The following is a 58,421-nucleotide window of genomic DNA, read 5'->3' on the forward strand; positions in this document are numbered from 1 at the left end:
ATAGAAAACCTGAACAGACCCATAACCAGTAAGGTGATTGAAACAGTCATCAAAAATCTCCAAACAAACAAGAGCCCAGGGCCAGATGGCTTCCCAGGAGAACTCTACCAAACATTTAAAGAAGAATTAATTCCTATTCTCCTGAAACTGTTCCAAAAAATAGAAATGGAAGGAAAACTTCCAAACTCATTGTATGAGGCCAGCATTACCTTGATCCCAAAACCAGACAAGGATCCTATCAAAAAAGAGAATTACAGACCAATATCCTTGATGAACACAGATATGAAAATTCTCACCAAAATACTAGCCAATAAGATCCAACAGTACATTAAAAGGATTATTCACCACAACCAAGTGGGATTTATTCCAGGTCTGCAAGGTTGGTTCAACACCCGCAAATCAATCAATGCCATACAATACATTAATAAAGGAAAGAACAAGAACCATATGATACTCTCAATAGATGGTGAAAAAGCATTTGACAAAGTACAGCATCCCTTCCTGATCAAAACTCTTCAAAGTGTAGGGATAGAGGGCACATATCTCACATCATCAAAGCCATCTATGAAAAACGCACCACAGATAACATTCTCAATGGAGAAAAACTGAGAGATTTTCCGCTAAGATCAGGAACATGGCAGGTATGTCCTTTATCACCATTGAGAATTTGTTCTTTGGGAAAATTGGACAGCCACATGCAGAAAAAATGAAATTGGACCATTTCCTTACAACACACATGAAAATAGACTCAAAATAGATGAAGTACCTCAATGTGAGAAAGGAATCCATCAAAATCCTTGAGGAGAAGGTAGGCAGCAAACTCTTCAACCTCAGCCACAGGAACTTCTTCCTAGGAACATCACCAAAGGCAAGGGAAGCAAGAGCAAAAGTGAACCATTGGGACTTCATCAAGATCAAAACCTTTTGCACTGCAAAGGAAACAGTTAACAAAACCAAAAGACAACTGACAGAATGGGAGAAGATATTTGCAAATGACATATCAGATAAAGGGCTAGTATCCAAAATCTATAAAGAGCTTAGCCAACTCAACACCCAAAGAACAAATAATCCAATCAAGAAATGGGCAGAGAACATAAACAGACATTTCTGCAAAGAAGACATCCAGATGGCCAACAGACACATGAAAAAGTGCTCCACATCACTCGGCATCAGGGAAATACAAATCAAAACCACAATGAGATACCACCTCACACCATTCAGAATGGCTAAAGTTAACAAGTCGGGAAATGACAGACGCTGGCGAGGATGCGGAGAAAGGGGAAACCTCCTACACTGTTGGTGGGAGTGCAAGCTGGTGCAACAACTGTGGAAAACAGCATGGAGGTTCCTCAAAAAGTTGAAAATAGAGCTACCCTATGACCCAGCAATTGCACTACTGGGTATTTACCCTAAAGATATAAACATACTGATCCAAAGGGGCACGTGCACCCAAATGTTTATAGCAGCAATGTCCACAATAGCGAAACTATGGAAAGAACCTAGATGTCCATTAACAGATGAATGGATAAAGAAGATGTGATATATATACATAATGCAATACTATGCAGCCATCAAAAGAAATGAAATCCTGCCATTTGCGACGACGACGACGTGGATGGAACTAGAGGGTATTAGGCTCAGCAAAATAAGCCAATCAGAGAAAGACAACTATCATATGATCTCCCTGATATGAGGAAATGGAGATGCAATGTGGAGGGTTTGGGGAGTAGGAAAAGAATAAATGAAACAAGATGGAATCAGGAGGGAGACAAACCTAAGAGACTCTTAATCTCACAAAACAAACTGAGGATTGCTGGGGGGAGGAGAGGAGGGGAAGGGTGGTGGGGTTATAGACATTGGGGAGGGTATGTGCTATGATGAGTGCTGTGAAGTGTGTAAACCTGGCAATTCACAGACCTGTACCCCTGGGGCTAGTAATACATTATATGTTTATAAAAAATGTTTTTTTAAATTATTAAAAAAAAAATACTGTGCCCCTTTGAACTACTGTCAGGATTTCAAGGGCTATGTGGTTTTGTAGGGCCATCCTTTGAATTTTTGTAGTAATTTCAGGCCCATATGTGAATGGGGAATTATGGCTTGATAATAATTTCCTTTTCTTTAAATTACTCCATGGGCATGTAAGATGAGAAAGACATATTTGGATTTGGTACAAATATTTAAGGCTTTTGCATATTGCAAAACGCTGTTGGGCATTGTTGAATCTGCTTTTGGGGCAGATGTATTTGTTGACAGTGCTTTAGCCTTAACAGTCTGAGTTAAGACTGACTATAGCATACCCAGCTTTTCTTACCCCTCTTTTCCATGAAGCTACTGCCATCAGTAAACTAGCTGTCATTTGCAATTTTAGTAAGGGCATCTTTTAAATCTGTACTGCTAGAATAAACAAGATTAGTTGATTCTGAACAGTTTTGTTCCATAGAAGTACAATGGTCAGGTCCAGGCATAAGGGTAGCTGTGTTTAAAGTTTGACATGTTTTTAAGTATTATTTCAGGCATATCTGTAAGCATAACCTGGTATTTAATAAGCCAGCCTCCTATCATCTATTGGTGGCCTTTGATTTCTAAGACACTCTGGACCTGATGTGAAGTCATTACAGTCAAGAACTGTCCAGGAGTGAGCTTTAATGCTACTGCCAAGAGGACTATTGTGTGCTTGGCTAATGTCTTTGTTTGAAATTGTACCTCAGTAGAGGTGGCTTTTAGGATAAATATGACTAAAGGATAGTATCTTCAAGAAGACCTCTTTGTTTGAAATCCAGCCTTAACAACATTCTAATTGCAGAGAATCACTGGCAAGTGGGAGAAGACTTGTCTCAGGAGATAAAGGCATCCCCGAGTGCATCATCCAATCCAATCAAAAAGAAAGTGGGGTCATCAATTATCTCCATAAGTCCATAATGAATCCCATGGTGTAGAGTATGTTGTGACTTTTAAGGAAATATTTTGTCATCCCTGCCACATAGAATTGGTCAAGATGCTACTTGAGTTATATAGTCATTGGGGAATTGGGGAATTAATCCTAAATAGTCATATGCCTGTGGGAGTCCTGTTATTATTCCCATGGAATAAAAAGCAAGAAGATTTTCCATACATGAGCTACTGTGGTAATTTTTCTAAAGTTTACCTCAAGTTGTCAAGCTTAGGTAAACAACAAACACTTAAAGACAATCAGAACTAGAATTTAACATCCACAAAGTTGTTATTGAAATATAATTTTTCTCTCTAAAATAACCCTCATTTCTAGAGATAGCCAAATCAGGACAAATTTGTTTGTAAAACAAGTACAATTTTAACAAACTTGGCATAAGTATTTACATAAGCTCACAAAAATAATGATTGGTCATATAGATCTTTTAGAATCTGCTTTGCTGGAACTTTTACAAGGAGTCTCTAGGTTGAACTTTTAGTAATCTTTCCAGGCCAGAAGCCAAGCCAAGTTCTTGCCATCAGACATGCCTTGATTTGGGTGTATTCCTCTTAATGGGATCATCAAAGTATCCTGAGGTTCCTAAACCTGCCAGGAAGTGACATTCTTTTCTCACCTGGTGAGGCTGCTGGGAACTCTGTAAGCAAGGTACCAGGTCAATATTTCCAAGAGGCTTTATGGCTCCAGTTTTCATAAAGTCAATCTAAATTCCTTAAGACTCTTTGGTCATGTCTGAATGTACGCTTTTCTCTTTCAAATACGACATTCTAGTTAAAGCTTGGTTAAAATAACCAATGTTTCCAATGGTGTCCTGTTACAAGCAGAACAGATTCTTACTGAACTTAAGCAAATAACTATGATGGCCAGAGAAGAAAGAATACTTACTGAGACCTTTTGAATTTTGGAAGGTTCAGGTATATAAAAAGTTAAATGCTTTAATTTTCTTATAAATGAATATTTCATCACATTTCTGTAAGTCACAGATATTTTTTAAAAGTTTCCCTAGTCTGGAAGAGTAAATATTAGAGAACTAGCAATGTTTTAACCAAGAGTTACAAAAAACTCTATAATTATTTTTCCCTATTCACCTAGTCCCATGTTATCATTTCTTGTTTAGTTTGAATGCAGCTTTAACTAGTTAGTTCTAGAAATTCTTACCCATTTCAGTTTTGGGAATTTAAAGTTATCAAATACCTGTATTTGCCCTAAAAGTCCTTTAATTGAATTTCCTTGAAGATGAGCCATTTTACAAGAGGATAAGAACAACACTATAAAAGACAAAAGACTAAAAAATGGACATGGTTAAAGATCTGATGAGGTTACACTATAGCTGGCAAGGAAACAAGGTTATTTCTGTGACACATAACACTTTAATAATCAAAATATCAAGTCATGACCTACATTAAAACTTTAGGCATTACATCTCTAGAATAGTTAATAGCTTTACCAACAACATAACCTAAGGCTTATCATTTGTTTAACAGTGCTTCCAGAGTATCTTAACATGCCAAATAAAAAGGCCCAAGGAGTTAAAGAGACTTCATCTATTGACTTCCTTTATTATTAATGTAAATCTTGGTAAAGTTTGTTAAAACCTTAGGAAGTTTTTTTTTTTAAGATTTTATTTATTCACTTGATAGAGATCATAAGTAGGCAGAGAGGCAGGCAGAGAGAGAGAGAGAGAGAGAGGAGGAAGCAGGCTCCCTACTGAGCAGAGAGCCTGATTGGGGGCTTGATCCAAGGACACTGAGATCATGACCTGAGCCAAAGACCAAGGCTTAACCCACTGAGCCACCCAGTCACCCCAAAACCTTAGATAGTTTTAAAGCACACGCCTTAATAGGATTAGGGATATTAAAGACCTGATACAGGCAAAACACAGAAACTGGTTTTTCTGGACAGGCAAAGAGAAACAAGTCAATTAATTCAAGAAAACTTTGTCTTTGGAACAGAGAGAAAGCAGACTTTCAATTCCCATTTCTTATCATTTTTCTTACATATCTTCCACTTTTCCTCACACAGAGTTGTTTCCCTTAATTTCATCAGTCTTAATTACATTTAGAATTTTGCATTCTTTAAAAACCTTAGTCTCCAGTAAAGGCTAAGGAGTAAACAATTGTGAACTGTTACACCAGAATTTTTTAGATGGCAAATTTGTGAATCAGTTAAGCACAAAGCGTGTTTACCAACAGACTCAAATAGCCTTAGTTTTTTGCAATAAGTAGTCAAAAGCACAAACCTACGTCCAAATCTCAATGCTTTAGCACATTACCTTATTCAGAAAAGAACTAGATATCTAATAAATTCAATCCCACTTATCATACAAGCAAAACTTTAAAGTTTCAGGTTACTAAAGACTTTGAAGGCTATCTTAACTTCTATGAAAACTTGAATGAAACAAGATTAACCACCATTTAAAGTCATCCTTTTGCTAACAAACTGCAACAAAGATAACATGAGCTTATTTGATCTCTAGCAAATCTTGGTAGAATAAGTTTTACCTTTAGTGCTGATAAAGTTGAAGACATGTCTATATTAATTAAACTGACAAACAACTTAGTTTAAATACTGAATTATGTTCCCCTGGATCCTCCTCATTATCAATTTGTTTATTATTTATTTATTTTTATTTTGTTATTTATTTTTTACCTGAGACACTGGTGGGGAAATCTGGAGTGGGCAGTGTTGTGTCCAGGGGATGTTCTTCTTGCTCCTTGGCAGTGAAGGGAGGAGGAGACACTGAGGATGGTACAGAAGCCAGTTATGCAGGCTGCACCCAAGGTGGTGCAGAAACAGGAGAAGGGGAAGGGGAGACAGAAGAGATGAAGTGCTGCCAGAAGGCAAAGAAAGAGTTCTCAGTTCTAGAGTTCATCAGCTCCAACAGAGGAACAGATGCCATGTTTTCCTGCCAACAAGGGGGAATAAGTAGTCCTTGTTGGGCCAGAAAAAAAAGGGAATTTCCCTGAAACAAAGAGTGTTTTGGCAGATGCTTGGGAATATTCCTTAAAGTCCTCATCCCAAGGCACATAGAATAACCACAGATGGTTCCAGTTATAGCCATTAACCTGGGAAATGAGTGAGGGAGAAGCCCTCACATCTATTAGGAGGAACAATGAGAGAGACAGTCAAGAATCCCCTTTGTCTGGGATGGCCTGTGTTTCCTCCAGCAACCTGGATTTATTTGGAGGCCTATTTAAATAATTATCATTCAGCATATCGGGAGTGGGGCTTACTACCTGACGGGTTCAGGCAAACACATTCAGCAAGAGGCCCTTAAGTCAGGGTCATAGTGTAGAGCAATGAAGGCCTAGGTATGAACAGTGAACATACTGTAGGTCCACTTGCTCTATTTCCTGCAGACAAAATCTAAAGGGTAGATCCCATGTGGCCATGCAGTGTTATAGGAACTCAGCCCTTTCCTGAGTTTTGCATTCTGAATTGTTTCCAGTGGGTTAAAAGGCACCCCAAGGAAGAGTTCTTGAGAACCAAAGAAGTCTACTGAGGCCATTCTCCCAGAAAATTAAAGAATATCCATTGCCAAATCCTCCAACTCCTGGGTGGCATTCCCACGCAGGATATGTCAGAGGATCCATGTATGAAAAGCAACCAGAGGTGTCCCTCAAACAAAATTGTTGTTGATCACCATCCTGCCTTCCCTCATTCATTCCTTAAAAGGTCCTGGAGGGATGCTGGCAACCCCTTCCTTTTCCCTCCCTTCCCCAACCCTCCCCTTCCACATCGTATCCTAGGATGCCAATGGGTGTCTGGTGAATGGACTGAAATACCAAGACATGCCATCTTATGCCTGAAGATTGTGTACTGCCCTGCCACTTTTTTTATTCAAAAAAAAAAAAAAAATACTAGACAAGTTTTACAGTGGGGAATTAACCAATTTGGTAATTTAAATAATTAGTAGAGGACATTGATGGAAAACAGTAAAGATGGAAATCCACCATGGTCTATGCAACATTTCAGCACATATGCTCTTTACAGCCAACTTTGCTGGGAAATGGTCCCCAGTTAGGTTGTAATTCAGTTGGGTCCTGATTTTGGACAGCTCCCAGTGGAGGTCCCAGAGCCAGAAGTGGCTAGACCACGGATGTAGAAGAGATATACTAGATCAACCAGGAGGAAACCTCACATGAGAGTTTAAGATTGACAGCCATGCTAATCACTTAGATGGCTGTCCCATGCCCAAGACAGACAACTGTGTATAAAGACAGTAATTAAAAAAAAAAAAAAAAAGCCATCAAGTTTCTGGGTCTTATTTCCATCCCAGCCAGGGTACTAAATTCCAGCCAAAAGACAAACTTTCTCCACCCCATAGAGTAGCCACAGTCTGAAGAATTTCAGCCTCAGCAATTGACATGAAAGTGTTCCAATAAGACCATACTCCTTGAAGAGCCCCTGAAATGAGAATAAAGGGAGAGGAGAACAAGAAATCACCAATTTTTCACTTAAGCTCGGAGTCCAGATGTAAAGACTCAAAGGTTTTGGAATATAGGTGAGGTTCATGGGGTGAGGTCTGGAATGGATGACCAAGAAAGAATTCTTGAGACATCTTTGGTGCAAAATGGTGGTTTATTAAAGCACAGGGACAAGACCCATGGGCAGGAACAGCTACTGCCCCAGGGTTGTGAAGGGTGGCAGGTTATGTACCATGGGAGTGGGGGAAGTAAGGAAAAGGGAGGCTTCAATAGAAATTTCATTTGCTAAAGAGGACTTACAAGATACCTGATACCAGAGGCCTTGCCATTGCCAAGGTCATTTTGCTCTCTAGCAAGGTATTAACATTAAGGTGGGTGGGAGATTCCTAAAGAATGTCACATATGACCCACCCAGGAGTGGGGGAAGGGGGGAGGTTGCAAGGTGTCAGCCTTTTACTTTGTCCTCAGCCAGCCTTCTGTTCCCTCATCATTCCCCCCTGAACAATTGTGACACTTAAATCTTTAAGGTTGTTGAAGGTGGAAGGTCTCATCTTCTGTAACTTCTTCCTACTGAACAGGGGCATAGAGTTGTCCCTACCTACTCAGGTCAACACTGGTCAGTTGGGGAATGTGTAGGGGAGTTACGAAACACAGAGGCACCTGAGTCCAGGGGAGACTGCTCAGGTAATCTGTGGAAGTTATGGCAGCAAAGGAACCGACAGCAGGTGAGGAGACATGGGAGAAAACAGCAAAACATGATTAGTGTTAACAAAAAGAAAATGAAGTTCAAATAAGTTTTTTTGCTAGTTGACAAAAATCCTTTTCCAGTCCAGGAGTTTAATCAATCATTAAAGGAGAAAGGGACTGTTTAAAGTGTTAACTTGAGTATGTCAGAACCCAAGAAATATTTTGTGATAATCTGGAACATAAACATAGTATTTTGTTTTTGTGATAGCACAACATCTACCTTGTGTAACAGTCAAAACATCCAATGCCAATGCCATTCTATTTTGTAAAGCTGCTTTACACATTTGTATTACCATAACATTTTAACAGAGAAATGCTATTTTGAGGGTCATTTAGGGCTGACCATGTACTTAGTAAGAGCTTCCATGTGCCACCAATGAGACAGAACAAGTCCACCACTGTTTTAAGTTTTGGAAGTTTGGCCAGATTGGTAATGGTTTTAATAATGCATCCATGATTCCAGGCAAAACCCAGAGTACAGTGGCCTATCCTCTCTGGGGGAAGCCATGAGCACAAGTTACAGTCATATAACCATTGGGTCCCATTAGAAGACAGTCCTCCAATTTTGGGTTTCTGTCAAGGGCTATCCAGTTTTGGAGGGTCATTTTTTTAATGTGTAATAAAAGGCATTCCATTGTTACTTTGTAGGGACCAAGGGAGTCCAAACCTAAGGACAATTTTCTTTCACTATGTTTTTGTCACCTCCATGGCCTTTTTGCCCAAATCAGTGGCCTGGTGTAAACCCTGTATTACTTTCATTGGTTCCTAAGGTTGTATCTTTGACATCCTTGAAGTGAATTACAGCTATCTCCTTAGGTAGGTGTACAGCCTTAAGAAGAGTAGTAATTTTAGGCCTGTATTTCATTGTGAAGATATAGCTTATAATAAACCCCTTTTTTTCCAAATTGCTCCATGGACATGTAGGACGAGGAAAGCATATTTGGAGTCAGTATTAATATCAATTTATAAGGCTTTAGCAATTGCAAAGTGCTAGTGAACACTATGGCATACCCAGCTTTTCTTATTCTTTTTATGGAAACTACTGTCATCAGTAAACCAACTGTCATTTGTATTTTTAATAGGGGCATATTAAATCTGGCCAACTAGAGTAAGCAACATCAACAACCTCTGAACAGTTTCTGCTCTATAAAGAAGCACAATGGCCAGGTTGAGGCATATGGGTAACTACGTTTAAAGTTTTAAGTATTATTTTGGCATATCTGTAAGTGTAGCCCAGTATTTAATAAGTTGGCCTCCATCATCCATTGGTGGCCTTTGGTTTCTAAGACATTTTGGACCTGATGTGAAGTCCCAGTCAGGGACTGTCCCATAGTGAGCTTTGAGGCTCCTTTTACGAGGAGGGCTGTTCTATGCTTAGCTAAAGCATTTGTTTTCAACTGTACCTCAATAGAGTTGGCTTCTAGGATAAATAGGACTAAGGTCCAGCCTTAACAATATCCTAATTACAAAGGATCACGGGCAAGTGGGAGAAAATTTGTCAAGGGATAAGGGGAGTCCTACATGCTTATCCAATCCAATCATAAAGAAAGTGGGGGCATCCATTATCTCCACAAATCCATAACTAATCCTATGGGGTGGGGTATACTGGCTTTTAGGCAATTATCCTAGCCCCACAGAATTGGTCAAGGTGTAAGTTACATAATTGTTGGGGAATCAATCCCATTTTCCAGTTGTTTAAATAGTTATGTGCCCATGGGGTTCTGTTATTATCCCCACAGAATAAATAAGATTGTTTAAATGAGTTATTGTGCAACTTCTCTGAAGTTTACCTCAAGTTGTCTAATTAGCCAAACAAAAATTTAAAGACAATCTAATCTAGAATCCACAAAGGTATGTTATTAAAACATATTTTCTCTCTCTTAAAATAACCCTCATTTCCAGAGATAACCAAATTAGGACTAATTTATTTAAATTAGTTTAAACAGATTTGGACTAATTATTTACATAAGATCAGCAAGAACAGTGAGAGATCATATAGATCTTTTAGAATCTGCTTTGCTGGAACTTCTTATAAGGAATCTCTAGGTTGAACTTTTAGTAGCCTCTCCAGGCCAGAAGCCAAGCCACATACTTGCCATCAGACATGCCTTCGATACCTGTCGATTTGAGTGAACTTCTCTTCCTGAGGTCCCTAATGTATCCTGCGGTTCCTGCACCTGCCAGGAAATGAAATTCTTTACTCACCTGGTGAGGCTGCTGGGAACTCTTTAAGCAAGGTACCAGGCCAACAGTTCCAAGGGGCTTTAACGCTCCAGGTTTCATAAAGTCAACCTTAGTTCCTTAAAGCTGTCTTTATGTCTTTATGTCATATTTGAGAAAGACACGCATAGACTCAGATATTGGTCATAAGTCTATGCATGTCTTTCTCAAATATGACATTCCAGTCAAAGCCTTGGTAAAATAACCCATGTTTCCAATAGTGTCCTGCTACAAGGAGAACAGATTCTTATTGAACTTGTGCAAATGACTGATTGCCATGGAAGAAGGAATACTTACTGAGACCTTTTGAGTTTTAGAGGGTTCAGATAAAGAGAAAAGTTGAATGCTTTGATTTGTTTACAAGTAAGTATTTTTACATTTCTGTAAGTCACAGATATCTTAAGAAAAATGTTTCCCTAGTCTGGAAGAGCAAACATTAGAGAACCAGCAACGTTTAAAATAACAGACTCAACACTATAATCTTTTAGTTCATTTAGTCCCATGTTACTAATTCTGGTTTAGTTTGAATGCAGCTTTAGTTAGTTCTGGAAATTCTTACCCATTTCAGTTTTAGGATTTTCAAATATATCAAATATCTGTATTTGTCCGGAAAGTCCTTTATATGAATCTCCTTTAAGGTGGAACTCATTTTACAAGAGAATTAAAACAATTATAAATGACAAAAACTCAGAATGGATATGGTTAAAGAGCTGATGAGATGAGAGTTTACAATTTAGCTGGCAAGGAAACCAGGTTACTTCTGCTTCATTAATGTGGTGCTTAGATGTGGTCTCTCTTGATCAGATGGGGGCCGCAAATGTGAGGCGTGGATCAGGTGGAAGCCAGTAGCACTGGAAGGGAAAGAATTCACCTGAAGTAGATCAATGGACATAGACAAGGGAGGGTAAGACCACAGGGGAGAGGCTATCTGCAAGGAGGCAGTGGGGGGGCTGTGTTTAAAAGGGGAAGATAATGCGGTATGGCAACCTATGGAACTCTCCCTTTTTTGCTAACTGTGCCAGGTTATAACTAGCTCATTGGTCAGTGAGGGCCTGTGGATATTTTGTGGTGGGTCACCTGATGGACCTGTCTGCATTCCATCCCTCAAACCTGTTTGCCTAAAAGCAGTCTCTATGATCGCCTTTGTCATTTGAGAGACCGGGTGACTGGATTATCAGTATAAAGGCCTTTGCATAAAAATGTGCTTGATAAGAAGATCACTTACAATTCTCCCACTTTCTGTACTCTCATTGGGAAACCCGAAATGTTTTTTGACAGAACAAAGCAAAATATCTTGTGCATGTTGGAATTCAACTGTTCTTAGTTCACATCTCCTTTGAGAAAGTTATGGGGAGAAAGTAAAACTTAGTAGGTGAGTGGGTGGAATCCATGCCATATAAGGAAGTACTCCAACTCTCACATGCAAAACTCATTGCTCTATTATATCCAGAAGCCAGAGAACATTGTGGTACATTGCAAAAATAGTCATAAGTTCTTTGCAGCTCATAGTATTAAGAACTGCAATGTTAACTCACCTCTTAAATTGACTTAGTACTGCGACTTGCCTGAGCTGCCCCAGAACAGAGTGCCCACATGGGCATGGCACCATTTGCTATCTTTCAGAATCATGAGAAAATACTAAAACATTATTCAAATCATTACATTTTATTGTAATTTGTGTATAGAAAAAGCTGATGAGACAACATCCTTCACAAAAAAGTTCAACTTCCTGGTGATCTCTTAGTGCTCCTCTGGTTCACAGGCTCTCCAAACCCACCCTGCCATAGGGAGAAGGTTGGATGAATGAGGGAAAAGCTATGGGCCATCCCTGGCCTAGCGCCATTAATATTAGTCAGTATAGAGTTGCTATCATTTATGAGTATTGCCATGTGCCAGGCACCGGACCATATTTAAACCTTATAATTTGTACTTATTTATAATTTCATTTCATCATATACTATCACATAATGGTTTTCAACCCCTTTTATAGAAAAGTTAACTCAGGCTGAAATATTTTGAGTGACTTGCCCAAGGTGATACAGTGTTGAACACTTACTTATTTAATTACAAAGTCTGTCCTCTTCCTTCTTCTGCTTCTCTGGACTCAGTTATTACTGTGAAGCATCTCTCATGTCTACAAGATGGAAGAGGATTTGGCCTTTTTAGTAAAACTTCACCAACACATAATAACTAAGGTTAGGACAGGACAAAGGAGTTGAAAGTCAGAACTAAAGAATTTGAAAATACACTAGTCCCTAGAAAATGTTATAAATGTTAATTAGAACTAACCTACATTCTGCCTAAATAATTTCTTAGAGGGCTTCCAATGATGTCACTTATAAGGACATATTTCATTTATATTAATAATTTAAGTTAAATCAAAGGAGGAAATTAGTGCCTTTTGAAAAAATTATTGGACAAAGTAATATTTTAAACTCCAAAATTTTTTCTACCATTAATTTATAAAAAAGAGTCTTTCATTTACTTTTCAGTTAGTAACAAATTAATTTTTGTCAAAAATGATACACCATTCTCTTGGATCCAATTCTCTACTAATTTTACCTTATGTTAAAATTATGACCTGAAGACTGAAGTGACTACAACAGGTTCCTTGGGTGACAGCAGGAGGAGGTGAGACAGAGTCGGGTTATAAACAAAGCTCATCTTCTTTTAGTTAATGACATGGGCTTCATTGGACTTCAACGTCTCCCAGGATTTGAGATCTGACACTGGACCTTCAACTTCCCATCCAAGATGAAATTCTGATCCACAGGGCTGACATCCTAATTTCCTAATTTGAGTTGAATTTTCTTTAAAAACTATATTAATAGTAATAGGTAAAATTCTGAGTATTATCAAGAAAGGTTTTGTCCATTTGTCAAAATCTTGAGTAATTTTTGCAAGGAAATATCAAAGTTTCAAAACAGCCAAAGTAAAACCAATGAATCACTGAAGTGGTAATTAGTAAAAATTTATTGTGCATATGCCAGTAAGACAGTTTGCAAACCAGAAGCATTTAAACCAGAAGGTGGAAGGAGGTTCAAGTATATCTTGTTATAAAGTTGCTTATATTATGAGAAAGCAGTTATAGCTAATTCTTCAAAGGGATTGGCTATAATATTACAGTTTTCAGTGGTTACCTCATATCAACCATGAGAAACAGTTCACCTTCCTTTGACATTTCCAAAGGCACAAGCAAGAAATGAACCGGTTCAATTAGTCTTGCAAAATAAGCTAAATTAAGATTTGTTTGTATGACTACACTGGTTTTGTCTGTTTAGCGTATTTTTTAGGCTGACTCCATTTGTTTCTGATTTTAACAGTAGAAAGCATTCAAGTCTGGATCCAGGAAAAGCAGAGAAACATGTTATTTCCTGCACTGAAAGAAGGATGCCGCATCGTAAATGAAGCATGCTTCAGTGGAACCTCAGAATCCCTCTTCATCCATAATGACACACACTTGAAGACTAAATCCACCCATAGGGTCAAATAGCTATCCTAATTAGCTTAGGACTCTGTATTCTGAATCCACACAGGAAACTCCCAACCTCTATAAAGACTCATGGCTTCTACCCTTGTCACATTTCACCTCTGTGCTCACCAGCTGTGTGACCCTGAGGAAATTCCTCTACCTCTCTGAAACTCAATATCCTCATTGAAAACAGGGGATGATATTAGTGTACTACAGGTATAGTGGGAGCCCTAAGAATCTTTCATTTCAGGCGCAGCATATGTATATTCCTCATAGCACACTGATGAGCTGCTGTTGATGCCTCCAGCCAAAGACCATCAGAAGCACACCTGTGGATGAAAAAGTTGGTTTAATTGTTCATTGTGGTGAGGGAGAAAACTCACCATGGAGAATCACGGGCATCTCAGTAAGAGGGTGTTGGAACCAAAGAGCAGAACTAGCAGGAAATATTAATTAATAATTATGGGGTGCACTGGGGTCCACATTATTAATTATTAATTAATAATTATTGGGTCCACAGTCTGGCCATTATCAGGAAAGGCAGACTTCACTCCAGGCATAGGCAGATGCTACAGCCCACAGTGCAATTTCTTCTCTCTCAGGGAAGTCTCATCTCTGGTCATTTTTTTTTTTTAATTGGCTCCACACCTGGCATGGAGCCCAACATGGGGCTTAAATTACCAACCCTGAGATTAAGACCTGATCTTCAATCAAGAGCCAGATGCTTAACCCACTGAGCCACCCATGAACCCACAGATCTGCTTCTGAAGACTTTACAGCTGGTTGGTTCTGACTCATCCAGATTATCTAGGAAGATCTCTCTTTCCTAATCAAGTGATTTTGGACTGTAATCACATCTCCAAAATATTTTCAGAGCCACACCCCATTAATAATTGATTGATTAACTGAGGACTAGAATCTAACCAACACATAAAACTGACAGTTTAACTACTATAGGGTTTGGGCTTCTGTTAGGTGATTTTGAGGAGGATTTAAGAGAGAGGGACTCTGCTCTTAGTTGGATTGTCAGGAAGTAGACATAGGATGGAATAATTCTACAGTTGGGCATCTTACTAAATCTTACCTAGAATAAGGGAGACCAGACTGAGGCTAAAGCTCTAACTGGTAATGAAGCAGAAGGCAATCATATCATCTAGGAAAGAGGGATACTTGGTCATTTTTGTGGCTTTGACAATCTTTGTGTTTTGTCTGTGTTCAGGCATGATTACTGAGTGGCCTTGTGCTCTGTCTTGATCCGTCATGGTCACTGAGTGGCTGTCAGACACTGCTGTCCTATGACATTGTTTATGTTCACCAGGAAAACACCAGAACCTGGCTGTGAACTACAGACCAGCTCCTGGCAACACCAAGACCTGTTTAATAGTACCAGGTGGCTGCCAGATTGCCAGGGCTTTTCCTGTCTCACTCTTCCTACAGTCTCTTGTCATCATGAGGTATGACAGTGTGCCAAGAAACAGAAGGACATCTGACAGGGACAGAGAGATTGACTCTAAGTGGAACCCCCACCCCCACTCCCACCCCCATTAACTTGTGGCTTCCAAAACACACAGAAAATCAATTCTTCAGGAAAATAAAAAATATGTCTCCCTCTAATGACTGCCCTTGACATTAGCTCAATTCCTAGTCCCTTACAAATATGTGGAATTTGTGGCAGGATAAAGAATATGAAAAGATCCAGGAGGTTCTGGAAAGGAAACTAATTTCTAAGTCACAGCAATTCCCCTCACTCTGCCCATTTGACCTGAATTCTTCATTGTGAAAAAAATTTAAAAACTAAAAATCATAGAGTGAGGCACCCCAAATTGTCTTTAATGTAATCAGTGTCCCCTAATTGCCTAAAACACAGAGCACAAAGAATACTCAAAGGAAGATAAAATTGATGTGAAAGATGATACATTTACTGTAGGCAGCATTCATGACATTATGACATCTCTTTTTTTAAATTTTTATTTATTTATTTAACACAGAGAGAGAGAGAGAGAGAGAGAGAGAGAGCAAGAGAGGGAACCCCAGCAGGGGGAGTGGGGGCGGGAGATGGTGGAGAAGCAGGCTTCCTGCTGAGCAGGGAGCCCGACCCGGGACCCTGGATTCATTACCTGAATCAAAGGCAGATACTTAACAACTGAACAACCCAGGTGTCCCAACATTATGATTTTTTATTGCTTCAGATACAAATACTGGACATTTTGAGAACATGAGAAGAACTTAACTCAACTGGACTTACATAAGTAGAAAGGCAAAGGTATTCCTTGACCACCACCAACAGAAATACTTTAGGTCAGTGAATCTACTCAAATTGTGGAGAATGTTTTATGCACTATGGAAACAAACAAACAAACAAAAAAAAGGCAATTAACCCACACATGGAGGCCAGGAAAAGGGAAGGATTTAGGGATTGCCAGGAAGGAGAATCAATTTATGGGAGAATTTCTGGGGGTTGTCACCCAGAATATCCTGAAGAACACCATGTAAGGGATGATGTTATCTGTACACAAGGCTAATCAGAAATTTCCACCCCTCTTGCCACCAGCAAGCATACACACCTGTAAGAAGATTCTAATTTAATATCCTCCCTCCTTTTCTAAATAATTTCCCCAGGTCTACTCTGAATGGAGACTACATCACAAGGAGATTTCCCAATCCCTTCAGCTTTCTTTGTACAAACTCTTCAAGTGGCAACAGAGGTGTCATCATATAGGGGATTTTTCTGATTGGCGAGAACCTGACCTAGCAGGGTTTGGTTTGGGTGTCTTTAGATTCCCTTCTCATTTGGGTCCTTACCATTGCTCTGTCACTCAGAACAGCAACTTCAGAAATCACATGGAGAAAAGGATGATTCTGGGGATCCTCACTCTGACCACCATGATGGGTCCCTCTGGTGGTGAAGACATTGTGGGTGAGTGCACAGCTGAGGGATGTGGTTACTATATTTAGGAAATGGAATTGGAAGAGATAAAGATAGAGATTGGCATAGAAATAGTAGAGAATTTCAAAGGTGTTCTCAATATTAAACAGGTCTGAAAATTATGGTCATTCTTTCCTTCAGGAAACTGTAGATCCAACCCACCCTCTTTGCTACCTGTACTGTTGCAGAGTTCATCAAGGACATTATTCCTTTCTGCTATGAGATCCAGTGAATATAGCCTGCAGGGCTCAATGGCATTCACTTATGATTGCCCCAAAGATTAGAGATGTTTCCATGAGTAGATGTTTTGTTACTAAAAATTCATGAACTATTGTTTCCAAATGTCTCTGAACAACATTGAAGCTTTTTATGTGTTTCTTCTGAGTCTCACTTGGAGTAGAGTTCCATGAATTATATATACTATATAGATAAAAACAAGGGTGTACTCTTCTTTGTCTCAGATTTGCACACATTTTCATGCTGGAAACTGGCATGGGGGGACTAGGCAAACAAGCCCAGATGAATACCTGTAGACAAGTCGTTCTACCACATGACCTCATATATGTCACTTCACAAATAATAAAATAAAATATGTATTTAGAAATGCTTTTCCAATAATGAAGAAATAAGAGAAATGTCAATGCTCATTCCTGTTTCTTAATTGTTACTATTACAGGTGTGACTTAGTATTTTTAATTTTAATTCCAGGATATATTACAGTTTCAGATGTGCAATATAGTGACTCAACAGTTCCATATATTATTCAGTGCTCATCAAGATAAGTGTACTCTTAATCCCCTTCACTTGTTTCACCCATCCCCCCACCCACCTGACCCCTGGTAACCATCACTTTGTTCTTTGTAGTTAAGATTCTGGTTTGTTTTGTTTTGTTTTTTGGTCTTTTTTCTTCTTTGTTCATTAGTTTTATTTCTTAAATTCTACATGCGAATGAAATCAGATGGTAGTTGTCTTTCTCTGGCTGACTTATTTCACTTAACATTATGGCCTCTAGATCCATCCATGTTGTTACAAAGGCAAGATTTTATTATTTTTATGGCTGAATATTATGCCATTATAGATAGATGATAGATAGGTAGATAATAGATGATAGATAGATAGATGACTGATAGATAGACACTGTATCTTCTTTTTTTTTTAAGATTTTATTTATTTATTTGACAGAGATCACAAGTAGGCAGAGAGGCAGGCAGAGAGAAAGGAGGAAGCAGGCTCCCTGCTAGGCAGAGAGCCCCACATGGGGCTCGATCCCAGGACCCTGGGATCATGACCCAGGCCAAAGGCAGAGGCTTTAACCCACTGAGCCACCCAGGTGCCCCGACACTGTATCTTCTTTATCCTTCATCTATTGATGGACACTTGGGCTGTCCATAATTTTTATCTTTAACAAAGTAGAGAATATCTTTATTTTTATTTAAAAATTGAGAAATTGGGGCGCCTGGGTGGCTCAGTGGGTTAAGCCTCTACCTTCAGCTCAGGTCATGATCCTGGGGTGCTGGGATTGAGCCCCGCATCGGGCTCTCTGCTCAGCAGGGAGCCTGCTTCCTCCTCTCTCTCTGCCTGCCTTTCTGCCTACTTGTGATCTCTCTATCCAATAAATAAATAAAATCTTTAAAAAAATTGAGAAATTTATGATTAAAAACTCCATTAATTAAATTATATTATCCTTAAATTGTCAACTCAAATTACCTATACTTCATTCTATCTAATGGATACCCCTTCGGAGGAAAACTGGACAAGCACACACTAATTATTTAATCCCTCCAGCTCTTCTACCTTCACTGTCTACCTCTTCCCACATTCTTTTCATGAATTACTTTATCATCCTTTCCTTCCAGAATCTATCCCAGCCCTATACTTGTTGTTTAATTTTTTAGGATTTATTTATTTATTTAAAAGAGAGAGAGAGAGAGAGAGAAAGAGAGAGTGTCAGCCCATGAGTGGGAACAGGTAGAGAAAGAGAATCTCAAGTAGATTCCCTAGTGAGCATAGGACCCAATGTGGGGCTTGGTCCCACAACCCTGAGATGATGACCTGAGCTGAAGCCAAGAGGTGGCTCTTAACAGACTGAGCCACACAGCTTCCTTCTGTTTTATTGACACAGAAAGTTCACTTATAATAACCAAAGTAGAAAAAATAAATTGTTAAGTAAAATGGAGCATGCTCTAATTTTCACCAACATTGTTAACCATGACTACTCCCATTCTAATTTCATTCGGTGGTTTCACTTGCTTCTCCGAGAACTTCTAATTTCCTTTCTTCAGTGTTACACCAGAGTGCCCTGGCCAGGCTCAACTTACCCATTAGATACAGCTAGGGCAGTCCCAAGAGTATGTGTTGCTTGTAGGGCACCTGTGAAAATGTTCTAATTTCTTTTAAATTTAAAAGAAAAAAATGAACTTTTAGAGTACAGGAAGACATTTTAATTTTTAATTAAGTTTGCATTATATTTGTCTTTGGACCAATGCAATCACAAAATATGATTTTTAATATTTTAATGGAGAAAGGGGCCCGTGAAAGTGATAGTGTTTAAGCTTGCAAGTCATAATACACCCTTGGTTACTACTGATTACTTCCATATTGTTCTGCTACTTCTGTGTCTGTCAGTCTCTACTCCCCCAAATTTCTCTGATCCTCAAGAATAGCAATTGACATTCAATACACACTTTTGAGCACACAGTGAGATAACTTTTGGAGATTCAAAGATAAAAGAACATATTATCTGCCCCCTGGTGCAGGAAAGCAGAAGGACCATTGCTGTGCAGGACTGTGGACTCAGCTGAGACTGAAACTACAAAAGTGAACTGCTTCCAGTTGGCCCAGCAGAGTGATGTTCATCAATGGTTGGCAATCCAGGACAAGTACTGGATGAAAACAATAACTGCATATTTGAAAAAGGAGTCAAGGATAAAGTATAGAGGATTAAGAGGCTTTAGTGAAGGGTCTTTTTTTTTTTTTAATTTGACAGGCAGAGAGGCAGGCGGCAGGGCAGGGTGGGGGGAGCAGGCTCCCCACCAAAGCAAAGAGCCCGATGTGGGACTCGATCCCAGGACCCCGGGATCACGACCTGAGCCAAAGGCAGCAGATTAACCCACTGAGCCACCCAGGCGCCCAGTGGAGGGTCTTAAGTAATCAACCAAGGGGGTCATACTGGGCAGAGAAGAGAGTGAGCTGGATGAGGTATAGATAAATTCAGAGAGCAAGACACTGGGATGGAGGTGCTGATGGGTATAATGTGATAAAAAATGTGTTCAATGAGAGAACTTAGCTAAAATGTTGGTAACTAAGCAGGAACTTGGAGAAGGAATTGGAGGTGTCCAGGAAATCTATAAAGAGAACTTTGTTTCAAGGAGAAAGACCTCTGCAAAGACCAAGGAACATGAATGAATAACAAACTTTGGTTTGCCTGCTGAGGTATTGCGGAGGAAGTGGGACCATAAGACAGCTGCTGTTCCCTTCAGGGTCTCACCACAGCTTCCTGTCGTTGTTCCCACACTCACTTGGCTCTACTGTCAGCAATAAGCTCCTTGAAAACCATGGTGACTGGTGTTTTACTCCCTGCTCCTCATGATGTCTGACATCTCGCTGATGTTCCGTAAATGAGGAGGAACATAAAGAGGAGGAACATAAAGTGTTTAAAACAACAACAACAATGTGTATTTCTTCACAAAATTGTCCAGTTAGCCTCAACTGAGTGGAGTCCTACTGCTGCCATTCTACTTTGGCTTCCTCACACAAGGACATTGTCCATTTGAGGAAAAGGGCCATAGTTTGCCTGGAATCCTAAACAGATAGAAATGTTGAGTCAGAATAATGAGAGAAGTTTAGTAACCTCCTCAAAGGGAAAAAAAGGGGGGTGGGGGGAGTTGGGAGTGAAAAAATAAAATCTAATAAAGCTTACACTTTGTATTTCTGATGAAATCAAGTGCTCTTCTCTGAGGATTACTATTGTTAAAACAGTGACCTTAGAAGCATTGTTTATTTTGTATATACTTTGTAATATTGTCATACAATTTCTTTTACCCTATAATAGTTAAGAAACTCTTTTAAAATAATATGGTTCTGTGTACTTTTCTTTGGAAAAATAAGAAGTAGAAGGAGGAACAGAAAGAGGGGGGAGGAGTAGGAGGAAGGAAAGGAAGGTTGGAGAGAGAAAATGTTCTGCTCTGAACCAGTCCTGTGGGGAGGGGAATCAAAATGTATGTGTTATTAACTCATGAAAGAATTAAGAAACAGATAAAATTTATGAAGCTGAGGGAAGGAAAGTGAATTTCTGAGAAAGGAAGATAAGCTGTGATAATTTATTCATTCCTTCATTCATTTTATTATAATATTTATTATAAACCTACTGAGTGTACCAGGTGCTAAACTAGGTACACAGGGATTAGCAGTAACAAGGCTGTTGTAATTCTGCTCTTGTAGAGCCTACATGACACTGGAAAAGCAGACTTTATTCTAACTGGACAACTACCAACACTGAGGGAGCAGAGGGTGGTGCTGGGAAATATGCCTAAGGACTATGCCAAAGATGAAGCCCACTATATTTGAAAGCCAGTTTCTTCTGTCACTTGGTTTAATAAGGCTCTTTTCTCCCTCTGTTTTCTACTTCCTGCTCCTCGCCCTTACTGACCAACAGATCACGTTGCTTCCTATGGCATAAATGTCTACCAGTCTTATGGTCCCTCTGGCCAGTTCACCCATGAATTTGATGGAGATGAGGAATTCTATGTGGACTTGGAGAAGAAGGAAACTGTCTGGCAGCTGCCTGTGTTTAGTACATTTGGAAGTTTTGACCCACAAGGTGCAATGAGAAACTTGGCAATAGCAAAACAAAACTTGAACATCCTGATTAAACTCTACAACTATACCGCTGCTACCAATGGTAACTATCTACCACTCTGCCTCTCTTTACTGAATCTATCCCTACATATCAGGTCTCTTTCCCTTTCTCCCTATGATAGATACACTTGACTGCTTTCCAAGGATCTTTCCCAGATCTTCTCATAGTAATTACTGAACACTCATTATCTGCTATCTCAAAACTTAAATATTGTCATGTAATACAAGGACCCTAACTCCCATACCGTGTTCCTTGAACCCCTGAAAGAGAAGTCTTATAGATCTACCACTTTAGTAAGCATGCCCACAGAGGGAAGGGCACAAGGACAAAATACAGGCAGTGTGTAGATAACATTTCCCAAGCAGAAGGTAAGTAAGAACTCTTCTACCATCAGATGGAGAACTGTTGGTGGACGGGCTCTGCAGGACACAGTGCAGAACCTGAGGGCAGAGCTCTTTGCAATTCATATCAGTGCTGCTTCCTCACCACAGAGGTTCCTGAGATGGCTCTGTTTCCCAAGTCTCCTGTGAGTCTGGGTCAGCCCAACACCCTCATCTGTCTTGTGGACAACATCTTTCCTCCTGTGATCAATGTCACGTGGTTGAAGAACAGGCACTCAATCACAGAAGGTGTTTCTGAAACCAGCTTCCTCGCCAAGAAGGATCATTCCTTCCTAAAGTTCAGTTACCTCACCTTCCTCCCTTCTGCTGATGATATTTATGACTGCAAGGTGGAGCACTGGGGCCTGGATGAACCACTTCTGAAGCACTGGGGTATGAATGAATTCCACCCCCTTGGCACCTTCTTTCTCTATCAAGTTCAGAATATCCTGCCCCTGAGCCTGTGAATCTCATGTTTTCTATACCTTAAAGGTTTCAAATAATAGACTTCACCCTCTTCCTTAACCATGGTGCCCTAAGTCCTCATAGAACAAAAACCATTCCTCCTGCTCCAACCCACACACATGTACATGAACCAACACTCTGTCTTCTGACGTCCACAACCTCATTTTCACAGAACCTGAAATTCCAGCCCCTATGTCAGAGCTGACAGAGACTGTGGTCTGTGCCCTGGGGTTGGCTGTGGGCCTTGTGGGCATTGTGGTGGGCACAGTCTTCATTATCCAAGGCCTGCGCTCAAGCAGTGCTTCCAGACATCAAGGACCCTTGTGAGCCGCACCCTAGAAAGGAAGGTAAGCGTTCAGATTTGTCAGAGCTGAGAGCTGGAGACACAGCACAGGAGGAAGGAAACTGGGAGGAATTTGTGGACACAGATACGGTTGAAAGGTTGTAGGAGTCTGGGGGAGGGCATGATGACAGCACAGGAGCCCCCTAGGATCAACCACCCCATGTCTGTCCTATTGCAGGAGCACCGCATGTCCGCCGACCAGAGCAGAAGAGTGGACTTGATAGGTGACCTGGCACTATTGCCTCGTCCAGCTCACCGTATTCCTTCTCTCTCCAATGCTCCTCCTCTCACCTCTTTTCTGGAACTTAAGGTCCTCCTATATCCTCTGAGAGCTCACATGCCCTTTGGAATTCTGTCCCTTGAATGCCTGATTTTTTTTTTTCTTTTCTCAGTTGTTACCTACAGTGAGCTGTCTGGGATAGTCCATCCAGTTCCCTGATTCTTTGTAACCCTGATCCATTATTCCCATGGAAATAATAAATTTCCCTTTATGAGATCTTTCAGTAAAACTTTCCTGTCTGTCATCTCAGGGCTGACTAGAGCTGTGGCCCCTTATGCCTCAGGTCCACTTAATCTCACTTTCCAGATTATTTTCATGGCCAGTTACACGGGATCAAGCAAGTATAGACTGATAATATTTTGATATTATAGCTGATGTTAATATTTTCTCTTCCTATTATTCCCACACTGGGGCACTACCACTCTCTTCCCAATTCAGACATTAATGAAAGTAATATTAGAACTGTGTCCTCTGTATAGACTCTTTATAGAAGAAATACAAAAATGAAGAAATAAGCTCATACTCATTTAATATAGTTTTTAAAAGTTATGACAGAGAAATAAGTTGGAATAATGGAATTTTGAATTTCAAAGTACCAAAAGTCAAAATTGTTTTCCAAAACTTGAAAATTTCAATTTGTGAAGAATGATTGATAGTAGGACCAGCATTCCTCTCCCTTACTCATCCAGGAGAAGATAAGAATTCTTTAGGCAGGAAAAGAAATGGAAGTCAGTCAGGAGAGGTTAGAATAAGAACATAAGGTCCATATCTAAGAAGAACCAAATACTTTATTTTTACTTAGGGATAGTAGCAACAGGAAGAGGAATGGGAGTAGAAACCACAGGAGTATTTAAGTTTCTGAGAACACAGGTGCAGTTTGCCTCACCTGCTACATGAACCCCTGCTAGATAAGCACAGAGACTTTCCTGTACCACCATGGCATGTCAGGGACACTAGAGTGAATATAGCTGCAGGATGTTTCTAGGCAGATCAGTTTAGATCAGTGAATCCCCATGTAGCCCTGTGCACCCTAGCAAAACACTCCAATAACCCCAGCCCCCTGTCTCTCACCCCTCACCCCTCCTGGTCAAGGAAAGAATGAGCCTATAGGAGAGAAATCCCAGGAGGGACAACATGGTGGAGATAATGTACTGGCAGCTATGGATGCTGCATCTTCTTCTAGGTTCATTGTCTCCTAGTGCAAACTCTGGCAGAGGAAATGGATCTACAGATGGAATTCCCTGGCTTTCCTGAGTGTGTCCACGACTTTACTCTTGAATGTGTATGTCACTTGACTTGGAGTCATTTTGCCCTTTGAAATTGTTTTAGGCATAATTTTGCCCTGGTCTTTTCACTCTGTACCTGCTGTGTCCATACATTTTATCTAACACACTATTATGGAATTGCTGTGAAATGTATGAGGCTGTTCCTGTCCATGCCTCCCTGCATGAATGAGCTTAAAGTATAATTGGGAGAAAAAAACATAATTTTCATACAATAGTTGATACTTCATAGTTTGATGGAAAGAAACCTAAATTCAATTCAGGATTTAGCAATTTATAGCTAGTATTTTAAACATGATAACACAGAATAAATATATTCTGAGTTATATATTTCTTATCCATAATAGAGAAGTGATAATACTTTCTTGCAGTTTCAACACACTTTGAAAAATCTTGATATTTAGGCTGTACAAATACATAAGAAAACATTGCTAGTTCTATCCATAATTAATTTATTAAAAAGGATGGATCATATCATATAGAAAGGATTTCTGTTTTTCTGAGTCCTTTAATGATGTAGGAGATTCAAAAATGCAGCTATGAATTAATTTCTTTTCATGAGTTAATGAGAGGATTTTTTTTCAGAAACTCTGAGATATTGAGATTGTGTTAAGCTAAGAGAACAGATAGAGTATAGCAGTCAGTGACATATCACTGGTGGAGGGTTGTTAAAAGAATTATTAGAACAAAAAGTTGAAATATTTGACTTTTGGTTTTCAATCTCTAATAAAAGATGTATTTCCCCCATTATGGCATATAAATTTTTTGACAAAGTATGTTATATGTAAGCGATCTTATGCATGTTTACTTTGAGGGGAAGTGGGAAAGATTCAAGGAGAAAAGGCTACCTGTGGGGTAGAAAGAAGAAAATAATTAAAAATTCAGGCTAGGAATTGATAAATTTGGCTCAGAGGTTATCATGAAAATATAAGTAATAGAACACATGATTTTAGGCCAGTGAAACTACTCTGTATGATACTATAATGGCAGACACATGCCATTACACATTTATTCAAACACACAGAATCTACACCAAAATGAACCCTAATGTAAACTATGAACTTTGGGTGATAATAATCTGTCAATGTAGTGTCATCAACTGTAATAAATATACCCCTCTGGTAGGGGATATTGATAGTAGGGGAAGCTGCGCTTAGTGGGGACAAGGATATCTGTGTACTTTCCACTCAATTTTGCTATGAACATAAAACTACTATAAAATAAAGTGTATTAAAAAACAAAACAAAACAAACAAACAAACAAAAAGCAGCAGGATGCCTGGGTGGCTCAGTCAGTTAAATGGTTAAGCATCTGCCTTTGGCTCAGGTCATGATCCCAGGGTCCCGGGATCAGTTCCCTCACCCAGTCCCTTCCTCAGTGGGTATCCTTCTTCTTCTGCCTGCCACTCCCCCTGCTTGTGTGCTTCCTTTTACTGAAAAATAAATAAATAAACAATCTTTTAAAAAATAAAACAGAAAATGTTAGCAATTAAGGTATCAAATGTATAAAATAGAAATTTTACTATAAAAAAATAGATCACCTGAAAATGCACAAATGTACTCAGGAAGAGTTTTTGGCACTAGGCTTTCAAATTAATGTTATATAAACTTAAATGACTCACGAGGTGAGAACCCAGGAATTTGGACATTGTGTGTGTGTGTGTGTGTGTGTGTGTGTGTGTGAGTGTGTGTGTGAGTGTGTGTGTGTTATTCTAAGAGTTATATTAAATCTCACGACTAGTGTTCCAGGAATAGACAAATGTTGACCTACTCAGACTCTTTCCCAAGAAATACTGACAAAAACAAATTTAATGGAAGTTGCCTTTTATTAAGGGGATTCATTCATAAAGTCTTCAATAATTTTAAAATGGAATTAAAATTGTTTCTTAAGAAAAGAGCAATAATTTCATTCTATCAGCTAAAAGTTAAAAAGGATCACCATATGACATTACTATAAACAAAGTTAGATATCAATCCTCATGATATTAAAATATGATTCTGAAAAAAATTATTTGAGTTATTTGAACTATTTCTGGTTGTGTACATAAGTGTGACTTTATTAATATTTAATATTAATATCATACTATTTTAAAATACACAATTAGAAAATCACATTTTTTCAGCAAATAATTTGCAAGAAAAATAGAAAACAGAAAAACTTCACATTAAAAAGTACTGAATACATATCAATCAAATGTTAGGCTTTGTTTGGATGCATATTCGAACAAAACAACTATTAAAAATTCTTTTGAGACAATCACAAAAATTGAACACTGACTGTATTAGAATTATTTTTTCTAATTTTAGGGGTGGTAATGGCAATGTTATATTTCTAAAAAGTCATTATATTTTAGATTTTTATAATAAAATATTCATCAAGAACATGATATGATGTGTAAGGTAATTTCAAAATAATCCAGGATATGTGTAAGATTAAGTATGTGGGTTTACAAAATTATCGATGAATTAATAATTATTAAAGTCATATTGCATGGCACTATTGTCTTCACTACTATATATAGTTGAAATTTTCCATAACACAACATTTTTTCAAGAATATTCCAAGAAAGACAAAAAAAAATAAAATACACAGAGAGGCTTTCTTTTGAAGTTACTTTGGTTTTGAAGGTTTCCCTCATTTTTTCCCAGTTAGGAAAATGTGAGTAACCAAATCCTCCTCCAGACCACTGACCTCCCAGAAATGTAACACAAAAGAATATGTATGTCACAAGAAATAAGAGTAAAGGAAACCAAAGTAATGTTCACTATATTATTGGCTGACCTAAGCCCCAAATTTGTTAATATATACACTAATTTAATTAGTAATGCAAAAATAAAAATGGTCATTGAATACCAGTGCTGTGATACATACCATGCTATGTTCTGTGTGTATTAAAATAATGTAAAAGAAGATACATTCATTGTTTTCACAGAATTTACATTTCAGTGGGAAGAAATATACATATATAAAATTCCACTAATGTATAATTATAAACTCTAAGAATTCATAAAGGAAAAGAACAAGGTGACATGAGACTAATGAACAAAAGACAAGCATAATTTGGTGGAGGTTAGAGAAGGTTTGAATAAATACCTGGGATGAAATAGATATTGTATAGTATGTAAAGCAAAAAACTAATAATAATCCAATTAAATAGAAATAATGGACTTGAACTATACTTTGGACCAAATGGACCCAATAAACATTTTAGTGATCTAAATAACATTTTTCCAAGAAAGGCATTCAAATGTCCAACTGGTACATGAAAAAGAGTTCAACATCATTAATAATTAGAGAAATAAAAATCAAACCCACAATGAAATATGACCTCACACTCGTCAGAATGGCTATCATCAAGAAAATAAGAAATAACAAGTGTTGATAAGGATATGGAGATAAAGGAACCATTATATACTGTTGGTGGGAATGTAAATTGGCTCAACCCTATAATATGGAGGTTCCTCAAAAAATTGAGATATCTGCAGCTTCATATCCATTGCAACTTTATTTACCATACCCAAGACATGGAAACAATTTAAATGTCCACCAATGATGAAGGGCTAAAGCAAATGTTACATACACACACACATACACACCACACAACTGAATACCTCTCAGCCATAAGAAAGAATGAAATCTTGCCATTTGTGACAACATGGATAGACCTTAAATGTATTATGCTAAACGAAATAAGACAGAGAAAGGAAGACAAATACCGTACATTTTCATTTATATATGAAATCTAAAAAATAAAACAAATGAAAAAACAAAACCAGACTCCTAGATATAGAGAAAAGATTGATGGTTGCCAGAGGAGAGGGGGGTTTGGTTGGTGGGCAAAATGGGTGAAAGTATCAAAAGGAATAAATTTCCAGTTATAAAATAAATAAATCATGAGGATGTAGTGTCCAGCACAGGGACTATAGACAGTAATACTGTATTCTTTGTATGGTGACATGTGGTAACTAGACTTATTAAACTGATCATTTCATAATGCATGTAAATGTTGAATTACTATATTGTACACCTGAAACACATATAGTATCATATATCAGTTATACCTGAATTAATTTTGTATGGTGACAGATGTTAACTAGTCTCATTGTAGTGATCATTTCACAAGATATACAAATATTACATCATGTTGTACACCTGAAAATAATATAATGCTATGTCAATTATACCTCAAGAAAAAAGAATGACTGTTTTAACTTTGAAGAAAATTTCTTGGCAACAATTTTTTGGATATAAAACCAAATGCACAAGCAACAAAAACAAAAATAAACAAGTGGGACTACATAAAATTTTAAAACTTCTGCACAGCCAATCAGCCAAATGCAAAGGCAACCTATGGAATGTGAAAAAAAAAATTGTAAACCATCTATCTGACAAGAGGTTGATGTAAGGTTACCCATACAAATCAAGAACAAGGTAAACAAACTGATTTAAAAGTGAGAAGAGGAGAACTTCCAGGGAACAGGGCAGAGTAGGAGGATCTTAGTCTCACTTCATCCCATGGATACAACTAAATAACATCCACATCATTGTAAATAACCCAGAAAATCATGTGGAGTCTGGCAAAAAAGACTCTCCACAGAAAAATGAAAAGATACCACATCCAAGAAACAAGGAAGGGCAGAGATGCTGTTGGGAACTAAATGGAAACACAGGACTATCCACAGGAGGAAGGATGCTGTGGGCCCCAAGAGGGGAGAGAAGCAGACCCTTCACACCAGGCACTCTAGGCACATGGAACCCACACAGGGAAGACAAATCCCCATAACATTTGACTTTAAAAACCAGAATGACACAATTTTGTGAGTTCTTATAATCAGTAAAGCTTAACACCTAGAACTTTAAAAATCAGCAGGCTTGGCTCCTGGGGAGCCAGAGGACAATAGGAAACTGGGTCTTTGTCCTTAAAGAGCAATACAGCACACAACCCTGTGAAGATACAGCATGCAAGCAGCAGTTTGAAAACAGCCTGGGGTATACAGGAGGGATTTTTCTTTACTAATCACAGACCAGGTGCTGGAGTGGCAGGGATGTTGGGGAGACTTCTTCAAGAACAAAAGAGCTGGTGGTTCCCATTTCCATCTCTTACCCTTCACACTAGACACACAGACAACCCATTAGAACCAGAGTAACAACAAACTTGCTACCTAACTTGCTAACCATGTGCCCCACCTCCACATTCTTTTATGGATGCAACCCTTCAACCAGACCTCATCATCAGGATCCCTCCACATCAGACATATACAAACTTTGATAACACCTCACATCCTGTCCCACCTTCTCCTGTGGACCTACCCCTTGCAGGTAAGGAGAACCTCTATAGATGACTGACCGGAAAGATAGAGCAGACAAAACACAACAGAAAACAGACAGCACACACCAGAAACACTCCCTGAATTGGCAGGCCCTGAACACAATATGACCTCTTCATGAAGCCATTATTCTCAGAAGCAGGAAATATATTAGACTATTCTAACACAGAGAAGAAGAAGAAGAAGGCAGAAGCCTAGACAAAGTGCCAAGACAGAGGAAATCATCCTAAATGAAATATCAAGATAAGGTCATGATCAGAGATCTAAGTGAAACAGGTATAATTAATATGTCTTGTGGAGAATTTAAAGCAACAATCCTAAGGATACTCTCTGGACTTGAGAAAAGAATGGAAGACTTCAGGGAGGCTCTTATCACAGAGATAAAAGAGTTAAAAAGGAATCAGTCAGGAATGAAAAATGCAGTAACTGAAATTGGGAACAGGATGGATGCAGTGAACACAAGGCTGAAAGAAGTAGAGGAACAAATACAAGATATAGAACACAAATAAATGGAATATAATGAAGCTGAACAAAAGAGAGAAAAAAATATTATGGAACACAAGAACAGACTTAGGGAACTTAAGGAACTTCATGATTCTATAAAATGTAATAACACTAAGATTACAGAAGTCCCAAAAGAATAGAGAAGAGGGGGGAGAAAATTTTTTTGAGGACATATTAGCTGAAAACTTCCCTAATCTGGGGAAGGAAACAGACATCTACATCCAGGAAGCACAGAGAACTCCCATCAAAATCAATAAAAGCAGGTCAACACCAAGACATATTGTAATTAAATTTGCAAAATATAGCAATAAAAGAATCTTAAAACTAGCAAGACAAAAGTAGTTAACTTACTATAAGGGTAGTTAGAGATATCGCAACAGAAATTTAGCCATCCACAAAAGAGTGGCATGATATGCTCATTTGAATGGGGAAAATATGTGGTCAAGAATATTCTATTCAGCAAAACTATCATTCAGAACAGAGAAGAGATAAAGAGTTCCCCAGACAAACAACTACTACAGGAGTTTATGACCACTAAATCAGCCCTGAAAGAAATATGAAGGGGGACTTTTTGAGTGGAAAGACCAAAACTGATAAAGACAAGAAAGGAACAGAGAAAATCTGCAGAAACAAAGAAAAAACAAATAAAATGACAATAAATACATATCTATCAATAGTTACTCTGAATATAAATGGACTAAATGCTCCAATCAAAAGACATAAGGTGTCATAATGGATTAAAAAAACAAGACCTATTTATATGCTGCTTACAGGAGACTCATTTTAGACCTAACCACAACTGCAGATTGAAAATGAAGGGATGGAGAAATATTTGTCATGCAAATGAATGTCAAAAGAAACCTAGAGTAGCAATGTTTACATTCAATAAAGTAGACTTTAATCCAAAGACTATAACAAGAGATGAAGAAGGACACTATATCATAATAAAGGAGACAATCCATTAAGAAGATCTAACAATTGTTGGGGCGCCCGGGTGGCTCAGTGGGTTAAAACCTCTGCTTTCAGCTCAGGTCATGATCCCAGGGTCCTGGGATCGAGCCCCATATCGGGCTCTCTGCTCGGCAGGAAGCCTGCTTTCCTTCCTCTCTCTGCCTGCCTCTCTGCCTACTTGTGATCTCTGTCTGTCAAATAAATTTTAAAAAATAATAATAAAATTCAAAAAATTTTAAAATTTAAAAAAAAAGAAGATCTAACAATTGTAAATATTTATGCCCCCAACAGGATTGGACAAATATACAAATCAATAACAAACATAAGGGAACTAACTGATAATAATACAATAATTGTAAGGAACTTTCATCAATGGACAGATCATCTAAGTGGAAAATGAAGAAGAAACAAGTATTTTTTAAGATTTTATTTTTTTATTTGACAGAAAAAAGAGAGATCACAAGTAGATAGAGCAGCAGGCAAAGAAAGATGGGGAAGCAGGCTCCCTGCTGAGCAGAGAGTCCCATTCAGTCCTCCATCCCAGGACCCTAAGATCATGACCTGAGCTGAAGGCATTGGCTTAACCCACTGAGCCACTCAGGCGCCCCAAGAAACAAGAGCTTTGAGTGACACACTGGACCAGATGGACTTAAGAGATATATTCAGAACACTCTATCCTAAAACAGCAGAATACACATTCTCATCAAGGGCACATGGGACATTCTCCAGAACAGATCATATATGAGGTCACAATTCAGGCCTCAACAAGAACCAAAAAAAAAAAAAACATATCATATCATCATATTTTCTGGCCAGAATGCTATGAAACTTGAAGTCAACCATAAGAAAAAATTTGAAAAGACCAAAAATTCATGGAGGTTAAACACCATGCTACTAAACAATGAATGGCTCAACCAGGAAATCAAAGAAAAAATAAAATATATATGGAAACAGATGAAAATGAAAATGCAATTATCCAAAACTTTTCAGATGTAGCAAAAGTAGACCAGGGTGCCTGGGTGGCTCAGTGGGTTAAAGCCTCTGCCTTCGGCTCGGGTCATGATCCCAGGGTCCTGGGATCGAGCCCCGCATCGGGCTCTCTGTTCAGCGGGGAGCCTGCTTCCTCCTCTCTCTCTGCCTGCCTCTCTGCCTCCTTGTGATTTCTGTCTGTCAAATAAATAAATAAATCTTAAAAAAAAAAAAAAAAAGTAGACCTAAGAGGGAAGTATATAACAGTACAGGCCTACCTTAACAAGCAAGAAAAATGTCAAATAAATAACCTAACCTTACACCTACAGGAGCTTACACCTAAAGGAAAAAGACCAACACACAATGCCTAAAGTCTAAAGCAGAAGAAAGGAAATAATAAAGATTAAAGCAGAAATAAGTTACATAGAAACTGGAAAAAAATTTTTAAAAAAGAACAGATCAATGAAACCAGGAGCTAGTTCTTTGGAAAAATTTGTAAAATTGATAAACCTTTAGCCAGATTCATCAAAAAAGAAAACAGAAGGGACCCAAATTAAAAAATCACAAATGAGAGATGAGAAATAACCACAACTACAGAAATACAAGCAATTATAGGTGAATATTATGAAAAACTATATACCAAAAAATTAACAACCTGGAAGAAATGGATAAATTCCTAGAAACATATAAACTACCAAAACTGAAACAAGAAGAAACAGATAGCTTAAACAGACCCAAAGCCACCAAACAATTTAATCAGTAATCAAAAAATCTCCAAAAAAGAAACCCCAGAAGTCCAAAGCCAGAATAGGAAAATTCTACCAGACATTTAAAGAAGAGTTAATACCTATTCTTAAACTATTCCAAAAAATACAAATGGAAGGAACACTTTCAAATTCATTCTATGAAGCAAGCAAAATCCCGATACCAAAACCAAAGAAAAAGTACACTAAAAAAGAGGAGTATGGGCTAAAATCCCTGAAGAACATGGATGCAAAAATTCCCCCATAAAATACTAGCACACCAAATCCAACAGTACATTAAAAGAATCATGTCACCATGATCAAGTGGGATTTATTCCTGGGCTGCAAGAGTGGTTCACTATTCACAAGCCAAACAATGTGATACACCACATTAATAAAAGAAAGGATAAGAACCATATGATCTTCCCAATAGATGCCAAAAAAGCATTTCACAAAGTACATCTATTCATGATAAAAATACTCAACAAAGTAAGATTACAAGGAATAAACCTCAGCATCATAAAGGCCATATATGGAAAAAAAAAAACACTCCTAATATCATCCTCAATGGGGAAAAATTAAAAGCTTTTCCTCTACGGGCAGGAAGAAGACAGGAATGTCTACCCTCAGAACTGTTATTTAACAAAGTATTGGGAGTCTTAGCTATGTCAATCAGACATAGAAAGGCAACCAAATTGGCTAGGAAGAAGTCAAACCCTCACTATTTGCAGATGATATGATACCCTATATAGAAAACACAAAAGACTCCACCAAAAAGTGCTAGAACTGACACACAAATTCAGTAAACCAGCAAGATAGAAAATCAATGTATAGAGATCTGTTGCATTTCCTTATACCAGTAATAAAGTAGCAGAAAAAAATCAAGGAATCAATCCCATTTACAATTGCAACCAAATAATAAGATGCCTAGGAATAAACCTAACTGAAGAGCTGAAAGATCTTTACGCTAAAAGCTATAAAACATTGGTAAAAGAAATTAAAGATGACACAAGCAAGTGGAAAGATATTCCATGCTCATGGGCTGGAAAGGCAAATATTGTCAAAATGTCCATACTTCCCAAAGCAATCTACACAATCATTGCAGTCCCTATCAAAATGCCAAAAGCATTTCTTTACAAAGCTAAAACAAAAAATCCTATAATTTTTGTGGAACCACAAAAGGCCCTGAATGGCTAAAACAACATTGAAAAACAAAAGCAAAGCAGGTGGCTCCACAGTTCTGGATTTCAAGGTATATTATAAAACTGTAATGATAAAAACAGCATGGTACTGGCACAAAAACAGACACAAAGATCAATGGAACAAAATAGAAAACTCAGAAATGAACCCACAACCATATGGTCTATTAATCTGTGACAAAATCAGGAAAGAATATCCAGTGGGAAAAAGAGAGTCTCTTCAACAAATGATGTTAGGAAAACTGGACAGCAACATGCAAAAAATGAAATTGGACCATTTTCTTATACCTTACACGAATGTAAATTCAGAATGGATTAAAGACCTAAATGTGAGAAAATAAAACATTAAAATCCTAGATAAAACATAGGAAGCAACCTCTTTGATACTGGCCACAGCATTTCCTTACTAGGTATATCTCCTGAAGCAACAGAAATAAAAGTAAAAATAAACTATGAGGACTTCATCAAAATAAAAAACTTCTGCAGAGTGAAGGCAACAGTCCATGAAATAAAAGGCAACCTATGGAATGGGAGAAGATATTTGTAAATGACATATCTGATATATGGCTAATATCCAAAATGTATAAAGAACTTATAAACTCAACCCCTAAAAAACAAATAATCTAATTTTTTAAAAGGGCAGAAGACATGAAAAGAATATTTTTCCAAAGAATACATATAGATAGCCAACAGACACACAAAAAGATGTTCAACATCCTTCCTCATCAAGGAAATACAAATGAAAACGATAATGAGATGTCATCTCACACCAGTCAGAATAGCTAAAATTAACAACACAAGAAACAACAGGTATTCAGGATTCAGAGAAAGGGGAACCTTCTTATATTGTTGCTGGGACTGCAAACTGGTACAGCCACTCTAGAAAACAGTATGAAGATTCCTCAAAAAGTTAAAAGTAGAATTATCCTACAATCCAGCAATTGCACTATAAGTATTTACCCAAAGAATACAAAAATACTAATTCGAAGGGATACGTGCACCCCAATGTTCATAGCAACATTATCAACAATAGCCAAATCAATCAATGGACTGATGAATGGATAAAGAAAATGTGGTATATATACACAATGGACTATCACTCAGCCATAAAAAAAAAAAATGAAATCTTGCCATTTACAATGATGTAGATGGAGCTAGAGAGTATTATGCTAAGCAAAACAAGTTGGTCAGAGAAAGAAAAATACCATATGATTCCATTCATGCGTGGAATTTAAGAAACAAAATGAACAAAGGAGAAAAGAGAAAAATCAAAAAATGGACTATTAATGGTAGAGAACAGAGGGCTACCAGAGGGGAGGTGGGTGGGCAGATGGGGGAAATCAACATTGGGGATTAAGACTACATTTATTATGATGAACCCTGAGTTACATATAGAATTGTTGAATAACTCTACTACACATGTGAAACTATATAGTACTATATGTTAAATATACTTGAGGTAAAATTTAAAATTAAAAAAAAAATGTAACTTTGAAGACCACAATTTTAAAAATGGGGAGAGGAACTGAGTAGACATTTTTCCAAAGAAGACAGACAAATTGCCAGCAGTACATATATATAAATATTCAACTTAGGCAACCATCAGGGAAATGCAAATCAAAAGTACAATTAAATAGCAACTCTCACTTATTTGAGTTATCAGAAAGACAAGAGATAAGTTCTGGTGAGGATGTGGAGAAAAGGGAACTTTATGCACTCTCAGAAGGAATGTGTATATTGGTATGGTAGATAGCCACTATAGAAGGCAGTAAGGATGTTCCTTGAAAAATTAAAAATTGAACTACTGTATGATCCAACAATCTCACTTCTGGATATATATTCAAAGAAAATGAAAACTGGATATCAAAGTAATATCTACACTACCATGTCTTTTGCAGCATTATTCACATCTTAGCACAATAGCTAAGATATGATAATATCCTAAGTATATCCATAGATAAATGGATAAAGATTGTGGTATTTATTTACAATGGCATTTGCCCATGAATAAGAAAGAATACTGCCATTTGATTGAAAGTAAGACCAAATACTCACAACCAGTAGATTATTCTAGGACACCCATACATTTTTCTCCAAGGAATAAGCCTTATAAGACTCAGCTCTTTTTGGGGTGCTTGAGTGGCTCAGTGGGTTAAGCCTCTGCCTTCAGCTCAGGTCATGATCTCGGGGTCCTGGGATCAAGCCCCACATTGGGCTCTCTGCTCAGCGGGGAACCTGCTTCCCTCTCTCTCTCTGCCTACCTCTCTGCCTACTTATTGATCTCTCTTTGTCAAATAAATAAGTAAAATCTTTAAAAAAAAAAAAATAAAAGACTCAGCTCTTTTTGTTAGCAAACTTCTTTGTACAGGCTGTTCTTATTTTGACTAAATAATCAGTTAAAGACTATGTTTCCCAGTGAAATGTGGCAGCAAGGAATAGTTGTTTCTATGAAACTGTCACTGGACAGAAGGAAGAAGACTCTGATCTTATTATTAAAAAGATACCTGGTTGGCTTCCTTGGTGGAGCATACAACTCTTGATCTCTGGGCTTTGAGTTTGAGCCCCATCTTGGGCATAGAGACTACTTAAAAATAAAACCTTAAAAAAAAAAAAAAAAAAACAAGAAGAAGAACCCTTCTTGCATAGGACCAAGATGACAATGCTGACCTATAAGAAAATCCTAAAATACACTCTACCACTTACCACCACAATAGAGCTTAGGTTTCAACTAGAAAAATCAGAGCTCATTGTTTCCCTAAACTCTGAATCTGGTTTAATCTCTAGCCCTACCTCTTGACTTTGCAGGGTCAAAAGCGAAGAGCTACATACAGAGACCAAGGGCTCCCTGGACATCTAGCACAATCCCTTCCCATTTTCCCAAGAGTGTCACTCCCTCTTGACTCCCATAGGGAATGGCAATGCCTACCCTGAGGAAGATGACAAAACCAGTACAAAACTCTGACCACTCAGCATCTTGTTAGGGCAGATTCAGACCATGACCTCGGAGAGCAAAATCCTGAATGTCAGTATTTGTCCACCTTCATAGTGCCCATGAATGATTGAATGATCATTGCATGAATAAGAAAGACAAAGGCACCAAGGAAGCCTCATTCTCCATTCTGACCTTGTCCAGGAGACAAAAGGACCTGCCATTGGCTACTGAGGCCCACTGAGTGAGTGGGAGAGCAGGGAGGTGAGAAGCCTGTTACTCATTGGCATCACCCTTCATAACCTCCGAGTAAAGTTCCCAGTCTTAATAACAAAACCTGGAGACTGAGATTGAGACCACCATTTATTGCTGGGCCCACATCAAAGGAGCCACTCTATATAATGACTTCCTTACCACCTGTCAGGAATCAACAAGTCACTATGTTCATAGACAAGAGGAACCCTATCCTCTGAGAATCCTAGCTCATTAAGGCCATTAGAAGACTGTCCAGGAGATAAGGGGTGGAATGGTTGTGAGTTGGTGCCCCAAAAAGGGACTCTAGAAGCAGAGGGGAACTCAGCCACTTATCCCCTGGGTCCATGATATAAGAACAAACTGCCCCTTGCACCACTCCACTGTGGTGGGCTCTGGAGGGTGCTCCACATGGCAGGTGTGAACATATTTCCACTGGGGAGTCATGTGTAGCTTCACCAAGACCTGGAAGATCCAATACCTGTCCCCAGAAAAAGTGGTGGATGCAAGACTAGTTATCTGCACCCAATGCAAGTGAGGGTGCTTTTAAGAGATGTGCATGTTACTCAAGCTTGGCCAATCAGAATCTTCTAAAATTGTTCAAATGTTGGTAGATACTGTAAAAACACACAACAGAACCAGACAGATAAATGCACACACAGAAATAAAGACGAGATAAGATGGGAGGTAATGAGAAAGAGAGAGATGCAGACAGAGATAAAAGGATCCAGATAAATAATGCCAAAGGTGCAGATAGAAATAGACAGAGGCAGAAATGCAATGAAAGAGTGAGAGACAAAACAGAGACAGAGAGGCAGAGACAGACATAAAAAGATGCAGGGACACCCCTATGTTGATTGCAGCATTGTTCACAATAGTCAAGATAAGGAAACAGCCCAAGTCCATTGATAGATGAATGGATCAAGATGTGACATAAATATACAATGCAATATTACTCTATCATAGAGTATTATATCTTACCATCTACAACAACATGGATGGAGCTACAGAGTATTATATTAGATGAAATAAATCAAAGAAAGACAAATACCATATGATTTCACTTATATGTGGAATCTAAAAAACAGAACAAATGAATGAAGAAACAAAAAAAAAAAAACAGAAACAGACTTGTAAAAACAGAGAACAAACTAGTGGTTGCCACAGGAAAGATGGATAGGAGGATAGGCAAGATAGCTGAAGAAGATTAAGAGGTACAAACTTAGAGTTATAAAAGAAATAAGTCATGGAAAGTAAAAGTCAATGTAGTCAATAATATTGTAATAAGGTGACAGATGGTGACTATATGTATTGTGGTAAGCATAGAGTAATGTACCAAATTGTCAAATCACTGTATTGCACACCAGATACTAACATAATATTATATGTTAACAGTACTACAACAGTAAAAAAAATAGAATAAAAAGATGCTGGAAAAAAAAAGATGCAGAGAGACACATGGAAAGAAATATGAGGAACAAAGAGAGACACATAGAAAGAAAGGTGCATAAATAGAGATATAACAGAAAGACAAGAGGGAAATAAAGATCTCATTGAATGTCAGGATCTAGTAACTTCTGAAATCAGCTTGACCCCAGACTTCCTCATAACATGAACAAAGTAAACTTAAGTTGGGTTTCTATCACATGAAACCAAAAATAGTACTTTTATTGTTAGTTACATTTTCTCAAAATAAAAATGGACCTTGATCAATGTGACTTGCCAAGATATACTGGAAACACCCCTGTGGTTCTCTGAGACACCAGGGGCCACTATATCTGGCCTGCATAATCCCACTGTCAGCTTACATACACAACGCTTACCACACCTAAAAAGAGGCCGGCACATCCTTAGGCCATTGCACAGAACAATATCAAATACCCATGAAGGATGTGACTATCGAATTGATCTTCTATCTCCTCTGACTGCTCTTCACTTGGCACCCACAGGTGCCCCTAGTTTCCCTTCAAGGAGCAGTTATGATCCTTTCCTTCTGCACTGGTTTCCTGCCTCCACCCAGTTAAGAAGACTCAGGGTACAGAGAACTCATAAGAATGTTTAGTCACTGTAAAATCTCTACATTCAGCTAAATGGCTTCAATGTGTTCCTCTTGCACCATCGGAGAAGGAAGAATGGAAACAGAAAAGCCCTTGGGGCAGGAGTAGATGCTGCTGGCAGGGAGCTCACAGGCAGAGGCTCCGAGGCCAGTGCAGGAAGCAGCACCACAGTCAGATCCTCAGGGCAGGGGTCACAGGAGGTGACCTGGTGACTCTGTCAGAGGCACTGTAGGATTCTGATCCACATGGGCGACAGGGTGTGAGGCAGCTGGGAATTCTGGGGAAGGATAGGAAGACAACACAGAAGGCAGAATGCCAGGTATCCTCCGGCGTCAGTGCAGGAGCTCTGTAGAAAAGAGGGTGATCAGCACAGGGACGCTGAGGAATGCACCCTCTCCCCTCCTCTCAGGGTCACTGCAGCATCAGAGAAAGCTGGGGTCCAGGGCTTATTGTCATCACCTCCCCCAATATCTCTAGAAAGGTATTATTAACTCAGAGAACATGGCATTCCAGCTGCACACAGATGTGTGGGAGGCTATGAAGCAGCTGTTATCCTTTAAAGGGATATTAAGTTTTACTAAATGTAATGATAACTCACCTTTGTTCCACCACTAGTAGCCTTTCATTTATAAACTCTCACAGGCAGTAGCTGCCAACATGAAACACAACGTGGGCATCATCCTGGTGTCTAACACCCAAGACGTGGCTCTGGTTCCACGTTTCACAGAAAGATGACACCAATGTTGTGGCCTGGTTCTGGAACAACTCTGGGTCTGCCTACAGAAACTGGGCAAACTTCTCCCTAACTCTTGATCTCTGTCGCAGGGACGAGGCCATGAACTGAGCGCACTCACCTCATGCTCTGCCCTTTTTCACCCATGCCCACACCCCCACCGAATAAGAGCAGAACTTGTACCTGTTGGTGGAGACCCACGAGGTCCTACAAAAAGAAACAATACAGAAAAAGGTCTCGTTACACAAACAGCCAGTCTCTCACTCACCCCAAAGGGTGATAAGATAAGCAACTTAAGTGGAATTTTACATTCTCCCTACCCATCAACCACAGGACCTTAACTGCCCTAAGTTAAGTCCCCCAAAATGAATGAAACTGTCCCCAGTAGGAAGGGAAGCAGATGCTCTGACCCTTATAAAGAAGGAAGTGTTCAGAAAGGAGCCAGAGAGACAATGATGAGCTGTCGGGAAGCCCTAGAATATACTCCACCTGGGACCTCCATGATGGGGCTCCTTTCAACCAGTAACGTCAGAGTCCAAAGCCTCTCCCTAGGTTGTTCCATCTCCTCCCACCACCAGCCCAGCCTCCTTCCTTTCAGGGTCAGAAGGAAAGAGCTACATCTAGAGACACAGGCCCCCCTGAGCAGAGGGCCTCAGGCATAGCCCTTCTCCCCCATTTCCCCAGAGCGCCTTACCTTTCTGGCTCCTGTGACGGACGATAAGGCCCAGACCGAGGAAGATCAGCCCCAGCACAAAGCCTCCGATGCCACTCAGCGTTTTGCTCTGGGCAGATTCCGACTGTGCCCCTGGGAGCAGAGCCTGAGTATCAGTCTGAGTGTCCCCATACCCCACAATGTCCCTCTGGGAAGCTTGAAGTCCAGTCTGAAGTACAGGTCCTGGGGGTGCAAGGCAAGCCCAGTGCTCCCTCTGGCCACCCTTAAGGGGAGGAAAGGACCCACTGACAGACCCTCACACCCAGTGGGTATGTGAGAGTAGGGGGAAGCTGGATCCTGCTCCTCCAGACACAATCCTAACCTCGGACTCCAAGACCCCAGTCCCTAGCCAGAGTGTAAATCCTTCAGAGCTACAGGGCTGGGCTGTAGAGTCAGGGTGTGGAGAATGATCTCTCTAGTATCTAGAAAGACAATGAGATTGAGATTGTTCTGATGCTCCTGCCATGGGCATCAGAGTGACATCAAGGATGAGGAATGGAATGGGACGGGCTGGAGGAAGCTGTGCTCTCTGTCTTGTGGGACCCATGGTGAAAGGAAACAGATTGTCCTTACACCACTCCACTGTGATGGGGCTCTGGAGGCTAGGGTGCTCCACATGGCAGGTGTAGACATCTCCTCGCTGGGGAGTCATTTCCAGCATCACAAGGATCTGGAAGGTCCAGTCCCCATTCCTAATAAGTGGAGTGGACACCACACCAGCTTTCTCCTCCTGGTCATTCCGAAACCACTGAACTTTGATCTGGCCTGGGTAGAAATCTGTCACCGAGCAGACCAGCATGTTGTGGTGGTTCAGAACCTCCGTCCTGGATGGGGAGATGGTCACTGTAGGTTCCACTGAGGGGAGTAACAGACAAGAAAAGACAGTGAGATGTGAGACTGCAAGGCATAGTCTCCCCATGGAGAAGAGTCCTGTCTTGGTACCAGGGTGAAAAGGTCCCTGGATTCTGAGTCTTGGATTAAGATCTGAGCTTGGCCACTGTATTAGTTCAAATAAACACAAGTCAGCTTACTTTTTAAAGTCTGAAGAAATAATAGTAATCATCCTGTGAAAGTTATTCTTTGGTATTAATTGATACAATGAAGCAATTTTAAATATTAGATTGCTGTATTACACACGACACTATTCATAAAATTTAAAAAAAATTGAAATAGTAAAGCAGGACTTCTTTCCCTCCACACCTGTTGACATATAAAGTGGTTGCTAATCTCTAACTCCCAAGGTAGTTAGCTGTGAAATTAAATTGTGTTATATAGATGGTGTGTGATAAGGTATTTGTCTAGACATAGCTGCTTGTTAAATATCTACAATTAACTTGCAGAATGTCTACCCCTTAAGTGGATGATGATGACCTGAGAAGGAGTTCGGGGGAAGGAGGATGGGTAGGGTTTAGGCAAAAGGAAACCTGAAACAATTTTTTTATTCAGTAATTTATTAGCATCAATTTATTGACTCCAAAAGTTCAGCTCTTCCTATTCTGACATTTGTTGAGATTTTCTAAGAAATTAAAATTCTGCCTTCCAACACCATTCAAATATTGTTTATATTTTTAGTAAACACTTTCTTTCTTAGACTTTGCATTCACAAACCCTAAATTATTAAGATTGAAGTTACAAGGTTTACTCTAAAACATGAAGCAATATAATAAAGACTAATTAATACAGTCAGTCTTCAAGGCTTATTTACCCTTCTGTTTTCTCTTGAGCCTAGTGGATGGGTGACCACCTGCATTTATTCATGAATTCCACGAAAGTTTGCACTCACTCTACCTGGCAGTCATCGTGTCATATACTAGACAGACAAGGATGAGCAGTTCCTCCCCTCAGAGAAGTCCAGGACTAGTGGCAACCATTTAAGAAAACAGCATTGAGATAAATCATAACATGAAACCAAAAAGTCAAAATTTGGCTTGGTGACAACTCTTAACATATTTACCACGTGTGCCAGGTGTCCTCCCCCCACCAGGCCCAGCCCACTAAGCTTGGCAGGAGCTGGCACAGCTCACTGCAGGACCAGGGCAGGGAAAGGAGCTCACTGTGCTCTGCTTAGGGAAAGGTGGGGAGGGAGAAAGCAAACACTCTTAAGTAAGGAGCGGGGGAGACGCAGAAGTGGTAGAAACCGCATAGGAAACACAGCCCTACTAGAGGACCCACCCACCTCTGCGGGGAACAGTGAAGGGCTATGAGGAGGGGCGGGGGGGAGGGAGTCTGTCCCCACCCCCACTCCCTGTCCCAGCCTCCCCATCCACCTTGTGGGCCTGGGTCCCATGGGAGAGGCCACACCCACCGTGCTGGATCTTGCTGGTACCCACAAGAGAGACGGAGAGGCAAGCCCAGCTAAGATCCAAAGGCAGTGCTTACCTAGCCTCTGCAAGGTAGAACTCTTCTCCATCTGGTAGTTTTGTCTGCAAACTGTGTCCACCTCCGCCCGCGCCCGCTCCACGACATCCTTTTGTCTGTTCCAGGACTGGGCGATAGACCGCCCCACCTCTGTCACCGCCTGGTACTCCCCCACGTTGCTGTCGAAGCGCAGGACTTCCTCCCTGTTATAGATTAATCTATCCAGGAGCCGCACCCGCTTCGTCCCGTTGGTGAAGTAGCACTCGCCCTTAAACTGGAACACGAAATCCTCTGCGGGGAATCACCGCGGGTCAGTCAGATCTCCACCGCTCAGCCCAACCGACAGCCACCGCCCCGCGGGTCTTGTGGGGCACTAGCAGGCGGCCTGATAAACCTGAAGGCCTCCCGCCTTGGATGCCTGTCACCCCTGCCCTGAGCATCCTCCTTCCCAGGCCTTCTTGCCCTCCTCTGAGGGCTTCCAGAACCGCCTTCATACAGGGAGGGGAGAGAAGAAAGCCCCTCTCCTGCGATCTCTGAGCTCTGCCCGAGCCTGAGAACTGAGGAAGACAGGGCAGTCCGCTGATTTTACATCCATCTCTGTGCTCAGATCAGGACATTCTTACATGAAATCCCATTTCCCATACAACTTCAGAGAACCTCAGAGACAAACAAGTGTCCACCTAAGCACAAGAGTTCAAGAGAATGAGGAGAAAAGTCGAAAATGAAGCTTGACCTCCTCCTGAAAAGCATATTCTCTTGGTCCCCTGCAGAGGGCCTTCCTTCTAATGCCTGGGTTTACCCTGAGTTTCTGTCACACCCACCCAACTGCACTGTGAGGTTGCTCACTCCTGCAGGCCTAGAAGGGACCCACATCTTCCAAGTCCTAGAGAGAGACATTCATAGAAAGAACATAGTCTTTGAATAAGATAAAATAGATCCCATTGAACCCTGCCATTTACCAGCTTGAGTAGGTTACTAAACAAAGTATTGATATCATATATATAATTTGTAAAACAGAAGTCATAATGCCCACACATAGGGGTGTTAGGGAAATCCAGAGAGAATTTATATGAAGATACTAATCCTGTAGCTGAAATGGCTTCTCAGTATGTGCTATTTCCTCTTCTTTACAGTCTCCTTTCTCCTAAATTCAGTCCCCCATCAATTCAAGTCTCTGAATCCCACACAAGTTACTATTTGACCATAAACCAGTGAAACCTGAAATAAAGACTTCCTGTCTGTGGTCATCCAGTCAGTTTCACTCAAAAACCAAGAGTTTGCATCCATTTGGACTCCACTCAGAATCAGGAATGTAAAGTCCTTTTTGTCAAATACTAAGACTGGAGAGACTATCGCTGCCCTATATTTCTCCAACAGAGAATCCCATAGTGTGTAGCCTAGATAAGGTCTTGCAGGGACCTGAAATAAAAAATCCTGCTGTGTCTTCTTTGGACAAATTCTTATTTTCAAAAATAACTCCAATGTCAATTTGTCCCATCAGTGGTAGCAGATGCATGTTTTGTTTCCTCCTCCCCATTATAAAATCCCCAGGATGGATTGAGCCCATAGATGTGGATGGGCTCATCATGAGTAGAAATAAGAATGTAACAGAGTTGTCTACCCCAAAGAGAGGAAACCTGTGATGAAAGACTATATATTCGGAAACCTGTGATGAAAGATTATATATTCTGAGATCATAGAACCTTCCACATTCCAGCCCAAAGCTCCTTCAGAACCTGTTGCCTAAGGTGGTGGCTCTGCAGAGCAGGTGCCCTTCACTTACGTGGAGAATCTCTGCCCTCAGCCACTGGGAAATTTAGGACCACCAGGATCATGATTTCAGCTGCTGTCCAGAGGCCTTTGGAGATCCACAAAGCCATCTTCCCAGGCATCATTGGAAACAAAGGAAAAAGAAATGATAGTCAACACAGCTCCTACCTAGGAGCTCTGAATACTCATTTCAGAGAATTAAAGCCTGTGAAAGCTTCCACGCACAGTAGGATTGGAGAGTCCCTAGGAAGGGAACCAATCTGAACTGTTGCCGAAGTACCTCACCTGTCTCTGGGCAGAGATTTTTTATAAAGGTTCTCAGTCCAATACCTAGAACTGTGTCTTCATCAAATTATACTGGATAAATATTTGAAGTGAAGATTTTCTCCTAATTATAGAAATTCTAAAGACTGAATGCCTTAAGGGTTTAAAGAAACAAACAAAAAATAACTCCAGAGTAGACATCTTTGTGATTTTTGGGATTTTTAGTAATAAATAAGTGGGATCATATTTCAGGGAAGAAAAATAATTGTCACAGAGATGGCCACTTCTATTACTCTAGAAACTCTGAAGAGCCTTAAGTTGTGGTGGGAAGAGCATTGTTCTTATGAGGAAATGATTTTTAGCTGCAGTTCTACCACTAATAGGTTTTATGAGAGTCAGCAAATTACTGAACCTCATTTTGCCTCAGGCCTCTCTTGGTAAAATATGGATCATGTTTCACACATTTTATATCCAGATCATCATATATACAAACTTAAGTGTAATATGACTTGTTTAATATTGCAAAATGTTGGAGAAATAGTCCAAGATGGTGGAGGAGTAGGAGACTTTAGTTTTGTCTGGTCCCAGGAATTCAGCTAGATAGCTATCAAATCATTCTCTACACCTATGAACTCACCCTGAGATCTAAGAAAAGAATAGCTGCAACTTTACAAATAAAAAAGTAACCACTTTCTGCAAGAATGACAAGAGAGAAAAACTATCTACAAAAAAAGAGAACAAGAGACAGTATTGGCTGCCAGGGACCTAATCAGTATGGATAAGTAAGATGTTAGAACTAGAGCTCAGATTAATGATTATAAAGATATTAGCTGGCTTTGAAAAATGCATAGAAGACAGTATAGACTCCCTTTCTAATAAAGGTAAATAAAAGAACTAAAATCAATCAAGTCAAAATCAAAAAGTGTATTATTGAGATGCAAAAAAAAATGGAGACTCTAACTGTGAGTATAAATGAGGCAGAAAAGAGAATTAGTGATACAGAAGACAAAATGATGGAGAATAAAGAAGCTGAGAATAAGATAAACAACTATTGGATCATTGGGGGAGAATTTCAGAGATAAGTGATACTATGAAGTGAAACATTACTAGAATAATTGGGATTCCAGAGTAATAGGAAGGGGGGAGGGGAGTGCAAAAAGTATATTAGAGCAAATTATAGTGGAAAACTTCCCTAACTGGGGGAAGGAAACAGACATTCATGTTCCAGGAGGCACAGAGAATGCCCCTCAAAATCAATAAAAATTGGTCAACACCTCCACATATAATAGTGAAACTTGCAAATCCGGAGATAAAGAGAAAAATCCTGAAATCAGCTTGGGGCAAGAGCTTTGCAATCTACAAGGGTGGAAATATTAGACTGTCACCAGACATATCCACAGAGACCTGGCAGGCCAGAAAGGACTGGCAGGATATAATCAGGGTGCCAAATGAGAAAAATATGTAGCCAAAAATACTTTCTCCAGCAAGGCTGTAATTCAGAGTGGAAGGAGAAATAAAGAGCTTCAAGGACAAACAGGAACTAAAAGAGCTTTTGAACACTAAACCAGCCCTGCAAGAAAAGTTAAAAGGGATCCTTTAAGCAAAGAGAGAGACCAGAAGTAACATAGACCCAAAAGGAACTGAGACAATCTACAGAAACAGTGACTTTATAGTTAATACAATGGCATTAAATTCATATTTTTCAATAGTTACTCTGAATGTAAATGGGCTAAATGCCCAAATCAAAACACATGGTGAATCAGATTGGATAAAAAAGCAAGACCCATTGATATGTTGTTAACAAGAGACTCATTTTAGACCCAAAGACACCTCCATATTTAGAGTGAGGGGGGTGGAAAACTATTTGTCATGCTAATGGATATCAAAAGAAAGCTGGGGTAGCAATCCTTTTATCAGACAAATTAGATTTTAGCAAAGACTGTAATAAGAGATGAGGAAGGACACTATATAAGAATTAAAGGGTCTCTCCAACCAGAAGATCTAAGAATTATATTTATATCCCACATGGAAGAAGCCAATTAATAACAAAATTAAAGAAACACATTGATAGTAATTGAGTAATAGTAGGGGACTTTAACACCTAACTCACTGCAATGGACAGATCATCTAAGCTGAAGATCAAAAAGGAAATAAGGACATTGAATGACACACTTGCACTTCACGGCTATATTCAGAACATTACACCTGAAAGCAACAGAATACACATTCTTCTCAAATGAAGAGTGAACATTCTCCAGAATAGATCACATACTGGGTCACAAATCAGGTCTCAACTGGTACCAAAGATTGAGATTATTCCTTGCATAATTTCAGACCACAATCTTTGAAACTTAAACTCAATCACAAGAGGAAATTTAGAAAGAACTCAAGTACACAAAGGCTAAAGAGCATCCTATTAAAGAATGAATGAACAAACTCAACACACACAAAACAGACAATCATATAAAAAAATGGGCAGAAGATATGAACAGACACTTCTCCAATGAAGACATACAAATGGCTATCAGACACATGAAAAAATGTTCATCATCACTAGCCATCAGGGAGATTCAAATTAAAACCACATTGAGATACCACCTTACACCAGTTAGAATGGCCAAAATTAGCAAGACAGGAAACAACATGTGTTGGAGAGGATGTGGAGAATGGGGAACCCTCTTACACTGTTGGTGGGAATGCAAGTTGGTGCAGCCACTTTGGAAAACAGTGTGGAGATTCCTCAAGAAATTAAAAATAGAGCTTCCCTAGGACCCTGCAATTACACTATTGGGTATTTACCCCAAACATACAGATGGAGTGAAAAGAAGGCCCATCTGTACCCCAATGTTTATAGCAGCAATGGCCACAGTCGCCAAACTGTGGAAAGAACCAAGATGCCCTTCAATGGATGAATGGATAAGGAAGATGTGGTCCATATACACTATGAAGTATTATGCCTCCATCAGAAAGGATGAATACTCAACTTTTGTAGCAACATGGATGGGAGTGGAGGAGATTATGCTGAGTGAAATAAGTGAAGCAGAGAGAGTCAAGTATCATATGGTTTCACTTATTTGTGGAGCATAACAAATAGCATGGAGGACAAGGGGAATTAGAGAGGAGAAGGGAGTTGAGGGAAATTGGAAGGGGAGGTGAACCATGAGAGACTCTGGACTCTGAAAAACAATCTGAGGGTTTTGAAGGGGTGGGGGGTGGGAGGTTGGGGAAACCAGGTGGTGGGTATTGGAGAGGGCACGGATTGCATGGAGCACTGGGTGTGGTGCAAAAACAATGAATACTGTTACGCTGAAAATAAATAAATAAAGAATGAATGAATGAATGGGTGAACCAGAAAATTAAAGAAGAATTTTTAAAAATTCATGGAAACAAATGAAATGAAACCACAACTGTTCAAAACCTTTGGGATGCATCCAAGGTGGTCCTAAGAGGGAAGTATATGGCAATACAAGAATTTCTCAAGAAACAAGAGAAGTCTCAAATAGACAGCAAATAAAGCCTAAACCCAGCAGGAGAAGAAAAATGATAAAGATTAGAGCAGAAATCAATGAAATGGAAACCAAAAAAAAAAAAAAAAAAAAAAAAGCAGAGCAGATCAAGGAAAGTAGGAGCTAATTCTTTGAAAGAATTAAGAAGATCAATAAACCGCTAGCCAGACCCAAATAAATAAAATCATGAATGAAAAAGGAGAGATCACAACCAACACCAAAGAATATAAACAATTTTAACATATTATAAGCATCAATATGTCAACAAATTAGGAAATCTGGAAGAAATGGTCGCATTCCTATAGAGGTGTAAACTACCAAAACTAAAACAGGAAGAAATAGAAACCCTGAACAGACCAATAACCAGCAAGGAAATTGAAGCAGTAATCAAAAATCTCCCAACAAGAGTCTAGGGCTGGATGTCTTCCCAGAGAAATTCTAGCAAACATTTAAAGAAGAATTAATACCTATTCTTCAGAAGCTGCTTCAAAAAATAAAAATGGAAGGAAAACTTCCAAACTCATTCTATGAGGCCAGGATCACCTTGATCCCTAAACTAGCACAGAGACCCCACGTAAAAGGAGAATCACAGACCAATATCCCTGATGAACATGGATGCAGAAATTCTTACCAAGATACTAGCCAGTAAGACCCAAGAGTACATTACAAGCATTATTCACCACAACCAAGTGGGATTTATTCCTGGGCTACAAAGTTTGTTCAACCTCCACAAACCAATCAATGTTATACACTACATTAATGAAAGAAATGACAAGAGCCACATGAACCCCTCAATAAATACAGAAAACCATTTGACAAAGTACAGCATCTTTTCTTAATTAAAGTTATTCACAATGTAGAAATAGAGGAAATATACTTCAATATCATAAAAGTCATCTATGAAAAGCCCACAGTGGGTATCAATCTCAATGGGAAAAAAATAAGAGCTTTTCCTCTAAGGTCAAGAACATGACAGGAATGTCCACTCTAACCACTGTTGTTCAACATAGTACTAGCTGTCCTAGCCTCAGCAATCAGACAACAAAATGAAATAAAGGCATTCAAATCAGAAAGAAGTCAAACTCTCACTCTTCACAGATATGATACTTTATGTGGAAAACCCAAAAGACTCCACTCCAAAACTGTTAGAACTCATACACGAATTCAGTTAAATGGCAGGATATAAAATCAATGCACAGAAATCAGTTGCATTTCTATACAATAACAATGAGACAGAAGAAAGAGAAATTAAGGAGTTGATCCTATTTACAACTGAACCTAAAATCCTACGACTAGGAATAAACCTAACCAAAAATGCAAAGGATCTGTACACAGAAAACTGTAGAACACTCATGAAAGAAATTGAGGAAGACAAAAAGAGATGGAAAAACATTCCATGTTCATGGATTGGAAAAACAAATATTGTTAAAATGTCTATGCTACCTAGAACAATCTATACATTCAATGCATTCCCTATCAAAATAGCATCAACTTTTTTCAAAGACCTGGAACAAATAATCCTAAAGTTTGTATGGAACCAGAAAAGACCCAGAATAGCTAGAAGAATGTTGAAAAAGAAAAGCAAAGCTGGTGGCATCACAATTCCAGGCCTCAAGCTCTATTACAAAGCTGTAATCATCAAGACAGTATGGTATTGGCACAGAAACAGACAGATCAATGGAACAGAATAGAGAACCCAGAAATGAACCCTCAACCCTATGGTCAACTAATCTTCAACAAAGCAGGAAGGAATAACCAATGGAAAAACGACAGTCTCTTTAACAAATGGTGTGGGGAAAGATGGCCAGCCACATGTAGAAGAATGAAACTGGACCATTTCCTTACACTATACACAAAAATAGACTTTAAATGGATGAAAGACCTCGATGTGAGACTAGAATCCATCAAAATCTTAGAGAAGTACAAGGGTATCAACTGCTTCAACCTTGGCTGCAGCAACTTCTTGCTAGAAACGTACCCACAGGCAAGGGAAACAAAGGCAAAAATGAACAGTTGGGACTTCAAGATAAAACGCTTTTGCACAGCAAAGGAAACAGTCAACAAAACCAAAGACAACCTACAGAATGGGAAAAAATTTACACTTATCAAACTCAACTCCCAAAGAACAAATAATCCAATCAAAAAATGGGCAGAAGACATGAACAGACATTTCTACAAAGAAGACCTACAAATGGCCAAAAGACACATGAAAAACTGCTCAACATCAGTCTGAATAAGGGAAATACAAAGCAAAATGACAATGAGATAGATACCACCTCACACCAGTCAGAATACTACTCAGCCATCAAAAAAATGAAATCTTGGGGCACCTGGGTGGCTCAGTGGGTTAAAGCCTCTGCCTTCAGCTCAGGTCATAATCCTGGGGTCCTGGGATTGAGCCCCACATCAGGCTCTCTGCTCCGCAGGGAGCCTGCTTCCTCCTCTCTCTCTGCCTGCCTCTCTGTCTACTTGTGATCTCTGTCAAATAAATAAACAAAATATATATTTTAAAAAAATGAAATCTTGCCATTTGTGATGACATGGGTAGAACTAGAGAGTATTATGCTAAGCAAAATAAGTCAAACAGAGAAAGATAATTATCATATGATCTCACTCATATGTGGAATTTAAGAAATAAACAGGATCATAGGAGAAGAGAGGAAAAAATAAAATAAGATGAAATCAGTGAGGGAGATAAACCGTAAGAGACTCTTAATCATAAGAAAAAAATTGAGGGTTGCTGAAAAGGAGGGCTGAAGAGTGATGGGGTGAGTGGGCAATGGACATTAAGGAGAACTTGAGATGTAATGAGCACTGGGTATTTTACAAGACTGATGAATCACTGACCTCTCCCTCTGAAGCTAACATTACATTATATGTTAATTAACTGAATTTAAGTTAAAGAAAGAGAGAAAAAATTTTAAAAATTTTAAAGAATATATATATATTCCTCAGCTGCCACATACAAGTGCTGGGAATACCAGGTTAATATGGAGCAAAAAAACAAGCAGAAAAAATAAAGTGGGCATGTGATTCTTCATTATGCAAGAATCTATTATATTCGTGCACTTGAATAAAAATAAAAATTAATAAAATAATAAAATAAAATAAATTTTAAAATATTTGAAAAGTTAAGCTCACTTTTCTCTTATAAACTCTTGAGCTGCTTAAATCTTCCCTGAACTATGAAACAGGTTCATTGATATCAGAAAAGGTACAATCCTCAAACCTTCACAGCATTCAGACACAATCACATTTAGTTACGAGAGTAGAGAGTAAAAGATGTGGAGAAGCACTTCTGGGGCCTGAATAGTGTTGATGAGGGAGCAGATGTTAGAGTTACAGATTGTGTACAGATGTGGCACTTACTGTGCAAGTCCTAAGTTATCAAACTGTGAATGGGAGCAGTATCAATGTGGTTTTTTTTTAAACAACTCTATTATTTATCAGGGTCCTCTTACCCATGCATGACTAAGGTCAGTTTTAAATGGTTATAGAGAAATTAGAACAGTGTGTGGCAAACACAAATAAACAAAACAATAAGTATCTCCTACCCTTCTCTCCCTGCTTCTATCTCTTCTTTATATTTTGTGTTCCTCTATAACAGAGGTCAGGATCTGAAAGCAGAGTATAAGGAGTTTACCAGGTAAAAAGAAATAGAGCAGAGACACAAGGGGTTTCTATTGGTGGCACTCACTGAAAGCAGTGAGTCAGCTCAGTATTCTGTATTAGATGCATGGTTCCAGAGCAACTGAGACTTAGTCCCCAGGCTTCCACAAGCAGTAGTGTACTTAGGATCAGGGTAACTCTAGAATAAGGAGAGTTTCCATGGTGGGGTGGAAGGAGAAAGGAGGGACATCAATCTCAGAGCTGGAATAGGATTGGGGGGCAAGGAGGCATGGTCAAAAGGGGACCTGGAAGGTACATTAGTCCCCACAACGCCCACCTCAGTGTCTCAGAATAAATGGAGAAGTCTGGCCCATCCCATCCCTCTTAACCTAAGGGGAAATTCTCTCCACTCTATTGTGGGTCTGTGCGGGATAGGCTACCCCACCTGGGCATTGTCCAGTCTCATAGGCCTCTTCACACAGACTTTGCAATAAGCAACCAAAGTATCAGCTTAGAACACTTTTTCTGATTGGCTAAAACCTCATCTGCAAGGCTGTGGCTCAAGCTTCTGCCAGCTGTCTCCCCCTGAGCCAGTCAGCTTTCTCCACATTTCCTAGAGCTCTCTGTGCACCTCATACTCTGCTGCATTACTCAGGGAATCCACTGCTGTCCTGGTCTGAGAGGAAGACAACTCAGACACCTGATTCCAGGTGCTTATCTCAGTCACCCTGCTGGGTCTCTGTGGAGGCAGAGCACTTAGGATGAAGGCAGTGTGCACCCCATGTGGGTAGATGATTCCATCAACAGAGAGTCATGAAATGGGTCAGGCATACAGTAAGGAGACTCTCCCCAGGGGACACCCTTTGTTCCCCCAGAATGAAAGATAAGTTTTGGACTCTTTCTTTGTGGAAAGAGTCAGCATTCCTTGGAATCTGTGCTTGAGCAGTGGAGTTAATTGTGAATATAATATTAGCAATCACCTTGAGACCAGAAGGGCCATCGAAGACTGCTTGCATGTTCTATAAATAAATAATTAATTAGTTAAAATCTTTTAATATAAATTGGAATAAATACTTTAAATTATTAAAAAATATACTTTGAATTCAGTAAATTTTATGAACTGGTCTTTTAGGGAAATTATCAAAAAGCCTTTGAAATGTTAAAATTCATAAAATAAAATACATCTCTAAAAGGATTTGATACCAAGAGAAATATAAACTGAAACGTTTGTACCTGAAATGCTGACATTTTGTTCTATTCACTAGACAACTAGTGAGTAAATTCAGTAAAACTACTCATCAAACAAAATTTTGTTAAATTACTAAATGTACTAAATCTAATCAGTATGTCATTCAGCCAGCCGATGCTTGGGCTCCTTGCTGTGAATTGGCCATTCATTCAGTAAACTGATCTTTTGGTGAATAAGCCCCTTAACCTGCCAAGCACATCCTTGAGAGTGAACAAGAAACTTCTTCTCAAATATTAGACCCCCCAATGATAAACCCAATGTTTAAAGAAAAATTCACATCAATTTTACATAATCTCTTCCATAAAAGAGAAGAGGAAGAGTGGAATCTGGGTGTCTCAGTCAGTTAAGCATCAGATTCTTGGTGTTGGCTCAGGTCATGATCTCAGGGTTCTGGGACGGAGTCAGCCTCCATGTTCAGTGGGGAGTCTGCTTCCCCACTCCTCTCCCTCTTCAATGGGTCCTCGTTCTGCTCTAGTACTCTCTCTCAAATAAATAAATAAATCTTGAAAAAAAAAATAGAAGAGGAAGAATTACTTCCCAATTTATGTTATGAAGCTTGTATTACCAAAACAAAGCAAAGAAAGGATAACAGAGAAAACTGCAGAGCAATATCTTTTAGGAACATAAATATAAAAATCTCTAAGAAAATATTAGCAAATAGAATTTAACAATCTATAAAAAGACTAACTCCTTGACTAAGTGAAATTTATTTCAGGATGTTCAACATTCACCTGTCAATCATTGTGATCCTCCATATTGCATGCTAAAGAACAAAAAATTACATGATTATATCGGCTGATACAGAAAAAGCATTTCACAAAATTCAACACACATTCATGAGAAATACTTTCAGAAAACTAGAATATAGGAAACTCTGTAACATGATAAAGAGCTACAAAAATTCCTAACATCATACTTAATGGTGAAAAATTGAATACTTACCCCCTAAGTTATGGAAGCAAGCAAGGGTGTCTTCTATCACCATTGTTATTCAACATACTACTGGCAGTTCTAGGTAGATCAATAAGGCAAGAAAAGGAAATAATAGGCATAAAGATCAAAAAGGAAGAAATAAAACTATCTCTATTTACAGATGACATGATCGTCTATAAGGAAATTGCCAAGTAAGATTAAAAAAAAAAAAAAAAACCTCTGAGAATAAGTGAATTTAGCAGGAGTGCAGGTTACAAGGTCAACTTATAAAAACTATTTATTTTTATATACTTAAAAAACACAGAAAATCAGAATTAAAACATAATATCTTTTATAGTTACTCGAAAAAATGAAATGGGTATAAATCTAATAAAACTTATATGCTTTAACTTCCACTAATTATATTTTCATTTACTTTGAATTATTGGTTCCCAGGGGCTAGAAAGGGTAAGAGAAAGATGAGTGTGACTATAGAGGAGTAGCAAAAGGGAAATCTTTGCAGTTCTGCATCTTGATTGCAGTAGTGGTTGGGCAAATCTACACGTCTTAAAATGACCTAGAAATATACACACACACTGGACCAATGTCAGTTTCTTAGTCTGATATTGTACTATAGCTATTTAAGACAGAACGGTCAAGGAAAATTGGATGAAACCTATACCAGAACCCTCTGTACAATGTTTGCAACTCCTGTAAATTTATAATTATTTCAAAACACAAAGTTTAAAAAAAAAAGCCAACCACAATAAAAGTTTTATTTTTTTAGATGTTTAGTTCAATATGGTACCTAATAGAAATTACCCAAAGTGAAACACAAAGAGTAAAATAGAGGAGGGGGCAATAACAGAATAGAGTATCCAAGAGCTGCAGTACCATATAGGATGGATTAACATGTGTGTCAAAAAATGTATTACATTGCTTCACTATAAAAGGTTTTTTTTTTTCAGGGTGCCTAGGCAGCTCAATCAGTTAAGCATCCAACTCCTGATTTGGGCTCAGATCATGATCTCAGAGTCATGAAATCAAGTCCCACATTGGCCTCCATGCTGGGTATAGCTCCTGCTTAAGATTCTCTCTCTCCATCTCCCTCTGACATTCCTCAACCCCTCTTCTCTTAAAAAAAAAAATTATTTTCTTTACTCTTTTTCTCTTTATGATTCACTCTTGCTAATTTCTTTTGACCTATTTCAAATTTATTGATTGTTTCCTTGGCTGTGTCAAGCTTGCTGATGAGTTTGTGGAATTCTTCATTTTTATTAATGTGGTTTTTTTTTTAATTTCTAGCATTTCCATTTGATTCTTTCTTATAGTTTCCATTTCTCTGCAGAAATTGTCAATCTTGTCTTGCATATTGTCTAACTTTTTCATTAGAAACTTTGTGTTAATCACAGTTATTCTATTTTATTTTTATTTTTTAAAGTTTTATTTATTTAGAGAGAGCATGAGCAGGGGGATTATAGAGAGAGAGTGAGAGAGAGAGAGAATCTCAAGAAGTGTCCACGCTGAGTGCAGAGTCCTACCTGGGGTCCCATCTCACAGCCCTGAGATCATGACCTGAGCTGAAATCAAGAGTCAGATGCTTAGCCAACTGAGACACCCAGGTGCCCCCAATCACAGTTATTTTAAATTCTCCAGCTTATTGTTCTAATATCTGAGTCTGGTCCTGATAATTTGTCTCTCCTGACTGTATTTTGTTTCTTGCATTTTGGTATGCTCCAAAATTTATTTGTTAAAAAGCCACATATCTTGTATAAATAGAAGATACTTGGGTAATTTTCTTATGCTTGGAGATGAGCCTGCCTTTCCTTCTGCTAGGCCTTTATTGTGAAGATTTTTGCTAACTTAGTCATTAATTAAACTGGATTTGATGTTTGTTGTAATTGTGGTTACCCTCAGTACATTGAAGGTTTCAAATTCCTCTGATGATACCTTGTATTTGGCTCTTCTTCTAGCTTTATGTCTTCACTTTGGCCCAGTTCCCCAAGAGAATCTGTTTCTTGAAACTCTACCAGCTATATCCCACATATATTCATTATTTTTACTCACTTGCTGTTAATATGGTGGGATAGGGTTAATAACGTGGGATAGGGTCATTCTCTGATGTTATAATTATACTTAAGTCTTGGGCAAGTGCTGTAGACTTAGGTCTCATCATGGTGACCTTCACAAGTATCTTTGTCCTCCTCATGGATAGGGCTCCTTTCCTCATTCCCCTCCCAGATGCAGACTCATGATATATACCCTATTACCAAAATGAAGCCAGTCCAATAGAATAATTGAGAGTTGTTGGCTAAAGGACACTGCCCTCTAAGATGTGGTGTAAGCCTTTCACCAATGATGTGAACCAAGATGGAGTAGTTCCTCACCCTACTAAACCCACTTAGGGATTTTTTTTCCTGTCTCTAGAAACTTGGGCTCTCTCAATTTAGACATCCTGGTTCCTAGAAGAAAAACATTTCTGAAATATGACACTATAAGATCCCAGTGAAATTTGACTGTGATTGCCATCACATGCTATAGGATTAACAAGCAAACATAGGAATTTATGTACTGAATGGAGAAACTGATCTTAATTACCATGGAAAACCAGAATTGCTCATACACTGTAAGGGAAGGGAAGAATATGTTTGGAATTCATAGAATTTACTAGATAGACTTTTAGTATCTTTATATATGGTAATAACTGTCAATAGATGCTAAAACAATCATAATCCAACAAAGGCAGAATAAATAAGAGCATAGAGACTCTTGAGATGATAGGTGCTATAATCAAACTAGAAAAGCAATCTACACTAAATTCAGAGGATGAGGGGACCTGAGAATGCCTTCTGAAGGAGAAAAGATGAATATTAATTACAGTCACAAGGCCATCTACAGCAGTGGACACTGTAGCAAATTTCAACAATCTCCATGCTTTAGTCTTCCAGGAGATCACAATTGGCCAACTTTTGACCTCTCTTCTAGAGGAAAAATTAAGGTGTGTTAATTTCCACAGAAAACTATACTGAAGTTAAGAAGCCTGGGTCCCTGAATTACCACCTGAATGAGAGTTACCCACTAGTCATCAATAGCCGTATCTGTTGTTACAATAGTGAAATATAAACTTCTATTGTATTTGAGCCATCATACATCTTTGGGTCCATTTGTTAAAGCAGTTTGGCCTCCCCTAATTAATATATGAAGAAAAAAAAGTGTGGAAACTTATCATTTTTATCTATAAAATGGAAAGATCTCAAAAAATAAGATAGTGCGGAGGAGGAGTCAAGATGGCAGAGAAGTAGCAGGCTGAGACTATTTCAGGTAGCAGGAGATCAGCTAGATAGCTTATCTAAAGATTGCAAATACCTACAAATCCAACGGGAGATCGAAGAGAAGAAGAACAGCAATTCTAGAAACAGAAAATTCAACCACTTTCTGAAAGGTAGGACTGGCAGAGAAGTGAATCCAAAGTGATGGGAAGATAGACCGCAGGGGGAGGGGCCGGCTCCCGGCAAGTGGCGGAGCAACGGAGCACAAAATCAGGACTTTTAAAAGTCTGTTCCGCTGAGGGACATCGCTCCAGAGGCTTAACCGGGGTGAAGCCCACACGGGGTCAGCGTGGCCTCAGGTCCCGCAGGGTCACAGAAGGATCGGGGGTGTCTGAGTGTTGCAGAGCTAACAGGTATTAGAACGGGGAAGCCGGCTACAGAGACGGAGCCGAGGAGTGAGCTCACAGCTCGGGGTTACCTTGAACCGGTCGCAGGCTCGGTGAGCTCGGAGCGCGGCCGGAGCCAGGGTGACGGGAGTAATTGGGCACTGTTCTCTGAGGGCGCACTGAGGAGTGGGGCCCTGGGCTCTCGGCTCCTCCGGGCCAGAGACTGGGAGGCCGCCATCTTCATTCCCGTCCTCCGGAACTCTACGGAAAGCGCTCAGGGAACAAAAGCTCCGAAAGCAAACCCGAGCGGATTACTCAGCCCGGCCCCTGGTAAGGGCAGTGCAACTCCGCCTGGGGCAAAGACACTTGAG

General features: G+C 39.2%; 2 protein-coding genes across 4 annotated transcripts; one reads left to right on the top strand and one right to left on the bottom strand.

Moving 5' to 3' along the window:
- The first annotated feature begins 16,620 nt into the window (after positions 1-16,620).
- On the top strand, positions 16,621-23,289 carry LOC111152175 (SLA class II histocompatibility antigen, DQ haplotype D alpha chain-like). 3 transcript variants are annotated; one of them, XM_022510541.1, is made up of 5 exons: positions 16,621-16,733; positions 21,397-21,642; positions 22,092-22,373; positions 22,618-22,792; positions 22,967-23,033. In XM_022510541.1, exons 1-4 carry the CDS (start codon positions 16,658-16,660, stop codon positions 22,770-22,772), a joined length of 759 nt encoding a protein of 252 aa, XP_022366249.1. In that variant the 5' UTR covers positions 16,621-16,657; the 3' UTR covers positions 22,773-22,792; positions 22,967-23,033. The 3 variants fall into 3 exon arrangements, with proteins under 3 accessions (XP_022366249.1, XP_022366248.1, XP_022366250.1); XM_022510540.1 differs by having other exon boundaries at positions 22,618-23,289; XM_022510542.1 differs by lacking the exon at positions 16,621-16,733 and adding an exon at positions 19,576-19,603 and having other exon boundaries at positions 22,618-23,289.
- Positions 23,290-39,396: 16,107 nt separating this feature from the next.
- Positions 39,397-44,992, bottom strand: LOC111152151 (SLA class II histocompatibility antigen, DQ haplotype C beta chain-like). The gene is made up of 6 exons (XM_022510505.1): positions 44,869-44,992; positions 43,107-43,376; positions 41,301-41,582; positions 40,710-40,820; positions 40,199-40,222; positions 39,397-39,628 (listed from the first exon to the last, which is right to left on the bottom strand). The coding sequence occupies exons 1-6, from the start codon at positions 44,978-44,980 to the stop codon at positions 39,615-39,617; spliced, it is 813 nt and encodes a 270-aa protein (XP_022366213.1). The 5' UTR covers positions 44,981-44,992; the 3' UTR covers positions 39,397-39,614.
- Positions 44,993-58,421: the final 13,429 nt, after the last annotated feature.

The sequence above is a fragment of the Enhydra lutris genome, unplaced genomic scaffold, assembly GCF_002288905.1.
Source record: "Enhydra lutris kenyoni isolate GAN:26980312 unplaced genomic scaffold, ASM228890v2 scaffoldscaffold28, whole genome shotgun sequence".
Taxonomy (NCBI): Eukaryota; Metazoa; Chordata; class Mammalia; order Carnivora; family Mustelidae; genus Enhydra; species Enhydra lutris.

Excerpts from the sequence above, each read along its gene's own strand:
- LOC111152175 (XM_022510540.1), top strand. The coding sequence starts at position 16,658 with ATGGAGAAAAGGATGATTCTGGGGATCCTCACTCTGACCACCATGATG. Across the intron at positions 16,734-21,396 it reads TGGTGGTGAAGACATTGTGG|ATCACGTTGCTTCCTATGGC; the intron begins GTGAGTGCACAG and ends ACTGACCAACAG. Across the intron at positions 21,643-22,091 it reads CTATACCGCTGCTACCAATG|AGGTTCCTGAGATGGCTCTG; the intron begins GTAACTATCTAC and ends TCCTCACCACAG.
- LOC111152151 (XM_022510505.1), bottom strand. The coding sequence starts at position 44,980 with ATGATGCCTGGGAAGATGGCTTTGTGGATCTCCAAAGGCCTCTGGACA. Across the intron at positions 43,377-44,868 it reads TGAGGGCAGAGATTCTCCAC|AGGATTTCGTGTTCCAGTTT; the intron begins GTAAGTGAAGGG and ends GATTCCCCGCAG. Across the intron at positions 40,223-40,709 it reads CCGTCACAGGAGCCAGAAAG|GACCTCGTGGGTCTCCACCA; the intron begins GTAAGGCGCTCT and ends TTCTTTTTGTAG.